Consider the following 72089-nt stretch of genomic DNA (forward strand, 5'->3'; position numbering starts at 1 on the left):
CTACAATTTTCCCTGGTCTTTGTACGATGCCTTTAATGGCGGCGAAAGTAACCCTGGAGTTGGTTAATATCTGGTAGATATCTGTTCTGTTTAGGTGGTTCGATAGTTTTAAGGTCACTTCTCTGTCCTATTTTTAGTCTGATGGGAGTTTGAACTTCCATTGCTCTCTCCGTTTGACTCTGTCGGCGTATGTCAATGCCATTTCCGTCTTTCCTTTAGAAAGGGGGGTGAGGGTAAAGTCCTGAAACGGACTTTTAGTTTTGTACCCTGGTATTGAAGAAAAATGGCACGAACGAAACAGACCGCCCGAAAATCGACGCGTTCTAATTAAGGTGTATCACAAAAGAAAGGGACACTTTGTGCTTCTTAGAAAGATTTCCCACACCTGACAGAGCAGGTTCTTATAATTTTAATCACTTATGTTAAACATGAAACATGTAAGCTCAGATATAATAGCATTTATAATGCACAAGTTTTCCGGCCCAACGTCCTAGGCAGCAACATTTTAAAATGTTAAAGTTAAACCTTCATATGACTATGTTTTCTTGGTATTGCGTATTGCACAGATGTTTTCTTGTTCTTTCTTTACCATTTCGGAATATCATTTGCAATATCATATACTCGCTTGCTGTATTACAAATTTGTGTATGAATCCCAACGTTTCAAAGGATAACAGGACGTTCACATACCCCTTAAAACTGCTAAAGTTTTTCGATGCGTTTTTTTTAATTGCCACGTATCAAGTGCTTCTGTTGAATGATCAGCTGAAATGTTTAAATTTCTGTCGACCTGCCTGAGTTCCGTTGAGCGTCTATCTTGCGTACAGTACAAAAACTTAATCATATCTGGCCGTGAGTGGTTTTCCTCTTTCACCTTACCTTGAAGCCTTTTTAGAAGCCCAACGTTTTTTCCCGTCAAGTTTGGCGATCCATCCGTGGTGACATTCACAAGTTTGTTCCAAGGTAGTTTCAGCCGGTCAATCACACCAGACACTTTGATGAAAAGGTCCTCTCCACGTGTTTTCCCCTTTAGCGATGGGAGTCTGCTTTTCCTTTCAGCTCACTGGCTAAGTGCTCATCAATTCGTTCCACTCGGCGAGTTACTAGCTGTTTGCGTGATGAAGTAATTTGCTCATATTTACTTTTTGTATCTGGACACAAGAGACCTGCTGTATCTACCATGCACTGCTTGATAAACTCTCCATTGGAAAATTGCTTGCTTGCTTTTGCTGTTTTAAAAGCTTGCCTGGGTGATGATTGACTGATGAACGGCACTTTGCTGAAAAAGAGTATTTTGTTGAATCCAAAAATTGGTTGTTAATCTCTGCGCAGCAGCTTCTTGTTGTTGAATTGACTGGCTGCTAAAGAAGTTAGGGTGGTTGGTGTTAAAATGGCGGCGAATGTTGTATTCTTTTAATTCAGCAACACTTTTCTGGCATATAAGGCATACCACGGTTGATCCGACCTCAGTAAAAAATATTTCGTTGTCCACTCTTTTTTTGATGCTCTGCGCTCGCTATCGATTTTTCATTTCTTTGAAGCACTCATTTCGATAAAAACTATTTAGTAACAGTTTAGCTAGCTAGTAACCACAAAACCTTATTGAGCATTCCACACTGAAACTGCTACCTACACGTAAGAATCACTTGTTAAAGTTTGACATTCACAAAGCCTCAAAAACATTACTAAAGGAGCTGTTCTATACAAATCTGTAAGTATTTGCAACCTTGCTAGCCTAGCCTGCAACTTGTTCTACGTAGTACAGATCAACAACAATCGTGTGATTGAAAAGTCGCTAACAAATTTTCAACAATTGTTTTGCAGTGGTTCCCAAATTTTATCTACTCGCGTACCATTTTTTGGTTCATGCAGCGTTCTCGTACCACCTACATTGTAGGACTTCAAGGATTTATTACGTAGAAATAAATGACGTTCTATTTCGTCACAAAGAAACCCTGTTTTACAATTCAATGCGTGATACCCTAAGGAATTAGTATTCACTACTCAGTAGGGAATATAGCATGAAATTTCACGCTCGACCTGATTTATGTGAATTAAATTAATGCCGACGACAATAAAACATTTGCGATCGTTTGGTGTGAACTTGGTAAGTTGCTCGCATACCACCTGGAAGTCACCTTCGTGTACCACTAGTGGTACGCGTACCATAGTTTGGGAACCACACTGTTTTATTGTGACGGAACAATGAACCAAATTAACAATGCTTAGTTGTGACAAAGTTTGTATAGGCCGGATTAAATAACCCAACGGGCCGGATTTGGCACGGGGGCCGTAGTTTGCCCACCTCTGCTCTAGACCAATATTCCCTCTAAGCTGCGCGCGCGTGCAAATGCGCACTGCTGACATCGTTGTATATTAGTGTGATGGAACCTCTTTTGGAACCGTTTTGCAATCTAGCCAGAATTGCATTAATTCGCGGATTTCTTTCTTAATTCTCGGCCAAAATGATTTGTAGAATTCCACAGAGATACCGTCTGATCTCGACGATTTACCGTTTTTCATTGTTTTGGCCGCATTTTATATTTCCTCTACCGTGAGGGGTTGTTTCAAAATTGATGATGTTTCTGGGTTTCTCTTTCAAAAAAGCGTTTTTTGTGCTCGCATTTCTTTTAGTGCTGGCATGGAGTTTAACGTAAAATGACGCGGCGGCTTGGATCATCTCTTTTGGATTGGAATTCGGTACGAAATATTCATTGTACAATTCATTTGTATACGTTCCATTTTGTTTGCTTTTAAATTTTGCAAAGAACTCCTTGCTGCGTATTTTTTCAGAATGTACCTTATTTTTGCAATTTTACCTGTAAGTCTCTTTCTTTTAAAAATTTACAGAATTTTTTTTGCGTAGATATATTCGGTAATTCCGATTTCATCTTTATTAAGAGCTGTTATTGCGTGTTCCGTGTTCGTATTCCCTTTTCATAGGTAGGGTTTCTTTTTCGTTATTTTTTTGTTTCATTTCTTTGGTGAGGCCAAGATTAAGATGTTTTAGTCTACTCTTAATTTTAATCCACCAATCGCTTGGGTTTTTGTTTAGATGAGGTGTTGATGTTTACCACAAACGCCATTTTTCTTCTAATGCCTTTACGAAGGGTTCTTATTTGTAGACTTGCGTATTATTTTTCCCTTTTGTTTAGAGGTGGGGCTATTATATCGAGGCGTATTTTAACTATCTGATGGTGCGAAAATTCGTTTGGTGGCATTGATATTGTTTGACAGGTAAAACGTATCAAGGTGTGATTCATTTTTACCATTCTGCCAAGAGAATTGCTTCCTATCACCCTTTATTAGACGAAAATGGTCTTTAAGGCCATGCGTTTCGCAGAGAAGTGTTAATTTACTTTTCCCAGCATATAATTTAGATGGTGGCTCTTCATCTACTATATTAAATTCCCCTGCGATTATGGTTGGGAGATTGCTTGTAATTTTTTGGTGGGCCGTTCGAAAAAAAAATTGTTATTTTCTTTTGTTGTGTTCAACATTTGGGGCGTACAGGCCTACATTTACTATTTTAATTTTTTGGCCCTGAGCTTCAATCATCGCCGTAATCAATCTGCTTTCTACGTCAAGTTCATATTCTCTGAAATTAATTGCTGGGTGGTTTATTAATATCGCGACACCCTTGGCAGCTCGGGATTTTTTTGGCGCAGAATTGAAAACGACAATATCTACATGCCATTCTTTCTGCCACTTAACTTCATTGTGGGGATCGCTCTTAGTTTCTTGGAGCAGACAGGGCATTATCTTTCTAAAGTGTTAAAGAGTTCCGTGCGCTTAGCCTTATCATTATCATTCAATCCTTGGCAATTAAACTGCAAATTGTTAGATAACATTCCATTGATTGTTGGTTGCTATCGGGGTGGGCTAAAAATTCCATACAAAAGTGTTGGTAGCCAGTAAATGAGCAATTAACAAAGGGAGTCCGTAATTTGTCTAATGCATGATACAGAAATGACATACTCCATGATCGCTTAAGCTTTTGTTGTCGGTATCTATTGGTTATCTTGAGATTTTCATTTGGGCATTCACATAAATATATCACATTATCACAGGTTGTATAATAGGTTTTCTGGTTCTTTGTAGGAACGAAGACAGCTACATTACATTCGCATAATATCGTACCTTCTTCTGAATCTGTCGTTTGTTCAAAAACGGTTCCCATGTTGTCTTCATTTCCTTCTTTGGGTGTGGTTAAGTTTGCGTCTCTGTGTTTTTGGTTGGGTTGACCTGGGTCCTGGCCGGAGTCATTTGGTGATCGTTGTTTTCGTGATTCGATGGTCTTTAGTTGGTTTCTTTGGTTCTGCGCCACTTCCGCATCTGTTTCAGATTATTTCGGTGGGTCTGTTGGAGTGCCATCAAAATGAAAAATTTATTTTGTTTGGTCCACTTTACCTCTTGTTTTCTTTCTATTTTGGAGTGAAGGTGAATGATGTTGGCCTCTCTTTGCTTGCAATCTTTAAATCAATCAGATTGTTGAATTAAAGCAGTTTTATTTTTCATGTAATCGTCTAAATTGCTTTTCAAATATCTAGTGCACGTGACATGGCACGAAGATTCAAATACAGCTTTGGCAGCATTTGTGATGGCTTTCTTATTGCCGGAACCAATTATCAAATTAGATCTATTAGTGTAACCTAACTTTTTCTCAGCCAGGAACTTCCCACTTGACAGCTAGTCAATTAGCTCTGTTTACTTTAATAACTTCTAATAGCATTTTCTTCAATAAAAACATCCGTCTTACTTCTACAACACCCAAACGTAACTGAACTTACACTCGCCCAGCCGAGCGCGACACCACACCAAAACAAATTCCACGTAATGGGAGAATCAACGTGGGACGCTGTATGACAAAAAGATAGTTCATTTGTGCACTACTTGTGTGAAGTATTACACAAGGAACATATCTATCATAAAAACCGCATATGCTGGCGGTAATTGTTTGAATATGAGCGAGGACGATTGATGGTTGGTGACTTGTTTTGCTTCTGCTTCGATGGATGAGTTCTCATTTCTCAAATTTGCGTGACTATGCTGTTAGTTGCTTGATTCTGTCTATACAAATAACTAAATTATAAAGTTCCCATTTTATTTATTATAACACAAAGGCTTTTGCCTTCGGGCAAATCTTGCTGAATGTTACATAGCGCTGTAGTAACCAGTGAAATCAATCACATAAAAAAAAAGATGGTAAACATTACAACGGTATTTATATGTGGCAAATCAGTTCAAGCGAGGAAATTATCTGACGTCATTAAGGAAAACTCAAGTGTGGTAAACAACTGAATTACAATATCCCAAATTAAATTCCAAACATCTCAAAAACAACTCGTGAGTCGTGACGTAATCGTCACAGCCTTCCTATGCAGAGTAAAGCTTGCTGGAAATGAAATTGAAGGCAAGGTTAACTCGCAAAAATTATGTCTTTGATTAAAATATTTATCACTGACATTAAAACAAGAATTTAGTACAGTACAATGACAGAGTTCGGTAAATATAACAAATATCGATACACCGTTTCACTTGAAATAAAAAACATGAGACATAAGCTTACAGAAGTGTCGCATTTCCTTGCGTGTCGAAGGTAAAAAAATGAGCGATCACGTCTGAGCGTGTCGTTCCGCGGCTGTAGCAAGCCTTGTTCGCGGTAGAGAGATGCAGTTTGTTGCGATGTCCAGTGGACTTTGTTTCTTGATGCGTAAAAAATATACACAATAGTTTGCTCATGCTCTTGGAGATGTATAACACGTTGGTTAGGCGATCAAAACTTCATCACATCAGCCAGGTATCAATGTCATTAGTTCTGTTGTTTCCGAATTAGTCTGATTGCTGATTTTGTAGATGGAATGTCTTGAAAACTTCCTCGTTGACTAGCGTTCGTAGTTGGCTGATCTTGCTGTTGAAACTTGTTCATCAAAACTTCATAAATAGCTGGTAACATTCTTTCTCGCTCAATGTGCAACTAACTCGGCAATTTCGAACTTACTCGGGCACCAATTTATGACAAAAAGATATTGTTTTTCGTCTGACTCGATGAGATGGTTGTCGTTTCTCGAACGGGTTGCTTCTGCTGTTTGTTTAATTTCTGTCTATATATATTGCTGAATAATAACGTCCCCATTTTGTTTATTACAACACAAAGGTTTTCACCTTCGGGCAAAGCTTACTGAATGTTACATAGCGCTGTAGTAACCAGTGAAATCGATCACATGAAAAGGAAAGATTGAAAACATTACATCAGTATTTATATGTGACACACCAGTTCAAGCGAGGAAATTATCTGACGTCATTAAGGAAAACTCAAGTCTGGTAAACACTGAATTCCAAGATCCCAAATTAAATTCCAAACATCTCAAAAACAACTCGTGACTCGTGACGTAATCGTCACAGTGAATACTAATTAAGCCCTCGGGTTACGAGACGAGACGTCAATAGCGATCGAATAAAAACACGTGTACAAAAAACACGTAAAATATGGCAGAACGTGAGCATGCATAAAAAGGAGTAATGCGAACAACAATGAAATAAAACAAATATACATAAACAGACAAACATAAAAATGAAACAACAAAAAAACATGTCCGACTAAATCAATCAATAAAAGGGGTTTAGAAAAACGGTGTACATTGTGATTGCTATAAAACGGATGCATAACAATAATACTAGTACTATACTAGTAATACTATACTAGTAGACATTAGTACTACTTTCAAGGCCGATTGAAATTTCTAAAAAAACATCTTTGAAACCTTCTTTTGTAGACGATTTATGGATCAGAATAGGACCAATATTAATTAATAGGAGACTCTAGAATCAGACCTGCTCAAAAATATATTTTATTTAAATATATTTAAATAATTCCTCGAGAATAATTTATTTTTCTATTTTTTCGATCAAAATTATTTATTTTTCATTCTTTTCTTTCAGAATTATTTATTCGGCTAGCTTCAAAATAATACATTTTACTTGAGTTACGGTATTAAGTTAATTTAAGTTAACCATGTCATCAAAACGACTCAATGGGAAAGCCCTTGCAGAGCTTTTCTTCATCCGTGAATCTGTTGAATCAAATGTATGGGTTTGCAAATGTGGCTGCAAGAGAAACAAGAAAGGCACCGGACACAGAAATATTGTTTCTCATCTCATGAGTGCGCATCCGAATCAGATCCAGGAGATCCAGGCAAAAGGTGGCAAAACAAAGATACCTCTATTCTGGACCAGTTCTGGCCAAAGAAAGGGCAAAATATCCATGCTTGGCTGCATTTAATTGTGTCAGGATTGATGCCATTCTCTTTTTGTGAAAATGGAGTAGCTCGGTCCTACATGAAACCCCACCCCATTTCACGAAATACGCTCATGAAATATCTTGCAAAACTTGCCGCCACTGTGGAGAAAAAAATTGCACAATTACTTCCTGAGAAGTTTTGTTTTGTGTTTGATGGGTGGAGCTCCAGCGACAAAACGCATTATTTGGGAAAATTTGCGACATTTCCATCTGCAACTAAAGGAGCCAAATTCCTCGCAAATCCAAGCTGCTCTGCATACATGAAAGTCTTACTGACCTTTTATCCAATGGGAGATGAAGACTCGCTGAACGCAAATGAACATTATGAGTTCACTTCCTATATTCTCAGTTTATGTAAGAAGGACTGGTCAAATGTTGTGTGTCTTGTTGGTGATAATTGCCCAACAAACAAAGCTTTCGCCACAAAGGCAAATGCACGATTTATTGGTTGTGCAAGTCATCGTTTCAATCTTGCTGTGAAAGATATGCTTGAGGAGTATGAGCCTCTGACAACACAAGTTTACTTCCTGATAAAGAAACTCAAAAACATTATTCCATCTGCAAAATTGAGGAAGTTGACGCTACTACGTCCAACGTGTGCAAATGTGACACGTTGGAGTAGCACGTATGAAATGCTGCTACGGTACACACAGCTGAAGGAATTCCTACCAAGTTTACATTGAGATGAAGTGGATGACTTATTGCTAACTACCCGGAAAGACAGAGAGATTGATCAACTGTTGGAAACGCTGACAGATTTGGATTCTGTCACCAAAGCATTGCAGGAAGAGCGTTTGTCGGTCTGTGATGCTAGAGCGTTGTTTGATGGGGTGATTGGATCATTTCCACAGACCGCAGGGAGACTGTCACAACATGCAGAGATAATCCACGATAAAGTATTTGAAAGTGCCATTGCAAAGATTCAAGATGGAAAGGCAGAAGATCTGAACTCCGAGGAGCAGTCGGCAGTATCACAGTGGAAAGAAAAGGAAAGTCTACTTCTGAAGATAATGAAGCTGTTCCTGAAAGATTTGAATCATTAGCAGAGAGAGCACTCAAACGGCGGCGTGTTGGATCTTCTGTTGGTGGACAATCAGACTACATTGATTTGTCATTGATTGTTCCAACTTCCAACATTTGTGAACGTTTGTTCTCAGTAGTTGGGTACGGACTTAATAGTCGTCGGCAAAGTGTGCTTCCTTCTAACTTTGAGTCGCAATTGTTTCTACATGCAAAGAAACAACTGTGGGGAGTCAGTGAGGTCAACAAGATAATGAATGTAGTTGGTAATGACGACGATTAATAAATCATGTTGTAGAAAATAATTTGTTTAGTGAAGAATAATTTATTGTCAAACGCTGAACGAATTATTTATTCTTTGAAAGCTTCGATGTAAATTATTTATTTCAATAAAAGCTTCAATGGAAATAATCTATTTCGAGAAAAGAAAAAGAAGAATAAAATATATCATTTTGAGCACCCCTGTCTAGAATCTTTTTACGTAACACACCGTGATGATGTTTGAATGACGTTATAATGCTAAAGTAATTTCCTACGTTATAGGTTTTGTCGAATTCCATGTTGTTCGGTCAAGATGTCGAAGTTTCCTAGATATTCATACAATGCTAAACAAGGTGCATGTGACTGTCATGTAAATCGCCTGCTCAAAGTTCGCGTTCTATTCTATACTCGCGTTCTGGAAACTGGGTCCCTTTAATTTCTTTGTTTCCTGTCACCACTAGCAAACCTAGGAAAACTCACAAGGTGACTAAGATCCAATTTTAACTGACAAGGCCGTAATAACGAAGAGAAAATTGTATGAAGTTTGTGTCAGAGTCGGGCAACAGCGTTTCCGGTTTAAAGGGATAAAATGCATAGGAAGAAATTCGTTTCCGCAGTTTTGTGTCGGATAACTGGGATTGCGGTTGTTCGGGATTCGGATTAACGTGGTATCACTACCATCCGATAGACTTTCAGTTACCTAGCGCTACCCCTAGTCACTCATAGTAAAGAAACGAATGTAACGACAATTATATGACACACAAACAAATCAATAAATAAGAAAGATGTTGTGACTATATTGAAACATATAGCCTATAGGTTACCTGTTTTTAAATCGGAAGACATTAAACAAGTAATTTCGATCCTTGATCTAAAGTTTTTTTAAATTTATCATCGTTACACATTAGTTTATTTATAATGCACGTCGTATAAGTAGGCCTAATGCCCTAATAGGTGTTTCCATGTTGCAGAACAAGGCCCAAAGTCCATTTTATGACACTGTGTCTTTTTATGGACGAAAAATTCATCAAGACTTGCTTACGAAAGAAAGTGGTTCGCGCAACAAAATCACATTTCCAAGTAAGACCACCTCAATCGGTTTAATTTTCTTTTATTCGGTCCTCTTTCGATCCCTATTTTATCACAGCCTTCAATAAAATTTTATCGAAAATTTGAAGTTGGTCCCATTCGGTCTCATCTGGTCTAGATCGGTCTAATTTAATTTCATTTTGTTCGCATTCTTTCCCATTTGGTCTAATTTAATTTCATTTGGTTCCCGTTCGCTTTAAACTAGCTTCATTTGGTCCCCATTCGGTCCTATACGGTCCCATTTGGTATTTAGTGCTACCCTTGGCAATCATCCAATTAATTTTCATCTTGGCTCTAGAGTTTGTGCTACGTATCAATAGAGAAGTTTAGGAAGGGCTGTAGTTTACTGATATATTCTTACTCAATCTATTGTTAACCATGGTCACTTAGATTAGCAGAAGACCAATGCAAAAAAATGCTGCTCAATGCTGGAGTTTAATTGCTAAATAGAAAAGTTAAACTTAAAATTGCTTCAAACATATGAATTATGTAATGAAGTTTAACGAATGATTTGCTTTTAAGCTTTTAAACATAACTCAAATGACATCCTGCTTGTTATTAATGGACCCATTAATTTGTCAATATACGCTGTTTTTATCTGTAAAACTTTTTCTTCAGTCAGCCATGTTACTGTCAGGTGAAGTTGCCAAGCTAGAGAATGCAATGAGATTGAAACTAGTTTGTAACACTGACAACCAGATAACTCAACTAATTGTAAAAATTCATGATTCGTCAAAAAGATAGAGGAGAACCTTGCTGCACATTAACAAACATCCCTTCCTACGTAATTTTCTTTGGAAAAGACAATACTGTTGAAGATCCCGAGTTTTATATGAAATGAAGGGCAAGTTTCATAAATGTAGCAATAGCTACTGTACCGTATATCAGTGTTATGGCGTATGTTCCTGCTTTATAGACTGATCTAGCTGCCAATAGCTTGGTAGGTGACAGCCTGTAGCTAAACCACTACAACCAGTACGGTATCGGTTTGAGGGGTAGCCCATGCGGTCCTAAGGATACCATAACTGCATGCTGGATGCAAATGATAGGGCGACCGGATTTTAAATGTTTAAAATAATTGTAAATTCCTCAATGAAATCCTACGTATTGCTAATTTCTTCACATGAAGTATAATTACACATCTGACTTGAGTCAAGACTTGAGTTTCCCAAGGAAAGCAGCAGCTTGTTGTCGAGCAACTTAACTAATCTAGGACCCTAGCTTTTACACTTTTAGTAAGCACACTCCCCCCCCTTACTAACATGGCCGGATCTAACACAGTTTCGTATCAGGAATTTCCTAAAATCAGCAAAGCAGTTTACAGGTCATTGCATTATCACACAAGCATGTTACATTGTTTATTACTTCGCCATAATGACCAATTAATTACTTAACCTAAAATTTGTTTATTAAAATCAATGTACAACAAACTAAGGTAGGCCAAATGGCATAAGTAACGTAGTAGATAAAATTGAACAAAGGAATAATATGTTAAACTATGGTAATCATTTTCAAACCAGAAAGTGCGTATGTTTTGCAAAAAGTCTGTTGACTCGACAATATAAGATGGTATTTCACATTGAACTTCTAGCGTAAGCGAAGCTCATAAGAAAGATGGACAATCATTCATTCATGGTGTATTGGTCAGCTCGGTAGCCAAGTGGTTAGAGTGCTGGCCTTGCAATTATGTCACCTGTATTTCATAACCGGTGATGCTACCGTTGTAGTTCCCTTGGGCTCGGCACTAACGACACATGATCCTGTTTAGTGGTCCTATACCAATGAATAGTACCACAATCAAGCAACACAGCAAACAACTAAAATATAAATAATAACATATCGCAACCGGTCTTATTTCATCTGTTTTACTTCGCTTCTGAAGATGTGGTAATTTAACACAGTTGCCAATCATTATGCTGTACAAAGTTATCGCTTTAATCTGGTAGTTTTGTACATATTACAATCTTCCATTACCACTATTCATTGCATTGTATTCGCTTTTTTCCATACAAATATTTAGCGAAATGGCAATGCAGCTCCTTGTTGCCAACACAAGCAGCTGAGACAATTTTTCTGGTGAAAAATTGAACCACATTCTCGCCGAGACGTAGTAAACCATGATATTGATGTTATTCTTTTTGTATAAAGATGTTTATGTCAAATGATGTTGTTGTACTGACTATTATCAGTATTCACAACGTAATAAAATCTCACTTAAAAGTATACTGCGAATTCAACGACATTGATAACGGAAGTTGAATGTCAGCCAAGAAAGTTCTCAAATACCTGTACATCACCGCTCACGATTTTCAACACCTTGTCAACAGACTTGGACAGTTCCTTGCATGTAAAATTCTGTGGAAAACTTTTTTACAGATTTTTGGTCAGACAAATAAGTCATTTCTCGTTTTTGGGCCCAATACAATCTTATCTTCGACAGAAAGGGGGGCCTATATGCTGGTATATAAAGTTCGACAGTGTTAAAGTTGTTGATAAGCAAATAACAATCTTTCATGAAACTGCCTCATGAAAAACAAATTTTGTATGAGGAAGAGATTTTAAAATGTATTTCTGCAGTTACATATTCTATTCAACAGATGAATGGCAATGATCAACCTACAGTTAAGCATTGTATGAGTTGGTGAATATGCTAGTTGGGTACTTTTTATTTGACAGACTTCAACAATGCTAAAGTTTAACATTACCAAGTACATGTATGATTCTCTCTTTTAGGATAGAAAATATCTGTAAATATGAAGCACCATAAAAATTTGTATATTAAAACAGCTGCACAGATGTCTACACAGGAGGAATCAACATACATTCAGTCAGAAGAGACTTCCAATGTCTCCGAAGTTAAGCTGCCAAAAACTGCCACTGCTTTTCATTTCCTGATGTCAGCAAATTTGTTTTCTGCTTTAATAAACAATATTAGTGATTGTGATGAAACTTACAATTATTGGGAGCCACTTCACCATCTTATATATGGAAAAGGATTTGAAACCTGGGAATATTCACCTGTGTATGCTATTCGTTCATGGGCGTACATACATGTTCATTATGTTTTCACCCTGGTGTTTCTAGGTTTTGCTCAATTTGAAAAGTTAATAATATTTTATTTCATTCGTATGGTTCTTGGAGCTTTCTGTACTGTATGTCAACTACAATTTTATGAAGGTGTTGTTTTGCGATTTGGAAATAACGTAGCTAAAATATTATTAGTTGTAATGGTTTGTGCACCAGGTATGTTTATTTCATCAACAGCATTTTTACCAAGTTCATTTTGCATGTACATGACATACTTATGTCTTGGAACATGGCTTAAAGGTAATTTAAGTCAAGCTATATTAGCAATTGCATGCGGTGCTATATTGGGTTGGCCATTTTGTGTGGTTATTGGAATCCCACTGGCTATTGATATTTTTATTCGGCGCCAAAAATATATGTTTTTTATTAAGTGGTGTGTGATTGCTTTACTTACAATGCTTGTTCCTTGTTTTGCTATTGACTCGTTTTATTATGGAAAGCCTGTTGTAGCTTGTTTGAACATATTATGGTATAATGTATTTTCAAAACATGGTCCAGATTTGTATGGCACCGAACCTGCTTCTTATTATCTGCTAAATGGTATTTTGAATTTTAATGTTGCTTTTATAACTGGTATATGTGCGATTATCATAATTCCAAGCCTAGAGTGTTCCATAGCGATTCGATACAGAGGATATAGATCACCAGTGCTTTTATTGCTTTTCACACTATCTCCCATGTATATTTGGTTTTTAATATTTTTCTTGCAACCCCATAAGGAGGAGCGATTTTTGTTCCCAATTTATCCATGTATATGTCTAAGTGCTGCAGTAACAGTTGGTACTATTCAAAAAGCCTTTTGTGCTTTCCAACTAAACAAGTATATAAATGTGATATGGATTAGTAGGGTTTTTCTTTTTGGTTACATCATGTTGTCATTATCTCGAATTGCCGCTGTTGTTCAAGGATACCAAGCTTCCATGCACATATATTTAAACCTGAAGAACATTGAAATAAGCGACTTGAAGATGTGTAACACAAAAATAGTATGTGCTGGAAAGGAGTGGCACAGATTTCCGTCATCATTTTTTTTGCCTGAAAATTTTACTTTACAATTTATTGAGTCAGATTTCCATGGGCAGTTGCCTCAGCTCTTTGATGGCCAAGGAACACAAGGCACACGAGCTGTTTTACCAAATTTTAATCAAGAAAATTTGGAGCAAAAGGATCGCTATGTTGATATGGACAGGTGTCATTTTTTGATAGATTTTGATAGCGGTGAAACCTCTCAAAATGAACCTCAATTTAGCAAAATGGAAAGCTGGGAAGTACTAAAGGAACTTGATTATATTTATTCTAATGGGTCTAAGTCAAGGTTATATCGTTCGTTTTACATACCTTTTTACTACAATGTTAAAAACACTTTCGGAAAGTATCAGCTGTTACGACGTAGTACGCACTGGTCATGTATGTAACAGTCCTAATTTGAGAATAAATGTTGTGTAATCCATGCTTTCTGCTTGAATTTGTGTTGTTTTTTATTTCTATACGTTTGAGAGTCAGTGACTGTTTTCGTTGCATGTGTCATAATCTTATTTCACGAACTAAGGAAATTCTTTACTACTTTGTCTTAAACTCAGTAGTGATTCCTTACTAGTTGCAAACTGATTTCACGTTGGCTTCGTGGCGACCTACTGATACTGTTCCTACTCCAGTCCAGACAAATGCAAAGTCTACGGTATGTAAACATTAAAGTGAGCAAGTTGCGTTAAATAAGAGAGTAGTTGTCAGTGGAGATACTGGTGAAAGGATTTGTACTAATATAGTTTGTAGTGGTTAAGCAGTTATTGGCAAAATTGTATTGCAAATTTGGCCTCCTATAACACTAAAAATTACAACAATATTATTGTTATACAGAAAAGGTTTTAAGAATTATTTAGCTGTAAAAGCGCATCACACCACATTTATCATCGACTTAAGGAATTATTCACAGAGTTATTACGATCTTTTTCTTCTCATTAATTGAACTTTTAAACTCTAATTGTATACTGAAGAACTAATGTTTAGAGTCTAACTTTAAACAACTAGAACCAATCTAGTACTAATTCTGAATGCGCCAAAGCATAGCATGCAACAATACATTTATACGCTGAAGGAATAAGGAAAATAAAGAAAAAGAATTCCAACTTGAGGCGGCGCAATGCGTTTATCAATGACAGGAAATGATTTGGACTTTTAAACTCGAAGCTTTTACGCTCAGGTGATAATTATAATTTGGCAATTTTCAACTAAAGGAAACAAATGTCAATCAATATGGTATATTTTTATGTTAACAATGTTGTTAATACAAGGTCAATCGTGCAGTTAAACATTTTTTATAAAGTTGTCAGTCATATTGGGGTTATTTCGCATTCTGCAAACTCATAATGCAATGTAAACAACATGTTGGCAAAATATAATGACAAATATGGAGTTATCATAGCGCAATAAGTTCAAAGGTTCAATGTAGATAGTAGGCTATGTTTACGGAACTGATTGTCAATCAATTATTCTTCGATAAGTTTGCAATTATACCGTGAACTTAGATTGAACTTATGGCAAGTATGAAGTCATGTAATAGCGCGGTAAACAACAGAAATTTAATTATAATGATACAACTTGGAAGACAATGGAAACAGTCAGCCAGTACAAGCAACGCCACCGGGTCTGTAAGCAGAGACTTTGAACCAGGTGTTCTCAAGGCGCTGCCAAAAAAGCTATCTTTAAAGCGGACCTTGCAGAGAAAACGTCGCGAACTGCAGAGTGCACACTGTACGGCCGCTCTACATTCTTTCTCTCTTGGATACTAATTTCACAATATAGTATCAGAAACATTCCAGCACATCATTTTGCACGACTTTGGACCTGGAAACAATCGTCTGATACTTCTTGGTAGCAGGGATCTGCTAGACCAGTGGTTCTCAACCTTCTGATCTTGGCGGACCCCTTTTGGTGCTGTCAAAGCAGTTGGCGGACCCCTGAAGTTTAAGCAAACTAAGGGTTCTGAGACTGCACTTAAATGTTGCTTTGCTTAGTTTTACTTAATAGTCTTGCACAACTGCGCTATTCATTCACAATAACATCAAACTATGCGGATATTTTTATTTATTTCAAAGCGTTATCTATACCTTGCTCACAACAAGCTGCTAGTTACAAGCTAAAACTGAGAAAGCGATTATGTGCAATCTCCAGCAACTTAAAATCACTGTATCCAGCTGTCTTCTCGTATAATCCGCAATCTAGTGCATCACAATAGGCCTTCCCTGCGGGTGATAAATCTCAATAAGCTTTCGTATTGTCCCATCACAATAGGCAATTAAGCAAATGTTCCAGCCTATTTCCAAAAGCAATGATAAACAGCAAAAAAATTTTAAAAACTCGTACTTTATGTTGCAAATTTCGAAGTTCTCAAGGACCCCCTGAAAACGTTTCGCGGACCCCCGGTTGAGAACCACTGTGCTAGACGGTTTGGCCAGAGCGAAATTGTGGCTAGCTGATGGAATGTTCAAGGTTGTACCGTCTTTGTTCTTTCAACTGTACACAGTACATTTTGAACTTGTTCCCGGTTTTACTCCTGCAGCAGTTTATTGCCTCGTAGAAGATAAAACGCAAGCAACGTTCGATCGCATCCTTGATGCAATTAAAACAATGATCCCCACTGCTGCACCGGAATGCGTTTTGCTCGATTTTGAGACTTCCTCAGTAAGTGCTTTCCGTACAGCATTTCCTAGTGACCTAGTGCAAATGTTAGGAGTTGTTATTTTCACCTTACGCAAAGCGTCCTGCGCAAAGTTAATGAAATTGGCTTGAAATGTGACTACGAGTCTGATAACGAATTAAGAACAGCTGTTCGGTGTTTACCAGCCTTAGCCATGGTCCCTTACTCTGACGTAGTCGAGTAATTTCTGATCTTAACCGATCACGAGAAGATGCCTGAGCTGCTTATTCGTATACAGATTAAATGTCCAAGTGATTATGCGTCGCATGATTAAATGTCCAAGTGATTAAGTGCCACCAAACCATTTGATGCAGCCCCCATCAGTTTGCCAGAATGTGCTTGACCTGATTGGTTTATTGACATCAGAAATGATTGTACATTCGGGTAGTCAGCATAGTCAAATTAGGTAAACGCAATTAATTGTTTGAAAAAATAATGAAAAAGTTGAAAAATGTCGCCTAGTGTAATTTAATGATGTCAACAAATGGAATTTTGTGCTATAGACACTGTATTAACAAGCAGTTGTATATTTGATGTCTACAGTTTGTGGGTTTCGGTTGTCATAACAACTATTCTACATAATATGCTCCCAAGAGGAGATAAAGCTTTTTTAGCAATGGCAAACGAACTGATAAAACCTACGTTTTTTGAGGGCACATTTCACTTTTAGAAAATGCAAGCACCAATTTTCGATTTTAAAACACTTCGTGGTGTAGGTTATTGTCAATCTAATTCTCTTTGCCTTTGTGGCACATCACATTGGCATTGATAAAACCGTACCCGCAATTCGCAATAAATACTGTAATAAACGGTAGCCTAGTTGTCATAGAAGCGCATCATAATTAGGCTCATGCTATTATACTGATAGTTTGGGTATAGTTGCCGCATTGCTTATTTCATTGATGGAACTGAAGTAGAGGATAATCAAGTGGTAAAGCGTTTGGTTGTTGTGTGACTTACCATACTTTACAGTACTGGTATCGTTTCTCGTTAAGTCATGAACCGCCTGGGAAATTCTCAAGCCTGAGTACTAAATTGCGTGGCTCAGTTTGAGAACACATAAGAACCAGACTACAGAGTATGGCCGATTTCAGCATGATCTTGCATAGCCATACAACCAAAAAAATAAAAGTGCGGGTGCCTAAAAATGCTTAGGCGCACATGGGTGTGCAACAGGCCCTTTTCGAATTACTGTCTGGTTGGCAAGATTTAGTCGTTCGCCCATACTTAACAATGGAAATTGTCGACCCACTTTGATTCTTTTTTAAATTACAAGTGTTCTGGGCATTGGATAATAAAAATTTCGCTCATGTGAGTAGCATATCAATGCCTTTATAATGCGATAAAAATATTTTGAAAATTTGTTGCCTGGTTCTTACTTTACAGCGATTTCAAATCTATGCACTGGACTTTTTGAAATTAAAATTTTGACATTAAATTTTTTCTTATTATAACATTGCATTGGGTAACTTCATGCATTGTCATGCAAATGGGAAATAAACCTAACACAATAACAAATTCATGAAGGCAAGGTGTAATTAAAAACCGACTGCCATGCCATTTTATACCAGTATGTTTTTAATAATTAATAAATCATTTAGTGGTGTTCAAATCTGTTTGATTGTCTGTTACAACAACGATTGTTGCGTTTGCATTTATTCCTTTTATCACAAAATTATTCAAACGCGTGTGCCATTGCGCATACACTTGCCGGCTTTTTTTCTTTTCTGCAATTTGATGCATTAATTGCCGTCATGGTTAAATATTTGAAATTATTAATAATAATTTTAGCGTTTTTGTAGAGTAGTAACCATAGCATTGAGTAAAACTGTGTATAACAACCGTATTCGAAATATTACGTGAAGTAAACCAAAGCCTCTTTGGGCAATGATTGTAATCAGAATAATATTGTTTCCAAAAATAGGAACTGAATAGTTTTGGATTTAGTTCTCAAGGATTTGATATTCTAAGATGCACATCCCTAGTTATAGCAGAGTTTAACTAAATTTGTTTCAGTGATTATTTTATTGATGTAAATGTCCAAATAAATGTAAATGTAAAAAAGATCAATGGACAGTTACTGTTGCAATACTCGTTTCAGCGAGTTTGGTGATCATGTTGGACAGTATTTTTGAATACTTTTTCGGTTATGGATGATGGACTACTCGTACAGTTTTTTGAAAATTGTTTTGCCAATAACTCGCTAACGAAATAAGATAGAGAAATATTGTTTATATTTTCGGAATCAGCATATTTTTAACTTTTTTTAGAAAGTAGGTTGAACATGACTTCAGTTCCCTTTTAAAGCAAGCATAAGCAATTATTTTGTGCTTCAATAACATAACCGTTGACCGTGGATGCTTACCAGTAGATAAAAATGCTTTGGAATATGTTTGTATGTCATTATTTAACATGATCATGTTGGTCATATTCAGAAAGTCCCATGGCTGTCACATTACATTTTTGAAGAGCTGGTTATTGCATTGATATTATCAATATTATGTGAAACAATAAAATCTCCATGAAACAAGATTTATTTTATAATGAAATAAAAATTTCATGTTATTCAAATTGTTCTAAAATATTTGTTGATTTTTGTTTCATTGATAACGCTAAAACTGGTTTTTCGATTTTATACAATATAGTTTTATAAAAAAATTCATACCACACAATGTCTTATGTCTAAGTATAATCAGGGTGGTATTAACCATGTGTATTGCAATTTCACAGTAAACTTAAGTTTTGGGAATTACTGGACCAATTGTATGTGGGTAATTAATTGGGGCTAACTTAAATTAGTACCCATATACTGGTACTTCTGATAAAAGTTATGGGGAAAAAAGCAGAAAAGCCTGGAAAAGGTGCTACTCCTCATTCAGCCACCTCACGAGGGGGCGACGAATCTTGTAAGTAAAGCTAGTAGATGATGTTGTGATAATGTTTGTGTTAAGAGGTAATTTCCTTATGTATAGCTGTTTGCAAAATAAACAGCCATTGTATCTATTGTTATAGGTCGATTTGAGAAGCATGGAAAATTATTCATTCATGTATAACTATAAATAATGTGTTTGTAATAATGCCGTTCTGATGCTAATAACTATTTTACATTCTCTTATTGGTCCTTAATGGACGTTTTACCCTCGAGGCCTTGTCAAATTTGCTTGTCGAATTTGTGGAAATTATTGTCAATAATTACTAATATATTTGCGACTACCTGCGTCCGACAATTTTTTTGTCCTCCACACTGAAGACGAAAAATAAAATGAATAAATGAATGAAATGAAACTTTTTTCCTAGTTCTCAATACATATATAAGGCAATTTTTAAAATTTTTGTACATATTGTGAAAGTTAGCGTACATGTAAAATAAAACAACAGCTAGTTATATTCGCCTTTGCCTGAATACAAATTTAAGTTTAAAAAAAAGACAAAAACATTTGTCCGTTACAAAAGTAGTAGGACTACATATAATTTCATAAAAAGTTTATTGCTGATATTATTTTGTTTCTTTCTTCTAAGTATCCTCTACAGTAAGCAGGACATTAATTGGCCGAAAAACTTTTGCTGCAAATTTATTAATTCTAAAATTGTGTCTAAACAAAGATTATCCAGTGAGTCACATGACTATGGGGCAATTAATGTTCTGAAAATGTATGTTTTTTTTTTAAATTTGCTTTCAAAATGGCACCCAAAGGAAATAAAAATAATCCCAAATACCAAAGTTACTCACTCCTTGAATCAGTTAAGCTATATGAAATTAGATTTTTCGATGCAAACCCTAATGAAAAATGAGCAAATAAGTGAAAATTATTGATGCAATAATGCAAAAATTTGAGATAAAATACTTAGAAAATGACTTTTTCAGGCTAGTTATAGATAAACTAACTAGGAAATATGACATGTCATGCCAAAAAATCTGATACTCTTCGGTTAAATTTGAACCTGATTATGGCCCTGAATGTTAAATTCAGGATAACATTGTAAGCCAACTGAAAATTTTGTCGTTTTAATAGCTATAGCCGAACCATGTATGGAATTGCTTAGAATGTTTAATAACAGTTGCTAAGTCATAAATTTTTCTAATTTTAACTTGTTCTTTTTTATTTATTTATGGTGTGGTACTGTGGTCACTATTTTTTAAAATGTATTAAACATAACTATTTCAGTATCATTAATACTAGAGCACAATAGTTAAAAAATTGCAGTGTATACGTGTATAATAGAAAGGAAATTAGCAGATTAAATCATTCCCTACAAAACAATTTTTCTTATACAATTTTTCTTATGCAAACAAAATCAATGTAGACATTTTTACTGCTAATGTAACTACTGCAGTTAATTTTTTGTTGCTAGCTGTATTATCATTTTGCAGTATTTCACTGTATGCCAGACAAAATTTTATCATTCTGATTAATTTTTATATTAGTAAATTATTGTTTATTTTCAGTTGTTAAATTAAAATAGTGCATTTTTTGAACACATATTCCTAAAACTGTTGCTGTTAATTAGTTACTGGATATGTTGTCCCAATGAACATATTCAAGATGACCTGTCTCTCGCGTATATGATACAATCAAATTTGAAACTTAGTTTAAAGTATAGTTTGATTCAACAATAAAATCTATAAGGAAAAGACTTAATTTTCTCAAATAATGGGTTATCATTAGTTAGAAATTTGATATCATTTGCATGGTCCCGAATTCGTGATATTTTTGGCATTTTTAAATGCATGTAAATTTCAGTCATATCAGTCAAGCTAATATTATCTAATTATTTGCTTATGTTATATTATTTGCCTTTGCTATATTATTTGCCTTTGCTATATTGAAAACTCTATCTCTTGTCCCATCCAGTCACACTGGAATTGACCTAAACACTCATTATAACACGAAACATAAGATTGCTTTTATTTCAGTATAAAATATTTATTGGTTTCCAGGGTAACAGTGGTAATTGTGCCTGATATGCATTGACAATGTATACTGGTAAATATAACGTTACTTTCCTGATAGTTGTAGCTGAGGACCAATAATGCCACAGCACATGCAAGACCTTTTAAGAATAAATCTGACCAATTAATGTTGGATTAATTTACCCCGATTAATTTCCTAAACAGTGGTCTAATTAAGAATTTATTTTCATTTCTTTGTTAGTGGATACATCAAAATTATTTGACAACTATGTGTTCCTTGGTCTAGTTGGTTTCATGTGCACTCAACATACTGTAGTTATATGAAGAAAACATATATTCTGCTCATAGGGAAAAAGCAAACCTACATTTTATTTGTGACACACAAGAATCGTCATATAACTATTATGCTGATGTGCTGTTTCCACTGTAGAAACAATATTAATGTAAGCTGATGTATACTTTGCAACTATTCTGGCAATCTTCTTAAAAGATTTAAAAATTTCGTGATGGTTTAACTGTTACAGTTGTAGGCTATGCACTGTAGCTTTCAAAGTTTTTCAAAGTTATAAATAAATATGCTATTGGTATGATAGCCAATAATTTTGTTTCTTGGGTTGATGTTAAAACCATAGTAAAACTTAACTAAGCTAAATATCACGGTTCAAGTTTTGTTTTGATTTAGCTACACCAGAGCCATACACATGCAGTGGAAACTTTTCGGATGACTTCATTGAGCTTTGGTTGCGGTCTGGGCTAGAAAAAGATTGTACTCCAGTTATTCGTCCAAGAACAAAATGGCCAGAGGCACACACTGCAGATGAAGCAAAACTCGGTAGTTTCTATTAGTTCCGTATTTTTGTAAAGTATTGAAACTATGCTATTTTGTAAATTGGATCTGTGAGCTTACTGTGAAGCTACAGTATCATAAGAGCACGTAAGTCTTGTTCAATGTTATAATTAGTTTAAATAAAATGAAATAACACAGAATACCAATATTGAAATACCTCTAGTAGAACTCTACGTTTTCCAACTAGAATTACAGTGTAAATATAGAGTAATTTATGCTTATCCATACTCATAATAACCTATGAATATTGAAAAAATAATGTTGGATGTTTTTTCATATACTTGAAGTAATTGCAGTTTTTATATAGTAATTCCACCCATGCAATCTAAATTTTTAGCACCCAACATAAAATTGGATGACCTATCCAATAATCCTTTAAGGAAGCTAATTCTTGTTGCCTTTACATCTTTTCACATCTGTTTCCTGAGCTTTATTTGTATCGTGGTATGATTTAAAAAAAACTGAATCAGCCAGTGATGACTATTTTGCTGCTAATGCTAACAACTACAAGAGCTGGGCTAAATTTTCAGCCCTATTTGAAAGCAAAACTGGGCACAAGCACGCTGTTTTGTCTTTTGCACGAACACACAAAAAAGTAAGTTTTTGAACTGCTTAAAGACTACCATTTCATGAAGTGAAGCAAACAAATACCTGATATCAGACTCATTTTACCTACAGTTTGCGGTCCGCAAATGTAATGGCAAAAAATAAACAATGCAATATGCCACATTAAGTCACAATCATGTGATGGTGTTTCGTTATATATGCTTAAATGTTTTAAGCTGATAACCAAGGTCATTGAGACAGATGACTGATGAGATGACAGTGGCTCACACAGATTAGCCAAGTTGCCATCACAGTGTTGTAACTTGGTTCACGTTGCTGTTTTTTGTTTCTTAGCTGATATATGCTTTGAAAGTGAAGAATATTAAGTTATAGAAGCATTGGCATATACAATTCTAGAAATTCCTTCATGCGCACTACTTGCAGGTTGCATCTGTGACCAAAACAAACCTCTTCAACCTTAGATTCTATGGAATTTCCTAATATTTACAACAAAACTGATAGTCAATTGTTAGGATACAGTTAGATACCGTATTTACTTGATTGTAAGCCGCACTTGATTGTAAGCCGCCCTTGATTGTAAGCCGCATGTGATAGTGTTAAAAATTTAATGTAAGCCGCCCTTGATTGTAAGCCGCATGTGATAATGTTAAAAATTTAATGTAAGCCGCTCTTGAATGTAAGCCGCATATACCAACTGTTTACACGCAAAGCTGAAACTGTTTAAAGGTTTATTTTAACTTTCACGCTCATTATTGTCATTGTCATTGTCATCATCATCAATGATGTCACCGAGATTACCGACAATTTAAAATGCACGTCACAACTTCACAATTGTCGGTATCAGACAACGCAGTACAGCAAAACATCTATTCTATGGCAAAGTCGACAAGGAAAAAGGCAAAAAGAAAAAATGTAAGCCGCCTTTGATTGTAAGCCGCCCTTGAATTTAAGCCGCAAACATGATGAAAAAAAAACTTTGTAAGCCGCGGCTTACAATCAAGTAAATACGGTACACGTTTTACCGTAAAAATTAACAAATTATAAATGCAATTAGTTTTCGAAAATGTGCCAGAGTGAAATTGTTTTTAACTGGTAAAAGTGGGATAGTGAGCGTCAAACTGAGCGCAATAGTTTTTCAGCGAAGAGCAAAAACACGACCGATCCTCTTTATTAATTGATGATCGTTGAGAGTGTGAGAAACACACTTTTTAAAAAAGTGGTTGCCCAGCTCTGATTGAAAGGCAGCTTGTCTTTGTGGCAGGAAAAATGTAGGTTGGAATTCTTGCATCATAATTGCGTTATGAGCAATTGTATCAACTGTTAACTATTTAGCCTTCTTGATTATTAAAGATGGCATAACTGTAAAAGATGTCGGCTAATGGTAAACTTTGGAATTTTATTTTGTTGTTAAGCTTACAGGTGTTTAAAAGTTCTTTAAGTTCTAATAGGTGTTTAAAAAAATCACATATTTGTGTAGCACCCCATATAAAAATTCAGTTAGAAGAAGACAAAGGAAAATCAACTACACTAGCCTTACTAATCATTAAAGTTTGAAATGCAATTGTTTGAGTTGTCATATGAATTATTTTTTGGCGTTATTTGTAGTTATGCAAATTATTTTAACATCAAAGTTGCCATCATATTCAATGAAGTTTTTTTGGATCTATTTAAATTGTTACATAACTCCACAATTTCTATATTAGCACCAATGATGCTTTCTTCAGTATATTGCAAAAAAATATGAGATTGATTTATAAATTTTGTATTTTAGATGAAGAAGCGATGAAGATGGATGATCCAACAACATATATTTTGGTTCCTAATTCAACCACATTTAGGCCAAGTATACAAGTAAGTTAATATTTTTGTAATTGGTATTTTTATATATATACTGTATATTTATTTTAAAACTCAGTGTTTTATGAAGTTTTTATTCGCATATTTCAAGTATAACCAGCTTGGTAGGCTACACCTGACCAAAAACGGAACTTATGTGTGCAAACGCATACATAAGTTTGAATTCATTTTTACATTTTACATTTGGATTTAAAAGCAAACAAGACAAAAATTTGTATAATTTTGGAATTTATGTCTCTTGCTTGTGTAAGCTCTACAATCAACACCTTGTAGATTTATGATAGGGTTACATAACACCAGTTAATGAAACTCTCAGCATATTTTTACTTTTTGTGGAATTACTTGTACTCATTTTCTAATTCTATTAATACTATCCACCTAATGCTAGTAAAGTCTTACTAGTGTAACACACTTCTGCCATCGTCGTTGAGTAATTTATAATAACAGAAACTGACCTAGTCCACTTTGTAGTGTGAATATTTTTTCACTACTTAAACAGGTTAGGATTTTTGCCCTTTCATTTGCTTTTATGTCATCAATAAAATTTTCCAAACAACTATAGCATCTGTCACCATCTCCTCCATCCATCAGACAAATAGTGTCATAATGTTGTAGCAATGAAAATAAAATTTTGTGCATTAAATTACAAGAAGTAGATTGCGATAAAAAAATCAGACACATTCCTGCATTTTGTCTGAATTGTTTTTGTTGAAAACATTTGAATTTTTCTAATGCTTTTTAGACTTTCATATAATTATGTACATAGTAGTTTTATTGCTATTTTGTGGAATTATGATCAGATTAATTCTACACTTTTGAGCTGGCAAAGTAAATAGAATGAGATAAAGCATTGAAATTCATTCAGCTCCTTTAAATACGGTTTTTAGCATCTTATGTGCCCAATAAGATAATGTTTTTGTTTAAAAATATTATTTTTGTCATACTTTGTAGAGAATGTTTCCTGTTTTATTTGAGAAGACATAAAAAAGAGTTTTAAAACTACCATAAAAATCCATTTTTCCGAAAACATTTGTCTTGTAGGTTGAATTTGAAGTAGAGGATACCAAGCAAATGCAAATCAACCATGCAAAAGAAATGTTTATACGAAGCTGGAAACTCCAAGAAAGCGTAGTTGGAGTCCTGAAATCTTGCATTTTAGATCATCTACAAACTCTCAAGTAATTTAAAAAACAAATTTTTTCAGTATCTTATGAAATATATGACCGTGACTATTTGGTTTGAGTGAATTTCCTTGTTTACTACTTTAAACTAATATGTATAGTAGTTGGTTACTGTTAAAGTGAGGGGCAAATCCAAAAAAGTCAAAGAATAACTGTTAGTCAGTACTTGTGAAAAGACTTCTATTAATATGCTGTGGTTAAGCAATTATTGCCATAAGTAGGTGGAAAAAAACACAAATGTATTGTGTGTATGAAAGATGTGGTGGCTCCTGTTTTGTTACAGTATACAAATAATGTACATGACTCGGGTATTTGATGAAGTATGAATAGGATTCTTTTTGTGGCTGACAAATAGGGATGCGCATATTTGAATATAGAACCTTGGAGAACCAAATCCAAAACGACCTGGATCTTATTTTTGGAACCGATGTTGTCTGATTACAATCATTGCCCACACAGGTTTTGATTTACCTCATATAGTACTATCTTTTCAAATACGATTTTTGTACACATTTTCACTGAACGCTATGGTTACTACTCTGCACAAATGTTTAAATTATTATATAATTAAAAGCGTGATGTTGATTACTGCGTTGAAAGAAAAAAGGCGGAAAGTGTATGTGCGATGGTACATTTGTATGAATAATTTCGTGATGAAAGGAATGAAAGCAATGGTTATTGTTAAAAAAGGCTATCAAGGAAGGTTTGAAGACCTTTGAATGATTTGTTTTTAAAAAAACGCTAGTATAGAATGTCGGGTTGAATCACACCTTGCTTTTATGAATTTTTTTATAATGTTAGGTTAATTCACATTTGCACAGTGATGTGTGATTCATTGCAACGCTACACTAAGAAAAAATTTAAAGTCTGTGTAGATCGACTTTTAGTTACAAAGCTTTTCCAATTAATATCATAAACTGGTTTAAAGTTTCTCCTTAGCAATCAAAACCACTTGCCAGTACTACAAAGAAGTCTTTGTATAAGATTGAGTGACAAAGGAAGGCAGTTACGATATTAGAAGCCGACCTTTCTAGAAGTCGCACGAGATAAAACAAAAATGTATACGATGTTGACCAGACGTTGAAAATAAACATTAAGTTCACGAATACTTTTTGTATAAATAATCTATTAATTATTGTTGTTAAAGATTACAAGCGTCATAATTACGTAGTTTGGAAAGATTCTGTGTAATATGAGGTCAAATGTTGATGTTGTTTATTGCTAGCAAAGCCAAGTAACTATAACTGCAGTCAAGCTATATGTGGTAGCAATAACGATAATCCGCATAGGAAAATATAAAGTAAAAATGAACATTCGAACGGTAACTTTGTATGATGGTTTCGTTTTGGTGCTTCTTTCGTTTGCTTAACTTAATTAAGCAGGCGAGGGTGAAAACTGCTTATGTTAAACAAATGTAACATCTTTCATTAAAATATCTCTGTATGAATTCATCCTTTAATGTGTTATTTAGATAAATGACCAGTGTAAATGTAAATTTGTAGCGTAAATTTCTTTAAAACTGCCCTAATTAACTATTCTTGGTCAAGAGAATGGACAACTAACTGCAAAAATTTCATGAAGGAACCTCTCATAGTCTCTCATACCAGATATTTGTGAAAAACAAATGTAATTGTTATTGGTTCAGAACTGTGACATTCCTGCCCTGAAAATAATCATTAACTACTAATTGTCTATAGAACCTATAGAAATATGAAACCTATAGAAATGTATTTTATCCAAAAAGCATTAGCTAGCCTACCGCTGGTACCAGGCTTAATTCAAACCTCAGTTATAAAACATGCTGTGTAAACATTGTGACATCATAATTTCCACCATCTTTGTCATAAAATAGGCCAAATTTGTGGCAATAACTGCTTAACCAAAACACCTTATTAAAAGTCCTTTCTCTAGTAAATTTACTGGCAACTATTCTTTGCTTTAACACCAATTTGTTTTTGGATTTGCCCCTCATTTTAAACTTGCTCAACTGTGCATTGTAACTATATGTATTTAATGTATCTGATATCGTTTTGTTTAGTGATAAAATGCATTTAACTACATGTATCTGATTGAACTGCAAGGGTGTTAGCTTGTAGAGTATTATGTACACCTGAATTTTAGAACAGCACTTTATGTTAAAACACTGTCTTTTGTTCTGTTCTTTTTTTGAATGAAATGAACGAAAATGAAATCCTAGCTTTGTACTAGTACAGCAAAATTGCAACCAGACTATCAAACATCAAAGGAAATGATCTTTGCATCATTGACTTTTGCTTCCTAATTTATTTTTACTTTGTAGGCATAATTAAACATCTGATTTTTTGTACTTAGTTTGCTTGTTTGTGTTTCAAACTATAAGTTCCTGAGCACTTATAATCAGAGGTGGGGACAACCGCGCTCAAAATTGAGCCTTTATACCTTCTTTTTGGAGCGACGCTCCTTATAACATGCGAGTGGAACCACGAGTAGCCAAACGCCCTTTTTTTTAAGGTTTTTTTGCTTGCCGCTCCATAAGACTATAATTTTATGTAGTGAATAAAAAATGGCTGGTTTGAGAGTAATCTCAAGCAAAATTTTTTACTTGGCAAAGTTACCGGCAAAAAATAAACTACATAATACGCCACGCTAAGCACAACATGTCACAACCATGTGATGATGGTTCGATATAAACGTTATGCTTGATATAAACGTCTTGTTCTAGAAATTTTTTTTTGCATAATAGTGCGCTTGATGTTGTCAAATCTTGGTTTTTCCCATCTGTCTTGTATTCCAATTTCCCTTCAAACACTCTTTTCATTGCACTGAAGAGAATTAATTAGAATGCTGTCCAACTACCCAGCTTTCTTCAAGTGAATAACCGATGGGTGTGCTAATACTATGATTTTTGTCTGTCTTTTAGTGTATTTGCATGTTTTAAGCTCAAGGTTTTTCCACATTTTCACACCATGATATAAATTTGTGCTATTTCCCTGTAAAATTTTCATCGGGACATTTCTGCTCCCAACAAAGCAACCAGTGTTGTAATGGCTCATTTCTCATAACTTGACTTGAACGTCTAAAGCATTGTTTCCCAAACTTTTTTCAGATAACGCCCCCCTGGACAACTTACTGACTATCAAACGCCCATTTAACAAAAAAGTAACAACAAATTTACTATCCATTCGAGAAGCAAGGAAAAAGCACATGCACGCTTGCAAAACCAGCACTAAAATTAGCCTGAAATTTTTACAATTACTCGACGTATGATGAGTCAATTTTGACAACTAAAACATTTCTGACACGGCAGGACATTCCTCTTTCGAACTGTGTAATCGCTTTTCTTTAACTGCATCGTTAAGCAAATAATTCGAACGTTTACAAGTCTAGCTCCTGCCATCAAAGTTAGATAGCAGGCATTATTACATCATCCACCATTCAAGTCAAACAAAGCTTTTGTTACATCATAAACATGTTGTTACATAACACTCGTAAATCTCCTCGTCTCACTATGTCCAGGCGGTTTCTTCTGTTGTCCAGAAGCATTGTGACGGCACTGAAGTACGCTCTAATAAGCATGAGCTGGGAAATGCAATGAAAAAATTTTTTACCCGGTCCCACACGTGAGGATATTTCACTTTAATTCCACGTTTCAGCCAAAATGATTGATACGAGATACGGAATTTTGGTTTGAGTTCAAAATCATTTTGCAAGAATCCCCTGCTCGGAAATATCAATGAATGGGTCGATTATCCAGTCAGGAATCTCCAATTGTATTACATCCTGAAACCGAACTTCCATGTCTTCATGCAATTCCTGAATGTACTTGCTGTATGTCTCAACGTCAACATTAGAAATACCTTTGTCGCTGATAGCAAATTGTTGCAAGCTGGAAAACTGGAAGAATTTCGTGTAGCTAAATTTCGCCCATTCAACACAAGCTTATTTTTTAATCAACACAGTGCTGATTTTAGCTTGATTAGATTTACCTCGTTGGCCTGAAGGAATAGGTTCAATTCGTTAAATTTGGAAAATATATCTGACAAATATGCGATATCATTTTATAGCAATAATTTCTTTGGCAAGGCCAGGGTGACAGCTTTCCAAGAATTCCACAACAGTATCTAGCAGTGTGTAAAATCGTGCAAGGCAGCTTCCCTTGGAGAGCCATCTTACTCCCGTGTGTAGAAGTAAGCGCTCGAGGGCCTCGTCGTTCTCTTTACACAATTGCTTAAACAAGCGTGTGTTAAGTCTATGAGCTTTAATCTTATTTACTGCCGTGATGACAATCTTCAATGAGATGTTAAGACGACCACTGATATTCTTGGCCACCAAATGCTGCCGATGAATCACACAATGAATTGTAAGCACGTTTGGATTCGCTGCTTTTAGGAATGCCATGAAGCCACGGTAATGGCCCATCATAGATGGGGCGCCGTCAGTTGCACACACTATGATATTGGTAACTGGAATTTGTTTTTTTTCGAGATATGTTTTAACTTTTTGAAAAACTGTCTCACCCCGAGTATCTGAATCCACTGTTAAAGCGATTGCCAACTCTTCATGTAAAACTCCATCATTCACAAAACGAACATACCCAAGTAATAGAGACTCATTTCCTGGCAAAGTTGACTCATCCAGTTGTAAACTGAATTCAGTATTCCTGATGATGCTGCATAAGCTATCTTCTATATAGGTGGCCATCTCATCCACTCATCTCTGAACAGTATTGTTACTCAGAGGAATAGATTTAATAACTGTAGAAGAGGCCTTGTGATGCAAAACGGTGTCTAAAACTTCCTTCACTGATGGCAAGATCAATTCTTCGATCGTGTGCGGCTTGCCTTTTCTTGCAAGCATCAAATACAAATTGTAAGATGCATATTATCCATCATTACTTGTATGGGAAAGGTTTGAAAACATCGTGCCAATAGTTTTCCGTTTTTTGAAATTGTCCCGGACCATTTTAAAAAATGTTGCACTCTTGGCTACTTTATCTGGCTGAATTTTCGTTAAATGCTCTGAAAGTCTGGACGGCTTCATCGCTTCATTAGAAAACACTTTAAAGCACAGCAAACACATTGGCTGTGATTCGGAATTTGGGGCTGAAATTAATCCATACTGGAGATAAGTTGAGCTGTATTGCCTGCATTTTCGTTTGACTGAACTCATTATTTAGCACTGTAATGACTGAATAAAATAACTATACCTAGGTACGGGCTCACTAACTAAAATCTAAGAATATTGCTATTCACAATCACACTAGCTTCCTCGTGGCTTAAATACCCTTTGGCATATGCAACATGAGAAAAAACGCAAGATTATTATGACGCAATACTGTTGGAATTCGTCCATTAACGTAACAATAAGAATAGTGAGACCAATAAATGTACTTTATTTTAGGATTATCCGAAAATTCTCAGACTATGAAACCGAACACACGAAAGGAAAATAAGTAAATCGAAGCATAAAACTATTATACAAACAGCGCAAATGTTTACTTTGGGACTGTTCTTGTTACTGCCCACTTTATTATTAGCGCCCCCCAATCGCCCATTAAGTAGTCAGCGCCCACTTTGGGAACCACTGGTCTAAAGTGACGTTTAAGTCGAGTCAGAGTTACGACAGTCCTCACGGCAAAAAAAAATAGACCTTAAGGTGACAAAGTCAAATATTTTTGTAAAAAGTTACACTAAAGTGTTAACCTTTTATAAGTTTATTAAATGAGAAACATATGTCCGTATGTATAAAACATACTTTTACCTACGGTTGTGGTATTCGTTTTACTTGAGCAAGCACAGGCTTCTGGTTTTAAGCAAAAAGTATTTTAGACATGGTAGTCCTGGTTTTGTTACTAAATAAATAGTCGTGAAGTTTAACTACTTTAAAAATTTTAAAAGCATAAGTTTAATTTAAGATTGATAATGTATGTTGGTAAATTGAGGCAAATTATGCTTATATACTTATAATAATTATGCTTATATAACTGGAAATGGCCTACCTATTATGATCACTGCGGCTTTTTTCTCAGCCTTTGGAATGTTGGACTGAGAGAAACCACCCTTAAATCTTTAGCCAGCTTTTTCCCAAGTGTTCCATGCTTAAAAACACTAGTATTGGATGGAAACCCAATTCCAAGTTCAGAACCATACTATTTTGTTTTAGCCGAAGATAGCCAGTAAGTCTTTTTAGATATTTGTAAGTTTTTGTAATAAGACAGTGTTATTTAGATTATGGTGTTTAAATATTGCTAAATTCTCTTTAGATAGTTTGTTATGAATGCAAACTTGAATTATTCAATGTGAATGCTGCGAATTATTTAATGTGACTTTCTGAAAACATCAAAACTTAATGCGAAATTACAAAATCCATCCATTTTATACCTTTTCATGAAGTTGCAAACAATAATGAACTTTAATATCATAATGTTTTTAAATCTTGTAATGTTACAACTTACAGACTAAAATTTGTTTTTAAAAGTATTTTTTCAGAATAATAATAAAAAGAATGGATAGTTGCTCAATGACCAAGAACAAATATCTTGTAAATTGCTTCTGTTCACAATGCATGTTTCAAAATCTTAAAAGAATTCTTATTAAAAACAAGTGTATATATAGTTTTTGCTTAACGGTAATGTTATATTACGCCTGAGAACTTTCTCACACTATTGTTATTATGACTTTTTTCAATAAAACTTCAATCAGGATTTCGATTGATTTGAGCATAACGACACAAACATGTCAGCTAAGAGTGGTTTTATTGATGTTTACAAGAAACATGTAATACAACCCAGTAATCTGCAAAACGGTCCTGGTTTCATTGAACAGCATGTGGACATCATATAGTTATAGGAATTCGCTGCGATCCAGAATTTTCGTTGTTTTCTTGTTGTTTTCTTCTCGAACCAGGCACATATGGAACATACTCCACTTAACCCAATCAGCCTGTAGTTCTATGTATCAATTAAAACTACATATAAATATGCAAGTGTTAGTCAAGCCAAACAAGCTGACTAAGCACTCAGCTGACAGGCATGGCAATACAGCTTTGTTTGGTCACAGTTTGTTTGAATGTAATTAAATGATGAGATGGTATGCTTTTTGGTGCAGCATATTTGGTAAATGTAGGTGAGATCTGCTTTTAAAAAATCTTCTAGTTTTTTGGTTAACCTTGTGGTTAGAATAAAAGCAGATGGTTATTGGTAAGGTGGTAGAAATTCCTGTGTTAAAATCTTTCTTTTATACAACCACCAAACCTCCCTTAAGTAATAATAAGTAAACAATCAATCGAAAAAGTACAATAGTTTATACTTTGTGCAGCAGTCACACATTTGCATGCTCTTTTTTCCCACTTTCTTGCTAGATACGGTTTAAGAGAACGGCATTCTAACACATTATTATCCACTTCTAACCTTTAACAATGGAATGTCAATATTTGCATTATATTTTCTTTCGTGCAAGGGTTACACCACATGTTTGGCTATAGCAAAAGGGGTACCTGAAATAGAAAAAATTGAAAACTACAGCGATATGCTTTTTTTGTCATTTTGTGTTAGTTTCAAAGACATTGAGAAAACTGAGAAATGAAAATCATATACCTTTTATTGAAGATTGCAACACCTCTGTCTGAGAAACAATCAAATAACAGACATAGGCGCAACACTGATTGGAAAATCTTTACAGAACAAGAAAACAACTATTCCACTAACTACTCTTAATCTTAGCTGTAATTTGATTGGTGATGCCGGTGCATCAGAACTAGCAAAGGTAAGGGTATTTATAAAACTTGAATCAACATAAATTTACAGTAGAGCAAGCCTGGTAAACCAGCTGCTGCTTAATTGTATCATACTTTTATAGGGTTTGAGAATGAACAGGGTTTTACTGTCATTATCATTGAGTACAAATAAAATATCTGATGAAGGGTGTAAAGCATTTTCATCAGTTCTTCAACGAATTTGTCTTGAACATGATGAAATTGTGCAAAGACGAAAACTCATATCACAGCAAGGTTTCATGGGAAGAGGAAGTTCTGTAAGTACTTAGCTCTTTGTTGATTGGATGTATTTGTGTCATAACATGACTGTAAATACTACTTTGTTGATTACTATACAGTGTTTGCTTTGCATTCTTTCTCTCTTTTCAAAACCCACTTCACTCCTTCAGGAGGGTTGTGGGAGCAGCAACTTTAAGAGCTCCCGGAACAGTTTGTGATCTTTCACAATGTTTGTCAGTTAAGTTAAGGGGCTGCCTAGTCTTGATCAGGCAATGTCCGTGATGTAATTGTACCACCTTGTTCTTGATCAACCCTATGGTCTTTTACCAGTTGGTGTGGCAAGCACAACCTGGTGTTTTAGTTTTTATCGAGACATTGTGGTGACATGATCAAACTATCGTAGTTAGGATCTCTCAATGCAAAAAGTAGGGGTCTCAGCATTTAGAGATTTATGTATTTCTGCATTCTGCTATGCATTTGGTCTAACATCGTTACAATATAAACTCTTATTAACAATCCCATTTCTGTAACATGCATCTGTGCATGTACTCTTTAGGTCATTATCTTAGATTCATGACCATTGGTAAGAATTGCAAGGAAAGGAAGTTAAAAATTAAGAACTCTTAGACGGCTCTCATTTCATGACAACCACACGTTGAAGCTCATGCATGACAGCATTTGATCACAAAATCTGCTGTTTAATTCAGTGTTCTGCCTTCCTTTACTCATGAATTGCACTCCCGGGTAATTGAACTTCTCTAGCTGTTGCAGTGTTTCTCTGCACTCTTGCTGTGATCAAGATTTCTTCAGACTCAAAGTACCTCTGTTTTCTTTATCCTTTTTTCACCCCTGATTCATTGCAAACTGTTACAAAACGATCGAGTGCATGTTGAAGATCGGGTCCGGAAGGAGCTAGGTCATCTGCACATTGCAAATGACCGATCTTCCTACTTCCAACCCATGACACACTTTTTGCCAAGGCTATGCTTGTCTATCCAGCTTATGTAAACTTTAAAAAAGAGAAGTGACAGCAACTACACCTGACAGAGACCAACATGTACAGTGAAAGGTTTTAACTTAACATTGTTCAAACAGGTACAAACTTTAGGGCAATTGTACATTGATTCAATGGCGGCAAGTAAGCTACCATTAATATCTTACCTTTGCAATACTCTCCAGAGCTTGTCTCAAGTAACTCGATTATTTGCTTTTTTGAGATCAATGAAGCCGGTTTAGATCTGTTGTATATTCCCAACGCTCTTTAAAATTCAATCCACTGTGCTACGACCGGGACAAAAACAACACTGTGTGTCTCAACTATTTCACAGGGTCACTTTTCAAGGCATTTGGCACACACCTTACCGAGTAGACTGATTAGAGTAATGCCTGGACAATTAGAACAGTCCTTCTTATGTGTTGGAATGGTAACAACCATTTGCCACCCTCTTTAACCTGGGTGTTTTACCTTACTCCATGCCACTTGACACACCCTTGTCCGCTAGAGGACTCCTCTTTGGTTCTAAGACTTCAACATTTCAGGTCGGATTCCATCACATCCAACCGCCTTGTAGGTTATCTTGTTTGCTTGAATAGCTTCTTTAACCCCTTCGTTCAACCATGTGATTTTTTTACACTATTTCTTGTTACACTGAGCCGTTTCATGTATTCACATGGTATCAGCTGCTGTAGAATAAGAACTAGGCAACATATTTTCAATTTTTTATGGCGTTACAAAAGAATTCATATGGAACTCACCGGAGGGAAATCTTTACAATCGAATACCCAGAACGTTTGTAATTTAAAAAAGAATGAAAGTGGGTCAAAAATTCCCATTGTTAAGCAAGCGATCGAAAATATCTTTCCACCCCCCAAAAACTGGCTGTAATTGGAAAGGGTTTATTTCTGTACATCTAAAAGTTTTCCATTGTTGTGATTTAAAGGCGAGGTGCATTAACACAGAGAGGTTTATGCTGCTCACCAAAACGACGCTTTGTTAGTTTTCCATCCCAATGCATGTTTCGTCAGTAGTTTCTGCAGAAACCTTTAGGCGATTTTCAATGTGAGCTTTATAACTTGTGGATTGAGACAAAGGCAAGTCATTTTGACTACCATCACAAGCTTATATAAAGGATGATAAAACCTTTGATGTAGCATTGTCACTTGTTTCAAGTCGTAATTTCAGGATTATTTATTAAGTTCCATGGTACAGATAAAGATATGAAATTTGTTTTCCTGACAATCTAGCATATGCTCAGACTTTCACTGCTCCGATTACTTTTGTGATGTTTGTGCTTCTTAAGTAGTATTGGACCCATGTTTGCTCAAGACTTTTGATAGCATTTGGTTTGTGTATGGCATTAATTCCAGCTTTTTTCCAAATGCTAAATACATGTTCGAAGGTTGAAGAAATGTAGCTGGCCGTAAGAGCATAACCACTTTCAAAATCCTTTATGTAATACATGTATTGAAATATTTCCTTCAGTGTAGGAAGTTTATTGTTATAAAGCTTGTCACATGCTTTACCAATAAGAAAGTATTCAGTACCAGATCGAAGTTTAAGTTTGATATGTGGCATTTACCACAGTACAATGTTTCATTCATTTTCATGGCACAAATCCTTCCAATATTTATGAAAGCTACGTAATAAGATTTGAATTGAAATTATTTCTTTATGCTCTACATGGCTTCTTAATCTCTGCTCTGCTATGACTTTAAGTTTTCAATACAATTTACAAATTTTGGACAGACCTTTTAGACCAGAAAAGTTTCTTCTCTAAATCATCATGTTAATTACAGTTTGTATGAAGCATCTATCATATTTCAAAAGACTAAAATTGGCTATTTTAAAGTAGCTGTCTCTTTTAACATCTACTCTTGCAAAAATCAATGATATCAAACATTTATGAACAGCTGTTGCTGAAATAACAAGCGTTACCTACCCTCTTTGTTTAAATCGCTTTATGATAGGGGAAACCCCTTTTGACAAAACTTCGTATACAAAGTTTAAGGACGATAAGCAACCTGAAAGAATTATTATTTTTAATTATTTTTATAGGACTTGTTTTGTTTGGTCTAGACTCGTTTGAGCATGGGAAAAACCCCCAACTGTATTTAAATTTTCAAACCTTTACAAATCCTGAACAACAACAACAGGGTGGTTTGTGTGGGAGAATGTCACTCATTATTCGAATGTGGCCTTCTGCCTCAAAGTTGAATGTTCCTTGTTTACCTGTGCGATGAACAATGTGCTATGTTTGCCATTCTTGTATGTATTCATGTTTTATGTTTTGGACACTTTTAGTCTGACTTTCGACCTGACCTGGTATGGGTATTCCCAGGCCTTTGAAAACTAAGTTTTCTCTAGCATAGCTCAAAAGTTCATCGAGGCACTCAAGCACCTCTCCCACAAGGCAATAGTTGATAGAGGATGTTTTCCTATTTTATAATATATTCCAGTGGTTAAAAAATATTTTAATGCAGTTCTATTTCTAAGCTTTAAAACCTTTGCATCACTTATTAATTATTATTACATCGCTTAAAATGGGATTTCGTTTATAGTAACCCCGTGTCTTTGGTTACGATGAAATTTTCACGTTTTACATGCTTTCAAGCATGCTCATACTAGCACCTTATATTGTGACAATTCTCATTTACGTACAGAACAGTGATCAGTTTATGTTTTGAGACCATTATCTGTGCTTACGTAAATCACAAGTATGATATAACGTGTTATAAGTGCGTATTTGTATGCCACTGAATAGAAATTTACCATGGAATATTGATTTAAGTAACAGTGTTTTGAAAAATTTTGATATAGGCCAGTTTTATTACAAATTCATTTTTGAAAAATACTGGTTTCTTACATTTTTGATGATATGACAATGATACAGTATATTACTCGTTATATCAAATTTAAAACAATTTTGCTGACTTTTTTCGCAATGTTAGCTAAACTCAGCTACATTGTTGACACATTTGTAAAAAACTGTTACTGTCAAGACGCTTTACCACATGTGTTCTTATACTGTAAATTACAACTTACGTTTTCCTTTCTTGCTACTAGGCCGCTGGTTCCAGACGAGCGGATTCAAAAGACCGCCCAAACAGCAACAGAAGTATATCACATATGGCTTCTAAAGGTAACAGAGGATCATCAAAAAAGAGATCTGATAACAAAAAAGCTGATGCTGCAGACAAGGCACCAAAAAAAGAAGATCGTGGTAAAAAAGGAGGTAATTGCGTATATATTAGTTTATAGTCCAATATATTAATTGCCTAAAGTTGCCAGTTTCGAACAACATAATTTAGTAATTATTTTTATTTCTGTAGTCAGTAATACGTTGAAGAGAGTTTATGCTTTGTCAGAATGTATTGAGTGGAACTGTTATCAGAATAGTTAAAAAGAATTAGGGAATGGTGGGACCGATGAGACAAAGCAATTTCATTTCATTTTTGGCCAAATTGGTAAACGCATTATGAAAACTTGTGAAACTCAATAAAAAGTTTAAATTTAGTCTGTCTTTTTTTCTCTCGCATCTAAGTGACATATCAAAACACTTCAAATTCTCATGCTTAATAAGGACATTTAAGACATACAAAGTGTAAATAGAGATCAACTTTTAGCAAGCATATTAAAAAGCAAATTCACAAATGTGGGAGGTCCACCACAAAGTTTAGCATCCAACTTAGTCTTGTAGTCTGCACTGAAAGTTTTCGCTTTGTCAATACTCATACCATTTTTTTCTGATACGGAAGCGATGTGTTCAACTTTGGGAGGATAGTTCAATTTTTAATAATTAACACTGATTTGGTTTTAAGTTTCCCAGTATCATGTAGTGAACAACCCATAGTAAGGACTACAGAGAGAGTGCCGTCTCAATTACCCTATGTGCCACCCTTTTGAACAAACAACTAATAATACCTTTTGCTGAAGTTTGAGTTAAGGTGGTACCAAAAAGCAAATATATTGGTTGTGCTTACTTTAGCCTATCTCAGGAAATATTACTTAAAATTCACCTAACAATTTTGATTTTTGGTGGGCTAAAATGTTTAAAACTGTTCAGCAAAATTGTATGGTACTATGTCATGTTGTTCACATTTTAGACTGAAAGCTGTAGATTCTTTTTACAGCATTTGCAATTATGTTTTTGTCACTTCAGTCCTACTATTTCACATAAGCATGATTTTAGTTGAATTGTAGATTGCAAGAGATAGATAGTTATAGACGTCGAGTCAGTCGTTAACTACTAAGTTTGTAATGGCTTCTAACACTACATACTTTTCTTGTAGTCAATTTGTTCTTTACAAAGTTATCTGCCATAAATGAAACGTCTACAGGTTTTTGAGCTTTTTGCTTAATCTTAGCATTTTGTAGTTGACTAGCCATTAACTGATCAACTTTTATATTTTGAATGACTATACTTCACGGTGAATACTAATCTTGCTGAGTAGAGATCGTGAGAATGGCTTCCAGAAGTAAGTAATTATTTAAGTTTTGTGCTGTTTATAACATTTTACAATTTTTTATTCCCTTCTAAGTTTTGAACTAACACTAATGTTTGTACTGTTCATTTACATCGATTGGTATGTCAAACCAGAAATATTAGTTAAGTACACAAAGATTGTGTCAAGTTACTTAGTCAGCGGCAGAGTAAAAAAGAAAGTTGTTTGAAAGTAAGCCTTGGAGGTTTAATCGGTAAATATTTTACTTGGCATGGATTTCACACAGTCTCGGCATTTTTGCTTAAAATCATAAAATTTCATTACATACTGCTATTGCTGTTTTATGGGATCGTGTTAACTAAGAAACCTGTTGTATCTGTAAAACTTCTTAAAATACAGTTTCAGTAACAAATGAAACACCCAGCAAGACACAAAAAGGGAAGAAATCCGGTGGAGCCAAAGATGGTGGAAGGCGAGTAACCACATTAAGTACTTCTCTTGATGCTGATGTTGGTGATATTCCAGAGATTGTTCATCCATTGTTAGACTCACATGCAGAACATGTAGATGGGAAAGTGTTTATTTCTGGTTGTATGACACTTGTGCACCTAAATTTATCACGTTAGTATTTTGCAAGTTTACCGAATCATATTTTTACTCTATCAAACACTCTTGTTTTAAATGTGCCAAGACGTATTACATAAGTGTGCTTTCCGTAATTATTACACTAACCCATTTTCACATGTAGGAAATAAGATTGGAAATCCTGGGTTGGAATGTTTGTGGAAAGCAATTCAGTATCAAATACGAAAAAATACTACAACTGCTCCTGGATTACTAAAATTAAACATTCATGTAAGTAAAAAGATGATTTATTCAACTTTTGTTTAAAACAATTTATTTGGCTTTTGTTTATTTTTAGAAAAACCTGTTTTCAAGTGCACATCCCACATACATAAAGATACAAGAAACCATGCTAACCAGAGATCCAGGGTATAAACCAGATATAAATTCACCAGATGAAGATGTACAATCCGTTATGAGCTAGTTTTTTAGTTAATGTTTTCACTTATCAATGTTTATTAAATCATTAAACCAAGAAACAAATGAGTACAAATCATTGCATATTTCCAGTACGATTTCAGCAACAGAAAACTTACGTAGTTCTAAGCAACCTAATTCACTTTTCGATAGTATGTCTAGCAGCACAGGCAAAATAAGACAGCAATCAACTAAGGCACCAATTATTGGGAAGTGGTCCAGTTTAAAAACGGGATTTTGTTTTGATTTATTGTGGCACAACACATTGTTTAATCTTTGAATCGAATTCTTCGAAAGCTTAAATACAAATTGAAAATCACTTTGCACTGGTCCTATTTTGGTAATTTTTGGTAACCATGCTTCAAGAATGTTTTTCCTTGTAGCTAGTATGTTGTTGAGAAGCGAGAAAAAGTCTTCATAGTTAATCCCACTGTTAACTTTCATTATTAGCTGTATAGAAATGAAGGCTATTATATTACTGAAACGGAGTCTAAATGCAAAAAATCATTCCTCTTTATACTTACACAAGTAATCATTTATACCTGGCATTGGCTACTCCATTCATTTTTTGTCATGGTGGACCGACAATCTGAAATTTCCTTCTCAACTTCAGTTAATTCCATCTGCAGAAATTTCCACACGGCGTTTATGTTACAAGCATTTAACCAGTTGTGGTTGATGGATATTGTATCCTCCTAAACAGCAAAAACCATTACAGTGTGTTTGAAATAGTGTATGAAGGTTAATAAATTTAAGCTATGTTTTGAAACGTACTACAGTACCATGCATACATGTATGATGGCAAAAAAATGACCATAAGCTTATTCCGATTAGAGCTTTGAACTTCCGTGATAAGCTACTTCAAGCATGTGTTGCTTTTCCTGGAACCTGGGCTGATGCTGTCAAGAGGAGAGTCCTCTATGTACACGATTTGCCAGCTGCAGATGCAGTCTACCATACTGCTTGTAATGTCAACTTTCGCACTGGCCGCAGCATTCCAAAAGTTTTGATGGTACAGTAACACAAAATACTGACATTGTAGAAGATATGAGTGAGGGCACATTTCTTCAATATTCAGCAGATAATGTTGACCACAATCTGCATAGCATTGATGGTTATGGAACATTTCATGGAATGGGCATTATTTCCATGATGACACCGGCAGCAAAGCACTCATTAGTTATACCAAGAGTCAAAGTGACAGCAGATGACATTATTAACGTTGGCAGAATTTCTATTAAGTACTTCCACCAAGACAAAGAGAATTTACATCAAATGCAGTATGGAAACTTGAATGATCCTGGTGTAGAAGAACCATACGCAATGGCAAATCTATTATGGGAATCGTCTTTGGTTCTTAAGGTACCACGTCCTTAATGGTCGGGCTTCATGCAACTTATCCACCAAGGAGGCCATGGACCCCAGTGATCTCTCATGCATCTATTCTACCCTGAACTTCATTTCGTCTCATGCAACCAGATACAAAGTGTGTCCTGTCATCACACTTGATCAACCATTGTGGCTAAAGTCATTTAGCATGGTTGAAAGTCAGCCAGAACTTCAACCATCTGTGATAAGACTCGGAGGATTTCACACCATGATGAGCTACCTAGGCAGCATTGGACATTTGATGAACGGAACTGGACTTCAACAACTCTTGGAAATAGTTTATGCACCTAATTCAGTGGTCCACATGCTGTCCGGAAAAGCAGTGACTCGCGCAGTCAGAGGACATCTTTTGGTGGATGCAGCCCTTAATGCACTGTTAACCTCGTCAGCATTAGATATCAACTTGTCTTATATTCCTGAATCCGATGGGTGCTTTTCAGATGACCACGAACAGGACAACCACTTGATTCTTCAGTTGAGACATCTAATGAAACGACTACTATTAGGCGCAGTATCTCCATCAGATTTAGATCAGAATGAAGTGCTTAGAACAGAAAGTACAGCAAACTAAAGACACCCTAAAAGAATTTAGAACAGCACGACTTTGGCTACAATACATTTCGATGGTCACAATCCTGTGCAAATTTATTAAAGCAGAGCGACTAGGTTTATGGCCATTGCATCTGCAGTCCATGTATGAAATGCTTCCGTACTTGGAGGCATCAGCCATCAGGTCACAATCCCTATGTGAAAAGTATCCACTTGTACCTAGCCAAGATGTCCAAACTTCAGAGTGAGATGCCTCTTGTCCACAAGCACTTCATGGAAGGACATCACGTTGTTCGTCGCACAGACAGATGCTGGGCTGGTCTCTGGACTGACCTGACAATCGAAAAATGTCTAATGAGGAGCCTGAAGTCAAGGGGTGGACTTACAAAGGGGCGTGGATTGACAGAGACACAACGACTCATCTGGGTTCTATCTGCACCAGCATGCACCCAAGTAAATGAAACCATGCAAGAGTTCACAGGGGTGAAATTTCTCACCAGTGAGCAACACAAAGAGAGTACCCCAGCAAGGATGAGCAGAGATATGAAAGATCTTCAAGATCTAATTCAGTATTTGATAGTGAGAAATCCATTTCGAAAGGATGGCCCACCAAGCCTGAGAAGCATAGTGACGGGCATTGCAGCTCATGACAGTGTCAACTGTGACTCAGCATGGGATGTAGGTATGAAAATCCTTGCACTAATGCCTGGAGTAAAGGTGACTGAGCATTCCTTCAGAAAGAAACACCAAGCCATCACCATGGGTGCAAAAGAATCGGTCAAAGTCAAGGACAGGGAAGTGAGTGTTGATCCCATCCTCCTATTTCAACGTTTAGTCTGTGCTGGCACAACAACGAATCAGCTACCAGAGGTATTCCAGTATGAACTTTGTCAATTTCCATCAGCCTTGTTTGAATCAAAGTCCATCATTAGACCAGCCAACAAGGCCTCCTTGGCTGACTTCTTGTGGTCTTCATCAATTGAGTCTGCTCCAAAACCATCTAAGCCCTTAGTCCAGCATGTACTAGATGGAGGTGCCCTGCTCCATAAACTTCCTTGGACAAAAGGAGCTGCATGGGATGAAATTATGCAGATGTACACTGATTATGTGATGTCCAAATATGGAACCTGTATTGGTGTGTTTGATGGTTACACAGATTCGCCTTCCACAAAAGATGGTGCTCACTTCCGAAGAACTATTGGTAGGATTGGGGCTGAAGTAATCTTCGATCCAACAATGAAGCTCCAAACCAAAAAGGAAGACTTTCTTGCTAACCATAAAAATAAACAGCGACTAATCCATATGATAGGGGACAGACTCGAAAGAGCAGGATGTGTTGTCCACCATGCCAGAGGAGATGCAGATGTCCTGATAGTAGAAACCGCGATGTCATCTGCACAGCAACAAGACACTGTAGTTTTAGCAAGTGATACTGACATTCTGATTTTGCTCATACATTACAAGAAGAGTAATACCACACACAACATCTGGTTGCAAACAGCATCTAAAAAGGGCACTAAAAAACCATCAAAGTGCTGGAACATTTCAGTCACCAGAAAACTTCTTGGAGACACTGTGTCAAATAATCTTCTCTTTGCCCTTGCACTGTTGGGATGTGATACCACTTCAAGGGTATTTGGAATAGGCAAACAGAAAGCTGTTACAAAACTAAGAACTGATGAAAACTTCAGAACAGCTGCTGCAACTTTCATGTTATTCTCTGCAAATGCAAATGATGTTGTAAAAGCAGGGAAGTTGGCTCTAATTGCCATGTACAATGGAAGGCAAGATGACAATCTTGACGATCTAAGATATCAAATTTTCTGTGGAAAGACAGCAAGAAGTACGACTGCAGTAGACCCATGTTCTCTTCCTCACATGTCATCAGCAGCGAGGTTTCACAGTCTCAGGGTATATCATCAAGTACAGGTGTGGCTGGGTCATGAGACAGATGTGCCACCGGAACAGTGGGGTTGACGTTTTAGTGAAGGCAGTCTGGTGCCTGTGATGACAGACAAACCTCCAGCTCCATCTCAGTTCCTGGACATGATTGTCTGCAACTGCAAGACCGGCTGTTCTACACTTCGATGCACATGCCGGAAATCTGGTTTAGAATGTACAGTTGCATGTGATGAATGTCATGGGTTATGTTCAAATTCGTCATTAGGCCTAATGGAAGACATTGACTCTGATGATGATGCCTTGGTTTGAACTATTAATTGTTTGATAAAATTAGGTCTTTTACAGAACTAAATTGTGCGAATTAGGTTAAACGATAAGGAAAAACGAAGATTTTTGAGACTCATGGCGGCCATTTTATTAAGACAAATTTTTATCTCATTTTTCAACTTTCCAGTGTATGTTTATAAATTCCTTGTACCAGAAATATAGAACGAGCTCTTTTACAGAACTAAATTACATGAATTAGGTGAAAAGATACGTTAAAATGAAGATTTTTGGGACACATGGCGGCCATTTTGTTTTTACCCCCAAAAAGGGGTGTTCCACTAAATTTTTCGTGGCAGATTTTTAGTAAGTTATTCTGTATGATGTAAGCTTTCAGAAAATGTATGGGTCAAAACATTTGCAATTAGTGGTGGGTCAAGCCCTATTTTGAGCCGGATTGACTGGACTATAACGTTCTATCAACAAGAACCCACCAAATTGATAACTTCATGATACCATCCACTGGGAACAAACACGATTTCACCAGCTTCTTGTATTATTGATATTGGACATTTTTTTTCGCTACTGCAGTGTTCCAATACTCTTATGTCGTATGGTAATTTCCCTGCTTCATTCCTCAGTTGATCCTGATAAAAATCTCCATTTTATACAAAACTGAGACTATGCCATTTGGTTAAAACTGTTACCTCGTATCCGGGTGGATAAAGTAACCACTTCTTTTTCCCACACACATTGGCAGACCAGCTGTAAGATCTGAAAACATCAGCATGGAAAGGAGTCCTATGTCATATGAATGTCCTTTACTAAGTGTATTATGCGAACATGCACCTCATATTGTACAGTAACAAACCACGATTGTTTGGGTCCAATGTAAACAAATCTGAAGTCATCATCAAAGGGAGGCTGGCCATGGCTATATAATTCAAGTAACCAATCATCACTAAAATATGTTGGCACAGAATATACTTTCAAATCTGGATGATCCCTGTGTAAAACCCACAACAACTAAAATTACCCGTTTGCCTTCTTTATGCAGTACAGCATATATTTAGTAAATCAATATGTGCATCTAATATCATGCACTTTGCTTTAAAACATACTGTATTACCAATTTAATATAATGTGTTGTTTGAGATGCGCAAGGTTGTTGGTTAGTAGATAAGGTAGATAACCGTGGAAGTTTAATTTATGAAGTACCTGGGTTTGGTGTGGATTAGCAGTAGGTATAATAGGTATTGTATATTGAAATTGCATAAAAAAGCTAAGATTCCACTTTGAAAAACGTTACTATGTATTACATAGGTCACATGTATACCATTACATAAAATTTATTATGTTTTCTAATCCATAAAAACAATCTGAATATAGTTCACTAATAATAACCGTGTCAAATGCCAGTCTTTTAAGTACAAACATCTCTGTTCTTTAGGATAACCACTGTTTATATAGTTCTCCAAATAGGCAAGATAATCCTTCAACAACCAATCCTCTTTAGGCTGGGAATTAAATTCTCTTTTTCTGTTCTCAACAAGATAAATAAATGATTGGTATTTATCGTACATATATACTTGTTATTTTCTATTTATGAATTCTGCGGTAGATAACATTACCACTGCAAGAATCGAATCACAACAGATAAGAAACTCAAAACATAACGTTAGAGCCAGAGTAGATGCAAAAAATCGAGTAGTAACTATACTTATACTCAATGCAAGTTAAAACTTTTGCTTTAAATTGCTTGTTCTTTCCAACATTTTCGCTTCTAAAGCAAGAAACTAATGCATACCTGCAGTCGGCAACAGAAACAACACTTGACCCTAATCCTAGAAACTCTTGAAAGTTTGGCAGAGATCTCCCGTTATGTAATACACTCCATTGTTTACAGCTAGTCCAGTCTTTGGTAATCCACTTTGATATAATGCAAGGTATGTTTTTCAGCAGATACTTTTGAAAAAAATCATCCAAAGATATAGCAGAGGAAATGCGATCAATTGACTGTATTGGAAGTTGCATCCGCTCTGATGCATGACTTGAAGTCTCTGTTTCGTGCCCAGATCTTTGTTCTTCACTGAATGTTTGAACGAGTAAATTTTCTACCACAGCTTGCAAAGATGATATACAACTAATGTTATCCATGTCATTCTTTATTCTTATAAAGCTAAGTTGCACAGTAAAGAGTACAGTTAGTAATAAGATCTAGAAGAAAACATTAGATGTACAATTGTACACAATAAACAGCCCCATGTATTTATTGCCTAGATGGAATGAGCCAAACCAGCCAAACATCAATTTGTTTTCAACCAAAACATAACATATTCGTAACCAATCCAGTATTTACAGGCAATCATACTAAGGAAAGTTGTGCAGTTGATTTCTTACATTATGCAAACAATTCGTTCCAACGCAGGATAAGAAAAATGGTGAATAATCAAGTATTCAGCAAATTCCTATTGCGTAGTGTACATTTGTTATCAATGCAGCATTGTGGTGTCATTCAACGGCCAGTTGAAACATCATTTAAAAACCACTGAGTTAGATTCTGAACCTTCTTGTATGCTTTTCTCAGAAAGTGCAAACGTCTTAGTTTTCTTTTTTGCGCAATGCAAGAGTTTGGGGTGGCTGGGGATGTCACTTTCAAGTGCACAAATCGCCAATTCATCTCCCTTAGCATTGGACAAGGTATTTTCAGTTGCAACAATGTGATCGACTGACGGAGCCCTCATAGACCTAGCTCTGTTAAGAAAAGCCAATACTCTAAATCTAAATTGTAAGGTAAGTTTTATATACTCAATGCAATTATTTGTCACTTTATTGTACGGAAAAGTGCTCACATAAAATATACTGACCGTGCTGGTGTGAAACCTTTGTGATCACCATCAACGGAAAGATCAGAGCCCACATTTTTTTTCTCTGATTGCCTACTCGAACAGTAATTGCTAGATGAATAGCTTCTGTCAACTGACTGATCTTCAGATATTAAAATAATTTTATTTCCACGTTGTTCAAATGGATCAACCACTACCAGTTTCGAGTGAGATAATCTTGCTTGTGCTTCATGTTGAACGTCATCACTTATATATATACACGCTTGTCCAACAATCAGAATGCTGTTTAAGACTTTGAGCAGAACTAGTCTGCACCAGTAAAACATATTTCATAAATCTAAGAGCCTACTTCTGGTTATACTTTGGTACTTTACACTATGATATAATCATCGACCTAATTTTTGAAGTTCAAAGCCAAAAAATATTCATACATGAAATATCCCATTAAAATCACCAGGTAGCCAGCTGCGCCTTCAAAATCAATTGAAATTCTTGTGACATGAAAAATCTGAAAAACAAGTTTCGCTATTGGTAAAATTAAGCATGAAATCACAAAATTACTGATGACCAACTATGTTTAGAGGTTTAACCATACCAAAACAGCAAGTGGTAATGGAATAAATCCAAGTCGCCTTGAAACAATATCTGAATGATCGGATATTGCCCCCTTGTTCCTACTGGTAACAACATCATATGCAAATGTAGCACGGTATTCTTTGTAAGAATCAATAGGTATGTGATTGAATTTTAAAACAAAGGCGTGTTTGAACCAATCAACTAAAAACAAATATATATATATTATATGTATAAGCAATGTATAGTATGTGTTGGTTTTGTAAACCGAAGCGTACATTCCATATAGTGTAAAATCAGCAATTCATTTAATACAGGGGTTCCCAACTGATGCGTCATTCTTACATTACAAGGGCGTCCCAAGCTAGCATTGACTTACCTGTAACAAAATATTTTTATGCTAATGTTGTTTTACGAATTCCTCGCAGTTCAGTTTTGCAAGCACTGGCATTGTTACGTGTTATTTAGGACTATGTGATGAAATAACTAGCACCATACACATAATAAAGAGATTGGCCATGGCTGGGTGTCAGCTAAACAAGCTTCGACTAGCTAGGGCTACGCTGTGCGTCAGGAGTTCAGATAAGTCACAAAAATTGTCTTGACTCCTAAGGCTGTAAATTTTAAAGTAGTGGAACGAGTAGTGTAAGATGTACATAGCTGCTTGTTCCAAGAATGCTTATTGTGATCAACTTTCTCCATAATTAATAGAAAGTTTAGATAAATATACAAATCACATAAACCTATAAATTCTGAGCATATGACACCAATCATGTTTGGCAAAAGGTCCATGAAATGTTCATAATTCCAGGAGTATTGCTGCATATTCCGCAAAAGGACAATGAGCATCAGCACTAAATAATGAAACCGTTCACGAACATCAGAGCACGATATCTATAAAACAACAGTTCTTCAATGCTTACACATTATATGCTAGTGAATGATGACAATGAACATCACTTTTTTAAAACAAGAAGTGGTATGGAAAATCAAACTTTATCTAATAGAAAAACACAGACTCCTAGATTACCTGAAATAAATTGTTTTTGTCATATTTCTTAAAAACAGTCCCTTTAATTTCCACAAAATTATTCGCCATCATCACTGTGAGTAACACTTTATTGTGTGAGTTGAAAGCAACATTTAACGTAGTAGCTTCAAACAGTACCAAAACTGCATGAGCAACTTTATACAGGTCAGTTAAAGAAAACTGTGCAGAATATTTGAAGTATTATATTATACATTTAGATTTCTGGTATTTACAAGCCACTCCCCAACTACCGTAAAACCTCTATTTGAGCGCCACCTCTATTTGAACGCCACCTCTAATAGAACGCCACTTTTAAAGAAGGGTTGAAAAATAGAGCGCCTCCCTCTAATTGAACGCCACCTAATTACCTGTATTATATATACCGGTAAATGTGTTTGGTATTTTTTCTTTTCATTAATAAACTTTATTTCAGAATTCTGACCAGCTAGTCGAAAAATAGAGCGCCAACCTCTAATTGAACGTCACCTCTAATAGAACGCCACTTTTAAACAAGAGTTGAAAAATAGAGCGCTATGGTGGTGAAATAGAGGTTTTACGGTAACTACATCATGTAAGCTTGTGAGTGCTGACTGCTGACCTATGTTGTTTGGTCCTGGGCCGCAGCATAGTACCATACAATAACAGACGTACCAATCTGGAGCACCAATCCAGAAGTGCCAGTAACCTTAAATAAATTGCTTGCCTAACCCTCAACACCAGTTGACAACTATTTAAATATTGGTTTAGTACTGCACTATCAAAGTAGATACTTGCAACTTCAATGGTCAAGTTAATCAGACATTAGCTGCACTTCGATTGCAAGGCAAAATGCTATTCACTGCACTTGCATTTGAGAAACAAGTTCATATCCAGTCTTGTAACTTACATATTTACACTCAATGAAGGATACAAACATATATAGCTGCTAAAATTAAATGAAGCAGGACTTTATATATGTCACGCTTCCTTCGTTTTGACTCAGTTGCTGTGAGAAACAGGGCATCCAGGATATCTTGGCCAAAAGAAGAAAAAAGTCTATCTGCAACCTACAAATATATATTTTTGAAACAATGCACATACTGTATATGCAGTATTATTTACAAGATATTTCTTGACTTGCAATCATTTCTATGAAAATTTCAAAAAGCTGTATTTCAATGTTAAAGAAAATCATGATGGCTATTCTTGTTAAAGTAACTCTATTACAAATCTCACCTCCAACATGTTATAAATTATGTATAACTTTATCAAAGTCTGAGCACGAACTGTGTGATATATATATGATGTATCAATGTACGACATTAGGCAAATGCAAACAGCAAACAATGCTCCTTTAAGCAGATCATATCTTTGGGTAGGATCAACAATAGGTTTTCTGCAATTAAAAATTGTTTATTTTACTGCATACTTTTTGTTATAGGGAAAGCAGAATGAATTTACAGCTAAGTACCTTTGCAGCCAATACCAAGGAGCAAGAACTATCTTCAGCACAGCAAATATAACCCTTAGGGGTAAAAAGGTAAAAACATACAAAAATACATCAAGGCATAGGAGCACTCCATAACCCATCATCTAAAAAACAATGGTCACCTAAATTAATACAATGGTTAATAAAAAATCTTAACTTACCTGTGCTCTTCCTAATTATCAAATAACAGAATGTTTCTAACAAAAATACTCGTTTTAAATTAGTGATTTCCTTTTGGTTGCTGTAATATTAGTATCGTCGCTAAATTTTGGGAAATATGTCGCATAGTCTTACAGTTTAATATTCCATCAAGCAATAGTAAAATAATAAAGCTAATGAAAAGTTTAAATATATTTATTTTCAATGGCATTGTTTAAATTTCATTGTCCAATTCAAAACAAGCTAATACAGGGAGTTCAACAAGACATCTAGTGTAGCCAGCTAAACATGTCTTTAAACAGCCATAGTTACAAAATGCACTTCTGACTTGACAACAACAATCTCATAATTGCTTAGTGGCAACTTATCATTCAGAATTATGTTTCTTGTTTTTGATACTACTTGAACGTTTTATCCGTATGAAATAGTTTAATAGGTTGGATTTTCTTTAATTTTGCATGATCATGAAAAAGAGCTGCATTTTAAAAACTTTTTCGGAAAAAAAGACGATTGCAATGCCATGCATAAAGATGAAGTGCAGTAGTGGTTAACAACAGAATTATTACTTCTGGCCTACCACAATTGAATTGAAATGTAAAGTTTGTGCATACTGCATTAATTTGGATAAATTAAAACAATAATCTAAAATTTGTTTGGAAATATTCAATAGGTGGTACTTAATACATCACCTTTTCAATCTCCCTGGGTTGCTTCAGAAAAGTATAAACTCTTTGTCTGCGCTCCGAATAACGTGTGTCATTTTGATCCATGAAGTATCCATGTGTCAGTTCCATAGTAAAATATTCAAAAAAGTTCATTTCTGGACATAAAAATAAAGTTGATATAATCGCTACATAGCATAGCATAGACATAGCATAGACATAGCAGTTGCTGCAGATAGAGCAAAACTAAACTTTTTAATTCTGAAGTCAGTGGGATTCAAGTTTGAATTGCCTGTTAATCAAATGCTAGTGTTTGAAAAATGAATGCAGCATGAAAGAATAATGCAGGCAGGGCAGAATCCAACCATAAGTGTGAAGCATAGCAACAATTTATGTGCTATCAGTTAGGGCTGACACAAACCCTGATTGGCTCGCTGAGACCAATTTGTAGCTAAATAGACTTGCACAAGTTCAAGTGCTCATGAAGATGTCTGATGATGCTTTCTTTTACGTGCACAAACGTGGAGGTTCAGCAATCAGAACCAATATAATGCGTGATGTGACGCAGCAATCAGTGAAGGTTCAGTGAGAGTTGAACATTAATCGCGACAAGGCAGTAGCAAGCAGGCTAGATTTTAACCCTATAAAATCAAATACAAAAAATTTTGTCCACAGCAAATAGTAGGCAATTAATGCAGATCCCTGAAAAAATACTTTTCCAAAAAATCCTCTGCACAAAATTAAAACTTTCCAATCTAGGTGGCTAATAGTTTTGGTAATAAGCATACTGTCAAAACAAATTGAATCATTCTATTATAATAAAGTCACACTGTGTTAGGAAATATATATACCGAGTAAGGCTTATTCAGATTAATAACTGATAACGTTTTGGTTTATTTAGCACTTGAGCATTTCAGAAATAAGGACTTAAATGGAACCAAGAAAGTGTTTTATTGGAAAATCGAAAGAAGACAATGCACGTCATAGAAATTGGTTAACGAAACAGCAAAAGTTACTGACAGTGAGAAACTTAAACAAACCTGAACTAGAGCTAGTAGAGTAGAAGTCGTGAGTCAAATTAAGTACTTTAAAACATCGTACCACGTGTTAACTTTTCACTATTCAAAATAATTTCAGTTCTTTAACTATTATCAGCTAGTTAAAAAAATATTTTAACATTTAAATTTGCAGAACAAAGACTTCAAATCCAGAAAAAAAATTCTATAGGCTACACATATTTTGTCTCAAACTTAAAAAGTAAACCAATATAAATTCTAAAGTGAAATCTGTGTTTGGTGTGCAATTCATGTTAATATTTGGATTTCAATTAAAGGAGTTTAGAGCAAGACATGATTTCCTCTATTGTTTTTCCAAAAATGAACAGGCTTTTTGAAATCCTTGACTAAAAAGTATACCAATACATATTTTGTTTACGCTAAAAAATAAAAGCTTTGTGCAATTTTTCTAAGACGTTTTACAAAAACAGCGCTTCTAGGGGCTAAAATATAAGCAGCGATATCTTGAAAGCTAGTTAATGGATTTCGATGGAATGAAAGCCAATCTTCTTTAAATACCTATGGCTCTCACATACCAAAATATATAAAATTGGGGTTGTGAGTGAGGGTGGGGTTACAATATTCAAAAATATCCACTGTATTATAATAGAGCAACCCAAGGCGGACGTGTCAAATTACTCCACCAAAACATTGGGCACCTTCACTTAAGGTTCTTTTCAATAGCTTTAAAACTGTGCAGATTGCAGGTAAACTCAAATGACGGTGGGCAGAAGATTTATCCATTTCCATCTTGGATCTCTCTTAACATAGCATGTTTGCAAACGCAAGATATCGGTAAATCCTGCCATGAAATACAGGCCGGGTGGTGCAGTTGCCACCGAAAACCACTGGCCACTATGGCTAACCACTAACTTCAAAGCTGGTAAAATTATTTAATTATTTGGTAAACAAGTGAAATAGGCAAGACAATATGAATAGATAATCGCACCATATAATCCTACAATAAGTAGGTAACAATAAGTAACTTACTTGAATGACCCTTCTTTTCTTTAACTTTCATTGTGCCAAAGACTACTAGGCCTATAGCTCCGCAACCTGAAAAACTAACAGGTAAACCTAGCGTATTGTATGGCAAGTACGGATAAATCGGCGTTTTTGGGCTGGTAAAATTTTGTTTAAAATTACCCAAAAAATTTACAATGAAACAAATTTTTTTTAATTAATCAGATCTTGTATTCCTTAAAAACAACTCTAGTAAATTTCAGGGAGGTACACCAATGAAAACGTTTGTTATTACCCTTAAAACCTGGGTTTTTCAAAGAAAGACCGGAATCATATGAAAAACAGCAAGAAAAATTTTCACAGTGTAAACTACACTCTTGTTTCTTCAGCAAATGTTGCTCTTCGCACACGAGTAATTTTGTTCTTCTTCTGTGTATGTACAAAAGTTTAAGATGTCTATGTTTTTTTTTCAATGTTTATTTTTCTCTGTGTCGTCACCATTACAAAACAACCCCAAATGCGGACAGCAAAACGTGGCCATTTTCGTTTATCAAATGCGTTCTTTGCATTCCATTATTTCCTTACTTCGGTGTATTTGAGCAATATGGAGTTACCAAGTAAGAAATCAAGGAAGTGTTACGATGAAGTAATGTTAAATGCAGCTCTTTCAGCTATTAAAAACGTCGAAATGTCCATTCGATGGGCCTCAGTGGCCTTCGGTATTCCATAAACACGTTAAGTCATACGTGTCAAACTCCTGGCCCGCGGGCCACAAGCGGCCCGCTTCAAAATAAAACTTGGCCCGAGTAGTTATTTCATACATTGAACTAACTATTTCCGGCCCACGAGATCATTGTACAATAGCTTACTTTTTCAAGCAAGAAACGGGATTATAGCAAATCGTTAAATACAGTAGCACAGCAGTTGCCCCACCATACGATAGAATAAATAGATTTATCCAATCGCTTGTAACCTGGGCTGCAACAGAAGAATGATAAAAATTGCCCAGTCAAGACTGTTCTTATTCAGCAGCCTCAGTTTAATTTTGGCAAGTCTAATAGTACGGCACCTATCAATATGGCCATACTTTCTAATGCAATTTCTAATTTAAACCGTAAGACGCGTACATTTTTTTTTACATATTCATTTTATCATTCTACATTATGCTCATATTTGAAAGCGACTTCTTTAAACATCGAACAATGGAACACACACTCAATAAAATATTTTTCAATTCATGTTTTTCCAACTGATTGCGCGGCCCAATATCCATGAAATACACTGGTTTTCCCAAAGCCTTGTTTTTGTTTTCAATGATAAGCCTACTTCATGGTTGGTAAGCTTTTATTCTATTTCTTGGCAGTAGGGTATATTATGAAGTGCGATTCATTTTTACTTTTTTTCGTCAATATTTATTGGACTTGTTTTCACAGAAGAATAATAAACCGAACTTTAAACTATGGGTATAGGGGTGGTGGATTGGTTTTTAGACTGGCCTAAGCCAAGTCTGACTGTTTGACTCCGCTAATGATTGTCTTTGACTCCGTTGCGTTTACTGTCTTATTTGCTTCTTAAATCAACACCAACTTCATAAAGTTTAGTTGTTATATTGTCCGAATCAGTTGTATCGAATTAGCAATATTTACACCATGATTCCAATTCCCAATATCTTAGCAATTACTTCAATTTACAGGAATAACTCCGAAAGAAGAGAATTTCTCAGAATAAGAGAAGAGTACTAGCAAGTCCTGAAGGGACAGGCCCTTGCAGAGACTCGCCGGCCAGAGCATCCAGGGGGTTGATTTGAACCAAGCTTAACGTTTTATATCATACACGTCAGCCAATCAGCTAACGCCATGTTAATTTATCGTTGCTACGTGTATGTGTGTAATATCTATTATTCTACGAATCTACGTCATCCAAACATTTCATCAAGTACACTTCAAACTTTACGCCGTGAAAACAATGCTATTTGAAATACTTCAATCTGCGTCAATATGTCGGTTAGAATTTCTTTGTTTGAATAAGAGCTTAGCATGAATACGAAGCTTTTGCAAACATTACATTATCTAAACTGGAGAAAAAATACAAAAACTCATACAATGCCAATTTATATAACTAATTGCAATTTCTACATGATCCCCACAAAACATCAAAAACTTGGTGTTGTTTCACTGCCTGTTCCAATTCATGTACTCGTGTCGCGAAACGTTCAATCAAATCACGTCAAGTTACGAAACGTTCAATCAGTTATTATCATTACGGGCCGCGGTGTTAAATACGTTTTGAGATTTTGCCCCTGGTGCGATTCAGTTTGACACCCCTGCGATAAGTGATCAGATCTCAGGTAAGGTATCAGTCGGTAGCTTACAGTAGCTTATGTAATGATATTAATCAAAGTAGGCTCTACATTACGTGTGTTCATTTCTATTTCATTTTTCGGCTAAGCTTGTATGTAACCGCTGAACATGAGCATACCATAGGCATAGATCAAGGGTGTCCATCCTTTTTGACCAAAGGGTTATGGGATTTTGCGGTGTGGTAATGGTTTTGGGATGGCCTAAGCCAAACCCAGTCTTTCAGTTTTATTGTCTGACTCCTATGATTGTCTTTGACTCCGTTGTTTACTGTCTCTATATTGCTTCTTAAATCAACACCAACTTCATAAGTTCAAATTTGCTATATTGTCCGAATAACTTGTCCGAATTAGGATATCGAATTAGCAATATTTACACCATGATCCCATTTTCTTAATAATCCAGTAATAACTTCAATTTTACAGAACAAGGGAAATAACTCTGAGAAGAGAGAGTTTCCACGAGTAAGTGAAGAGAGCGATTTAAACAAAACATTTCTTTTTATACTAAAGTATTGACCAATCAGCTTTTAGCCAATCAGCCCATAATCACGTGTCAGTTCCAATTTAAGCCTTTTTCTCACAAAGAATTCAAACCGCTTTACACCAGGACAAAAAACCACTTGACACACTTACTATATCACATATTGGTTTGAAACTACGATTGTGCTTAAAGATACTAAAACAATACCCGCTACCATAACCACGTGTCGCATATTACACCACGAAAACAAGGTACTTGAAACACTTCATTCTATGTCAGCACGCTAAAAGCTTTGCAAACATTATTATTTTATCTAGACTGGAGAAAAATCAAACTTTATGCAATGCCAAAAATATATAATTAATTTCTACATAATCCCCACAATATAATTCCCCCCACTCAGAAAAGCTTCGAGGTAGGAATGTTGGTTTTGGCATCTTGCAAGATTGTTGTTGGCAGCTTGCAATGTGAATGCAGAATTTGTTTTCTCTCCAGTCAGGATGGTGATGCGGTCAACGAACGTACACAGATGGAATATGCAAAAGAAAAAAAATAGCAGTAAACATTCTTCACTAATATTATGTTATATAGAAGGGTTTTTAAATATTTTGATATTTTATTGTTATATACTTTTACCACAACCAAAGTAACATAAAAGAATCGTAATTGTAATTTTACACAAAACCTAATACCACACTACATATAAGTAGACACCTACATATAAAAAATAACACACAAACACAAGGTATGAATCAGCTATGTGAACCAGAGAAAACGCAAATGGAAAGGTAATTCGTTCGAAATAAACGTTCGCGCTGTACCTACGTCATAACCGTATAGGACAACGCCGCGACAAGGCCTAATGCTGACGTAAATTGGGGTATAGCGGTTCATTGGGGTTTTCATCGGTATGCCGGACCTCTTGCGTTACAACTAAATCCTCTCTGTTTTCTGGAACATCGTCGGGAGGGACGTTTTCTTCCATGGTTGGCTGACGGATGCGACGGACACGAGAGATGAGAGATCGTGCCAAATCGACTACATGTCCTCTGTAAAACTTAATTGCCCAAATAGTTAAGACAAAGCCCCAAAACATTGCCATGAATAGTAAAATAACCAATATCCCGCCTAAAACAGGATTTGTAATAGAAGATAAAACACTCAAAAATACATTGGAGAAGGTGTTCTCGATTGTGTGTCTGACGCTAGAGAAATCGTAATCCCTAGTTTGATCAGTATTTGCATCTAGAAAATGGTAAAATTTATCATGTGCGAGCTTGAAATGGCTCATCGACACTAACATATTTTGGATGTCTTCAAATCCTTGGTCTTCTTCTGAAGGATAATCATCGATAAAGGTTTCAAAATCAATGTCTGGTTCTGTAAAGTTCACTGGTGCGAAAGACGGCCGTAGAGCTTGCACATCCGAGTCTATTTGACTCAGAGAGTAATTCTCAAATTGATAGAATTGGTTACCAATGTTAAATGAGAATATGCGACCAGGAACATAGGATTCTACATATCGAACTCCTCTATAAAGATTTCCGTCTCGGTAGATTTGACCGAGCGTTTTGGTACCATTATTATAGAAGAATTCAACTAAGGGCCTAGCAGAAAACTGACCCTTATATACCAGACTTCGTAATACGGTTCCCGATACTGGGTAACATTGAATTTCTGTTATAAGATCACCTATGGTGACGGCTGCTTTTTTCTGTCCGCTAATTGCGGTTAAAGTTTCCCCGGGGTATTGACGTGCGACCAGCGCATAAAGAGATGAGACGAGTGTTTCAACTTGACACTCTAGGTAATGTATATCGTCCACTAGATTAGACACATGGTCAGCCATATTGTCATTGCTTTCCGTCATGAATCTTGCAAGGGCACCGGCTTCCGAACTGGACGAGCGGCTATGTACGTCGTTGGATTGCTGTTTGGCTGTCGCGGTTTTGTAAAAGTCTAAAGCTGCAAGCTCCGAACAATTTTGCGGAACCAGAATCAGTCCTGTAGGCGTGCAAATAGCGTTTCGGCTGTAGCATTGAAATGTCTTTTCAGCGCACTTTGCACGATGATGCACACTAATCCCAAGAGCTTTGATTTGCACTCGGTATAAATGTTCTTTGTGGTAATGTAGTAACAGTTTATGGACTCCCTGAGGAACGGTTTGAGGACATTGAAATGATTGTTTAAATTTCCATATAAATGTTCTGGCTCCCACAATACAGGAACCCGAAGACACTTGGCACTTCGATAAAGTGGCAATACTCGACATCAGTTTCTGCGTTACCGGATCATACTTTAAAATCGATTTGTTCAGGATGCCATTGATTGTTCGTGTAGTGGTAGTAGAGGGCCAGCTGTAACTGCGTTTGACTTTGTTTCTGGTCGCCCATGTGAATTCGTTTTGCTGCTTCAACTCTCCAACATTTGGTGCTTGAAAAGTTCTTCTCCAAAGATCGCAAGCATCCGGGTTTGGTGCAGGTCCTGCGACTGTACTATCATCGTGACTTTTAGATCCAAAGAAATAATGGGTTGCTATTGAGGTAGTTATAAACGTACGGCATACAAAAACTTCGATGTCGATTAGGCGGTGACTAGGATCATAAATTTTAGCTGTGCATTGGTGAATTGCAGTATGTTTCTTATGCAAACATGGTTCCGGCGGAGGTATAAAATATTCTCCCTTTTTGTAATGTGGTTGACACAGGTTAAAGGTTTGTAAGCCAATTGTCGGTTGGGAGACCACAACTATGCAAATCAAGTACAAGGCAAGTGGCACGTACATGCTTAGTCTTGAAAACGCTTCGGCAAATGAATGTGACGTCCTCGGCTTGTGGTGCGTAAAGGTGGAATGTCGGTTAAGGCGTCCCGATATATGTCGTCGACTGCAATGTCTTCCGCAGTGTCTACCGGAGAGGTCGGAAGTCCACTCAACTCAACGTTGGAATCTGCAGCGATAGAGATATCATTAGTATCACGAACCACTTCATCAACTATATCCGTCTCTTTCATTGGCGGAATGCTTATATCTACAGAATCAAAAACAGGCAAGTGATTAGTATCACGAACCACTTCATCAACTATATCCGTCTCTTTCATTGGCGGAATGCTTATATCTACAGAATCAAAAACAGGCAAATGAGCTACTTTAAGACGGTCTATTGACACATTAGGATGCTTTCCTACAATAGCTAAGGTGAAATACTTGTCATATTTGGCCAAAACTTTATAAGGTCCTGCATACGGAGGAGATAAGCTAGGCCTAGAAGCATCAACGCGAATGAATACATGCGTACAATCCGCAAGACTTTTGTCTATGTACACTGGCGGAGTAGCGTGATGTACTGGCGGTGTGCACCGCAAGGTAGCCATAAAGTCCGTTAAATGTTGCACATATTGAGAAGGTGAAGGCGTGTCATCGTCCAGGGCTTCGAAAAACTGCCCGGGAACTCGTAAGGTAGAGCCATATACAAGCTCAGCTGGGGAACAGTTTACATGCTCCTTGAGCGATGTCCGTAAACCTAGAAGAACTAGTCCCAAGTTGGCCGTCCAATTCTGCGGAAATTCACACGCTCTCAAGGCACCTTTCAACGTTCGGTGGGTGCGTTCCAAAAATCCAAGACAGGAAGGCCGGAATGACAGGGAATGAACAAGCTTGACTCCAAGGGTCCTGCATACGCCTGTGAAAATTTTGCTCATAAACACCTGACCACGATCGGTGTGAAGTTGTTCAGGTACTCCGTAGCGTCCAACAATGTGCAGCAGGAAATTTCTGGCAATGGTCGCTGCAGTGGCGTCTGGTATAGGAATCGCTTCAACCCATTTCGTGAACCTGTCAGCAAATGTTAAAATGTAACGACAATTGTCACTTTCCACCAATGGTCCAACAATATCTGCCAAAATAAACCGAAATCGTTCTGTGGGTTCACTGTGCGGCTGTAAAGGTGTTTTGTTATGTCTGCTAACTTTACTTTGTTGACATGGCAAACATGTACGACAAAAATTTTTGACATCCGTTTTCATACCACTCCATACAAAGCGTTCGCCAATCTGTTTGAGTGTGCTCTTGTATCCACTGTGTGAGAGCGAGTGAATGTTGTGAAAAATGACGTCACGATACGTGGTCGGCACGATCGGTCGAAATCTCTTCTGTGAAATGTCACCCAGAATCGAGAGGTCCGAATCCGGAAGTTTACGGCGTTCCAATTTCAGGCCAGTTTGGTCGGTCAGCAGTGCTGTTACAGATGCGTCAGCCATTTGATCTTGAGCGAATTGTTCATAGTCGATAGTATAGTCCTGTAACTGAAAAGTATTGATTTCTATACGGGACAAACTGTCCGCTATAACATTACTAAGTCCACTTTGGTAAATGAGCTTTTCGGTAAACTGAGATAAGTAACTGAACTGACGGGTTTGTCTCGGGGACATTGATGTGCCAGCTTTTTGGAAAGCCTGTGTTATGGGGCGATGATCGGTCACCAGGGTAAGTGACCTGCCAATCAGAATATCTGCAAAGTGCCGGGTGGCCAAAAACAAAGCAGTTAGTTCTCTATCAAAGGTGCTATAGTTTCTTTGTGCTGAGTTGAGCGCTTTTGAAAAGAATGCCAAAGGCTGCCATTTATTGTCAATGCATTGAGCTAACACAGCACCAACTGCTTTTCCCGAAGCATCGCATGACAAAACATAATTTGCATTGATTTTTGGAAAACAGAGCTCCGTCGCTGAAGCTAAACGTTCTTTACAGTCCTGAAAAGCTTGCTGAGCTTCCTCAGACCATGCCAATTTCTGACTGGGCCGTCTGACTTTACACAACATCGAATTAAGGGGAATGAGTAAGGCAGCACAATTCTTAATGAAGCGTCTATAAAATCCAAACATACCCAAAAATCGGCGAAGCTCCTTTACCGTGTCGGGCAATGGGTATTTCCGAATAACAGCTACGCGGTCTCGTAAGGGAAGAATCCCGTTTTTGCTCACCATATGACCCAGAAACTTAATTTCCTCCTGGAAGAAAATGGATTTCTCTCTGTTAATCACCAGGCCGAATTTGGAAAGTCGTTCAAATACAGTGCGTAAATGCTCCTTATGCTCTTCATGCGATTTGGAGAAGATCAAAATATCATCAATGAAGGTTGCCACGTTGGAAACACCTTGAAAAACATGATTCATTAAGCGCTGACAAGTCTGTGACGCGTTCCTGATCCCGAATGGTAGCGAATTATAGGAATAATTCCCAAAAATCGTAGTAAAGGTAGTTTTAATGACATCTGCAGGGTTTACGGGGATTTGATGAAATGCCGCCTTTAAATCGCAAACCGAAAATATGGTACTACCATCGAGTTCATTGAGAAAATCTTGCAGATGAGGTAAGGGGTATGTGTCTCTCGGAATTTGAAGGTTCGCCTGACGAAAATCTGTACAAAGACGATATGAACCGGTTTTCTTTTTGACGAGAACAATGGGTGATGCCCATTGGGATTCCTGTGAAACGGGTGTGATGATTCCGGCTTCCAGCAGCTTGTCCAGCTCCTTTCGTAGTACGCGAGCCAGTTCCGGTGACATACGTCGGCAGCGGCTGAAAACAGGCGGTCCTGTTGTATTGATATAATGTTTAATATTATGTTTAGGGTTTAATTTTAGCCGTAAAGGTGCAGTAATCTCTGGAAACTCCCCCAGGAGCGCCAAAGGTGGCTTAGAATCGCTGTTGTTCGTGTCCAGCACGGGTTGTGTCGCCGAAGGGTCCTTATCTTCAGAAGTGCTTCGGTCGCAGCGTGACGTATTCGCCGCTGAAGCTTGAAGTGGTCCACGTATGCCCACGTCATCGTCACTGATAATGTGATCCAGAGCAGTGCTAGATATGCCAATTTTCTTCCTGATTCCTCCGCAATACTGGGCGGAAACCTGTTCATGAGAATATGGATGGAGTAAACGTCTGTGCTTAACATCTACCAAAAGACCGTAATGGCGTAAGAAGTCAGCTCCCAAAATTGGCTGGCGTAACTTATCACAAATATAAAACGACCATGGACAGCAGAAAGAAAAACCTAAATCCAACTTGAGCTTGGTTGTCGCAGAACAACGGATGCTGGAGTGTACAGTGGGGCCTTGCATCGTGATTGGATGTCGGGCTCCCGTGCCTTTAAAACTACTGGGTAAGACACTGACATCGCTACCGGAATCTACTAAAAATGAAAGGGCAGAATTACAATCATATACATAAAAGGTAGCTCTTTGACTTCTGTTCTCCTCCACCGAATTTAATAAGGGCCGGGAGGAGAACCTTGGCCGTTTTTTGCAAATCTGGCATGGTAGACACATGGTTCCTTGCATTTGTAAGCATTTCGGCCGAACATAGCATGATAATAGCATACAGGTGGTTGGTTATGCTGTTGCGCAACTGGTCTGTTGAAGTGACTACTTCCAGCCCTACGTCCGTCCTGGGCAGGACGAAAAGCTGGACGAAATGTTGCTTGGTGCGCAAACGGAACTCTCTGACGAAAATTTGTATGACCTGCATGGTCCTGCGTATGTCGATATCTTTGTGGTGCACGATAAGACGGATTTGAACGGTACACGTTATCTGCTGCTGAACCTCTTGTATCGTTTTGTCTTTGATTTAGAGCAGTAGTAAGTTGAGTGATACGTTGTTCAAAATTGTCATTAATAAGCATTTGCGTAGCATCCGCCCGTGGAGGTTGATGAGCACTTGTTTTAGCGTCTAATTTGCCTTCTGTCGTTTCCGCAAACATGTGTGGGTTAGATACTTGCAAAATGTTATCTGCTCTATCCGCCAATTCACTCAAAGTCAATTCTGGTGAAGCCGCTAAAATTTTGCGAACATCCGCTGGAAGTCTATCGAGTAAAAGCTTTTTGAGAAGCGTTTCCACCATCGGATCAATTTGACCATGTTGATTAAGTGTGTTTCGCATATCGCGCAGCAAATCACTAGGACGCCTAGTCGTGCTGTTTATGTCCGTATCAGACAATAACTTGTTCAAGCGCAAAGCTTCACTGGCCATAAACTGCTTGATTAACTCATGTTTCAGATGTTGATACGGTGCTTCGGCGTTTGGTTGCAAAATTACATGGTTGACACGATCTATATGCCCAGAATCCAAAGCCGAAATAATATGTAAGAATTTCGAACGTTCGGATATAATGTTATGTTCGACAAAGATGTTTTCCACAACAGACACCCAGGCAAAAATATTCTTAGGCCAAAGCTTAGGTATATTCAGCGACGATCCTGAGGCGCGTACACCTCTACGACTGGTAACCCATCGGAAGCAAAGTTACTACGTGGCGGGACTACGAACGTCGACATGACGGGGTTTTGTCTGCTCGATGTCGATGGAGAAACTGTCAGTTCACTCAAAACTGAAGTAACGACATTTGAATCCGGCAACCGACTTATACTACTATCGGGTACAGTTACGTGGGATGTTACAATAGCGAAGGTTTCCTCGGTAGGGTTAGACATTATACTGGTTCTAGATGTAGGACTTGTTTCTATAAGCGACTTTACAAAATTTGGGGTAGGCGTCTTTCGCGTTGTCCTATTAAAGATAGGCGATAACGTAGGTTTGGTTTTAGTCGAGCGCAAATTATACTTAGAGCTGAAAATTGGTAGAAACGATGCCATAAACTAACAATAAATGAATAGAAAATTACCAAGGTAAACAAGAAATAATAACAAAGACATTACCGCAATATTAAGCAGTTCGATATATGTCCCAAGTACAGCCAACGTCGCAGAGTAGTAATAATCCGAGTTCGTTGTGGCCTTGAACTTCTCGTCTTGCTGCTTGCTCGTCAGAGGTGCGTATTCTCTTCTTGTTGTAGAAGAAAGTCGGGTCACCATTTATGGGATTTTGCGGTGTGGTAATGGTTTTGGGATGGCCTAAGCCAAACCCAGTCTTTCAGTCTTATTGTCTGACTCCTATGATTGTCTTTGACTCCGTTGTTTACTGTCTCTATATTGCTTCTTAAATCAACACCAACTTCATAAGTTCAAATTTGCTATATTGTCCGAATAACTTGTCCGAATTAGGATATCGAATTAGCAATATTTACACCATGATCCCATTTTCTTAATAATCCAGTAATAACTTCAATTTTACAGAACAAGGGAAATAACTCTGAGAAGAGAGAGTTTCCACGAGTAAGTGAAGAGAGCGATTTAAACAAAACATTTCTTTTTATACTAAAGTATTGACCAATCAGCTTTTAGCCAATCAGCCCATAATCACGTGTCAGTTCCAATTTAAGCCTTTTTCTCACAAAGAATTCAAACCGCTTTACACCAGGACAAAAAACCACTTGACACACTTACTATATCACATATTGGTTTGAAACTACGATTGTGCTTAAAGATACTAAAACAATACCCGCTACCATAACCACGTGTCGCATATTACACCACGAAAACAAGGTACTTGAAACACTTCATTCTATGTCAGCACGCTAAAAGCTTTGCAAACATTATTATTTTATCTAGACTGGAGAAAAATCAAACTTTATGCAATGCCAAAAATATATAATTAATTTCTACATAATCCCCACAGGGTCACGTGCGATTTGCGAATAATTGCACGGGCCACTTGAGTGTTTACTGCTTATTTATAATTAAATCCCTCACACCAAAATTTTAATCTTAGAAATAAATCGTGATGCAATACATTTAACTTCAACAGTTGTGCAGTGTGCACCCCTGCACTAGAAACTATAGTTGTCCTAGAAGGACGGGGTGCGTCAATTGACGCATTGTTACTTCACAGCACAAAAACCAGTTCTCGCGATAGAGAGCATTGTTTTCTTTCTGCTGATAATTACAGGTTTATCGAATTAGGTCACAGCTGCCAACACAGAGGTGTGACAAACGTGTCGACAAACTATGCAAGTCGACTTTTCCGCAAAACAGAGTAGTTTCGTCACAAGCGCAGCCTAATTTCGGAATTTTTGAAGTTTATCGAAGCGTAAGTGTAGTAAGAGTTTCTTAGTTAGATAAATTAGATGAATTAGATAAATTCGTCGGCTTGGTGGTTGCTCGTGGCGTGATAGGAGGGCGCAACTTCCCTGTGAAGAGTTTGTGGGGGAGGTCGTGGGGATGTCCGATGTTTTCCCAAACCATGGCAAGAGACAGGTTTCTGGAGCTCATACGATTCCTTCGCTTCGATCTGAAGACGAAAAGGCGTAGGAATCTATTGCATGATAAATTTGCACTCGCTTCACAACTTTGGAACAGTTTTATATCAAACTGCCAAAAAGCATTCATTCCACAGTGGAAGATAACTGTGGATGAGCAACTATTGCCGTGTAAGGCACGCTGCAAGTTCATCCAATATATGGCCAATAAACCAGACAAGTTTGGTCTAAAGTTCTGGCTGGCAGTTGACGTTGAAAACAAATGTTTATTCAACGGTTTTCCTTACGTTGGAAAAGATGACGCAAGGAGCCCCCACGTGAGTGTGCCCACCGACGTTGTTCTGAAACTCATGGCTCCGCCTTTTCAAGGAGGTTACAACGTCACTTGCGATAATTTTTTCACCTCACTTGACCTGGCGTTGCGACTTGCGGAAAAGAAGTGCAGCCTCGTAGGGACAATGCGCCAGAACAGGAGAGAAGTCCCGGAAGAGTGCAAGAAGAAAAAGGAGTTGCGTGAAACAGAAGTGTTTAGGCACGAGTGCTTGTATTTTCAATGCGATTGCTTTTGTTAATTAAAATGCACAAAGCGGACATGCGATAGAAGTAGTTTTTTCGGAGCAACAGCACAGTTTTCTCAACAAAAAACGTTAGATTTGCGCCGTTTTGACCTTTTGCGTCAATTGACGCACTCCGTCCTTCTAGTGTTAAAGGTCAAATCACATAAAAATAGCGCAAAATCACTCAAAATATTGCATATTTTCTCACTTAAACAACTGAAACACACAGTATGTTCCCCTGTGACTGAATTAAAATCTATACATGGACAGTTTAGCATGGATAGTTCAACAGAAACATGTCTAAGACGAACAATTTAGTTATTCCTGAAATAAGATAATTGAAAGTTTATTTTTCTAAAAATTTTTTTACATTTTTAGGTAAAAATTGCTAGAACAATGTTATTTCAAGGGACTCATCGCAATGTAATTTGTGGAAATGAGTAATCAAACTACTTGTTGGCATACTAAAGATACTGGTTCAGTTTTTAGTAGAGTGTTTTTTCTTTTCTTCTCAAACAGCCGAGTTGTCCTTCTTTGTCACTGTTGTCAAGCACAAATGCTTTAAAAAGAATGTTTGATAAAGTAAGACATGCTTCTTGAATTACAACCATTGGACTGCTATCGATACGACGCTATAGGCATGGCTGAGATGAGCTCGGCAGCAATGCAAGTTGCACTTACCAAACAGTTTATAGGCTGATAGTACGAAATGTACTGTTGAGAATAGAGGTACAGTTAGTCCACCTCTATTTAAGTTTGTGAGAAACTCCGAATTAATCCGATGGTCGTCGTCATTTTCAGTTTCGATTCGCAAGATATTAGCTCGATATTTGTGTTCCAAATATCCAGCTAGAAAAATACATTTATGTTTGACACTGTCATTAGATTGCACTAGGCCTTCAGTGTCAGCAATGTTGATGTCAAATTGATCATCATCAATGGAAATGTTAGAGGTGCAAGGCACATAATGAGACTCGCACGGAATAGACTCATATTTTAAAAGTGCATGGAGTGAGCAGTAACTGTAACTGAGCATAAATACACTGGAAATGAGGGGAATCAGAACAACTCATACTATTCAATTCCTCTACAGCACTTTTTAGATAGTCTGTATCTTTGAACTCATACTCTGTTGTGCATGACAGAATTTTATCTAACTGTGACCATTTACTGAGAAGGCTATTCTTTTGCAGACAAGACAGACATTTTTCTCAGCACATTTAAGATACAAAAATCCAAATGACGATTGCACGCGTTGAAAATGAATGTATGATTATGATCTATGATTGGGACCCAAGTTTCGTAACCCAAGAGTGCAAGGAAATAGTCCTATTTAAGGTGTCTATGCATGGAATAGATATTGTGACGGTTACGTCAGGAGTTATGGGACTCTGCTACGTCATTAGCCTACTTTTGGAAAACATCTGCATCGGAAACGCTCATGTAACAACTGTTGTTATGTTTGACATCTACCCTTTTTTCTCTCACTTGTTACGACTGCGCGATGTAACATTCAGTAAGCTTTACAAAAAGGCAGAAGGCTTTGTGTCTAACAATCAATAAAAATGGAAACTTTATCATTTACTAATAGGAATAGACAGAGTTAAGTAACTAACAGCAAAAATCATTCCAGCTTTGCCTAAACGTGGGCAAAACACTAACCTTAATGCGGAAGAAGAATTAGTTGTATTTTTAAATACTGTGGCCGCCAGAGTTGTTGGTCTATCAAAGAGAGAGGTTCAGTTTTATTGTTATGACGTTTTTCCTAAACTTTACAAAACACATTCATGCTACAAGTAAAAACAAACAGATAATGTATAATGCAAATTTCAGAAATGCTAATCAAATAACATTTTATTCTTTTAAGTTTTACAAACTTTTTGTATCTCAGTGGTCGAATTGTAGATTGTTTCACAGATTCACTCGATTTCTCAGTCAACATCCTGTACTTAAATTAAAATTAACAGAGAAGCTGGAAATGGCTACAACAGTATCGTGTTCCGAAGCAACGGAAAGACGTTGGTTGTTCCAAATCCAAGCAATGCTGGGCTGGAAGAATACCACGTCTGATCTCCAGACATGATATTTAATTGTGACGAATCTGGATTCCCACTCCTAACAAAATCCTGTAAAGTGATGGTGGACAAACAATACCGAAACAGCTGTTACTTAACACGTAATAACAAAATGCAGATCTCGGTCTTAATTGGAATAAAAGCCACCGGTACAATGCTCCCACCTTTTGTATGGCTTAATGGACAATCCGTTAATCTCAGAATAGCCATTGATTTTCCTAAAGATTGTGCTGGTTTTGCCACTGACAGTGGTTGGATGAAAAAAAGAGGCTTTTTATAACTGGCTCCAGAGTCTTTTTATTTCATCTTTACCACCTGCAGCGGAAAGAGACTTGATCGTTTTGCTTTTAGACGCACATACACAAATTGCTGAGCTAAGATGATTCCAGAAACACTAAGGGTGGGATGCACCACTACCGATCAACTTGTTCAAGGATCAAACTGAGATCATCTGATCCAGGTTTTCAGCGGATCCTTAATTGCACCAAGTCCGATCTCGTGATCGACGCATGATCATGATCAACCCTAAAAGCCTAATGCTATGCCCAAGACAGCATAAGTTAACACAGAGATAGATAGGCCAAGAACTTACTGACAGATTTATAAGCAATGGGCATTATTAGCCTGGGTGTCTATTTGTTTATGAGATCCTAGCCCAGATGTATCCCATCAGGGATACAGTATATTACATCAAAATTATTATAGCAAAATTGGATGTTGAGGAAAGTTGCATTTTTTTATTAAACCCTTTAGAGCATTTGGAATGTTTAAAAAAATCTCATGATCAACCGTTTTCACTGTGTTTGAGAAATAAAGGCGACCTGCAAATGCAATGTAACATTTGCATTGACAGAAAACCTTTTGTTGTGATAGGAAAGGCAAATGCATTCCAAGGAATTGTCTATTTGCTGGCAACATAGCCTACTGTATGTTAAATTTAGCTTTTCCGGTGCAAGCCAAGCTTGCTTATCAATCAGGCATTGGAGCACCATATTTTTTGTGTGGGATAAACTCCTTGTAATAGTAAATACACGTCACTGTTTCAGTGATAATGTATTTGACTATGCATCCATGACAATGTGTTCAACAATGTAATAATGTATGTATTCAATGTTTGTGTGTATATATTCAAATTGATATTTAATCTATTAAACGAATTTCAATAAAATGACAACATTTGCTGATTAGATTTGTACTGAAATTCCAACCTATAGTGGTTGTGTACCAGGTAGGCCTACATATCCACCAGACCATTAGTCTACTGTACTAATAATTAATCATTGAAAATGACTAATAACTAGGGCGATTATTTTTTGATCTAGAAAACGAAAGTTTTTGACTGATGACTATGAAAAATTCAAGTAGTTAAATTACGCATTATTGTAGTAAATTAGGGCAAAACTGTGAGCACAGACCTAGCCTATTCTGAAAACGGATATGAGCTAATTACAAATCACTGCCAAAAAAACTGTTCAATACATTTGTCTAAACTAAAGATACATGAAGTTATTGAACTATCTAAAGCAAGAGCTGATTCACAATAAGTAGACAATGGGCCATTTACAACAGTATAAAGTAAAATGACAAGTTCACCAACAGTGCAACCTCTAAGACACCACGAAAACGCAGTTTGTAAAAAAATTTGACAAATTTTTGACAAGTACTAGTAATAACCAACCTTTAATTGCCGCTAATAACACTACGTAACAAAATTTAAAAAAATTTTTGTTTGGCTACATTTATTAAGTGTGTCTGTATGATTTTCAAGCGCTGATTCCAAAAATGCTATCAGTTTTTTTCTATCATCGATCGTTTTCAAGATACAATGATTTCCATTTTTTGTGATTTTCCATTAACTGTCAGTATTTTATGCGGTTATGATCTGTGTCTGTCAGCACTATTATGTTGTAAATGGGCGTCCTATTTACTTGAGCAAGTGAATGGGAGTGTGAAATGCAGACGAATGTGCTTTTATTTCTTATCTCAGTTTTGATTTTATCACAGCCTGTTAAATTCAGTATAGTCTCATTAGAAAGTCGCGTTTAGTGTTTACAGAGAGAAGTATGCCATATGATTACATTTTGTACAGTTAAGTCTTGTGTAAATCTTAGATTCAGTTCATCTTTTAAATAGTAGAAATCAAAATGTCTAGTAGACAGTGCAAAAATTTAAGTAAGAGTACTGCCTAAAGCAGTGGTTCTTAAACTGGGGGGCGTGTAACATTCACAAGGGGGGCGCGAGAGATGACAAACTGTCTAATATATGAGCTATGTCTAAACATGCTTTCTTGACTTTCGCTATAGGTTCATTTTTACAAAAATTTTAAAGTGTGTCACGATGGCAATTGTATTTTTGAAATTTGGATTCTGAAATACGTCAATTGTTACGTCATAATCTTTGGTGTTTCTCCGCATTGAAGCGTATTGTTTTCGTTTACTCATTCACGCACTCCTAGCTCGACTAGTTCTCTTGTGTTCTCTTTTTGCGGTAACCTGTTTTTTCTCACAGCGGGGGGCGGCGTAACAAGAAAAACTTTTACAAATGTATCACTTGTAGAAAAACGAAATTTACACTAAATGCATTTTCTTTAGTTTTACAATTTTGATGTATACAGGAAGCCTGATGTTTTTCTACTAACCTGTAAATATCCGATCAGTTTACGACGTATAATTTTCGAGTCATTAACGATTGAAAATTTGTGTGCAGTGTCGGCCACACATAATAAAAATAGTAATGTCAATATTATCAAGTAAAACTTAATTTTAGTATTGATTTAATAACCAGGTATTTTAGTAATTAAACTAATTGTATTGACACAAAATGAGTGGAAAAAAGAGAAAGTATGACCAAAATTATCTGAAGTATGGCTTTATAGATACCACAGTGAACCGAAAAGTCGTACCGCAATGCGTGATACGCTTAGAAAAGCTAAGCAACGACGTTTTGAGACCAAGTCGTTTGCAGCGTCATCTTCATGAATATAAAGACAAAACCTAGGAACAAACTTGACTGTGAAGCCGACCTTAGATGTGCATTATCTTCTACAAAGCATCGAATTAAACGTTAGGTTTACCAAAAACAACTACATCCTTCATATTAATGAAAGTTAATTGAAAATAAATTGTTGTTTTGTTTAATGCTTTTTTATTTTGCAATGAGGTGGGGCGCGAAATTTTTAGGTACCGTCAAGGGGGGCGTGTGCCAAAAAGTTTAAGAACCCCTGGCCTAAAGGAATAGGCACTTGGAGTTTTCTGTCTACTTTGATGTTTTTGAAGATCTTATCTATTGCAAAGATGTAGAAGGCCTGTTTGGTGCTGTTGGAATAGATCATGATCCTACTCAGTGGCGGAGTTTCGTTGACAGTTCTACCAAAAGTCTTAAAGCAGTGTTACTTCACAATGGCAACATATACCCCTCAATTCCACTTGCTTATTCCTTACAGATGAAAGAAGATCATGAAAACGTCAAGCAACTACTCATTAAAATCAATTACACTCAGTTTGAGTGGTATGTTTGTGGTGACTTTAAAATGTTGGGAATTTTGCTTGGTCTGCAAGGTGGTTACAAAAAATACTCTTGCTTTCTGTGCTTGTGGAATAGTAGAGCTAATGGTGAGCACTATGAGAAAATTCATTGGCCGACACGGGAAAAACTAAACCCAGGAAAGTACAACGTTATTAGGGAACCTCTTGTAAGCCGGGAAATAGTTTTACTGCCTCCACTTCATATCAAATTAGGTCTGGTAAAACAGTTTGTCAAAGCATTGGATTTTCAAGGACAAGTTTTTCAAGAAATCCGTTCAATGTTTCCCAGACTATCACTTGCCAAAATAAAAGGAGGAATATTTGTTGGTCCTCAGATAAACACAATGTTAAAGTGTAAAAGCTTGGATTTTTTATTTTCGCATCTGGATTTTTTTCAAGAAAATCTAGGTGACTTTAGTGAGGAGCATGGTGAGAGATTTCATCAGGATATTGAGCCAATGGAAAAACGATATAAAGGCCGCTGGGATAGTGTAATGATGGGAAACTACATTTGGTCTTTAGTAAGGCAAGACAGGAGTAGTCATAAAAGAAAAGCTCACTCAAAAGTACATTTTTGAACGACTCTTACTGTTTGACAAAAATATGTTACATTTATCTTCAAGCCTTCCTTGATAACGTTTTTAAACTGGTTTTTGCGTTTAATAAACCAAACAGAACCTTGATGTGGAGTTAAAGTCTACTGCAAGAGTAGAACACGATTTGCTATACTTACAGCTACATCAAAGTTTGAATATCTCAAAAAGTAACGATGGTACGAAAAAACTAACTGGATTTTTGAACTCAGCACCCAAAAATAC

The 72089-nt window shown here is 36.5% G+C and overlaps 4 protein-coding genes across 7 annotated transcripts; 2 read left to right on the forward strand and 2 right to left on the reverse strand.

Moving 5' to 3' along the window:
* Positions 1-12376: 12376 nt before the first annotated feature.
* On the forward strand, positions 12377-14208 carry LOC143460680 (alpha-1,2-mannosyltransferase ALG9-like). Its single transcript, XM_076958289.1, has one exon. The coding sequence runs from the start codon at positions 12423-12425 to the stop codon at positions 14169-14171; it is 1749 nt and encodes a 582-aa protein (XP_076814404.1). The 5' UTR covers positions 12377-12422; the 3' UTR covers positions 14172-14208.
* A 4956-nt stretch (positions 14209-19164) lies between these two features.
* LOC143461265 (leucine-rich repeat-containing protein 71-like) lies at positions 19165-40340 on the forward strand. Of its 2 annotated transcripts, XM_076959116.1 has the most exons (12): positions 19165-19359; positions 22048-22197; positions 24551-24630; positions 25678-25814; positions 31825-31971; positions 33403-33559; positions 33653-33826; positions 37852-38020; positions 39240-39263; positions 39630-39851; positions 39979-40085; positions 40153-40340. In XM_076959116.1, exons 1-12 carry the CDS (start codon positions 19284-19286, stop codon positions 40276-40278), a joined length of 1569 nt encoding a protein of 522 aa, XP_076815231.1. In that variant the 5' UTR covers positions 19165-19283; the 3' UTR covers positions 40279-40340. The 2 variants fall into 2 exon arrangements, with proteins under 2 accessions (XP_076815231.1, XP_076815232.1); XM_076959117.1 differs by lacking the exon at positions 39240-39263.
* LOC143461266 (2-oxoglutarate and iron-dependent oxygenase JMJD4-like) lies at positions 40087-46532 on the reverse strand. 3 transcript variants are annotated; one of them, XM_076959119.1, is made up of 7 exons: positions 46183-46532; positions 45780-45914; positions 45247-45381; positions 45083-45176; positions 44870-45022; positions 40814-40894; positions 40087-40721 (listed from the first exon to the last, which is right to left on the reverse strand). In XM_076959119.1, the coding sequence occupies exons 1-7, from the start codon at positions 46530-46532 to the stop codon at positions 40296-40298; spliced, it is 1374 nt and encodes a 457-aa protein (XP_076815234.1). In that variant the 3' UTR covers positions 40087-40295. The 3 variants fall into 3 exon arrangements, with proteins under 3 accessions (XP_076815234.1, XP_076815233.1, XP_076815235.1); XM_076959118.1 differs by having other exon boundaries at positions 40814-40966; XM_076959120.1 differs by having other exon boundaries at positions 40582-40721; positions 40796-40966.
* Positions 46533-46554: 22 nt separating this feature from the next.
* On the reverse strand, positions 46555-53549 carry LOC143461264 (transmembrane anterior posterior transformation protein 1 homolog). The gene is made up of 11 exons (XM_076959115.1): positions 53159-53549; positions 51141-51271; positions 50275-50396; positions 50040-50199; positions 49735-49870; positions 48825-48979; positions 48538-48688; positions 47817-47998; positions 47653-47729; positions 47243-47530; positions 46555-47129 (listed from the first exon to the last, which is right to left on the reverse strand). Exons 1-11 carry the CDS (start codon positions 53187-53189, stop codon positions 46910-46912), a joined length of 1653 nt encoding a protein of 550 aa, XP_076815230.1. The 5' UTR covers positions 53190-53549; the 3' UTR covers positions 46555-46909.
* Between the last annotated feature and the right edge of the window lie 18540 nt (positions 53550-72089).

The sequence above is a fragment of the Clavelina lepadiformis genome, chromosome 5 (assembly GCF_947623445.1).
Source record: "Clavelina lepadiformis chromosome 5, kaClaLepa1.1, whole genome shotgun sequence".
In the NCBI taxonomy this organism is placed as follows: Eukaryota; Metazoa; Chordata; class Ascidiacea; order Aplousobranchia; family Clavelinidae; genus Clavelina; species Clavelina lepadiformis.

Bases quoted from the DNA above. Each gene is read 5' to 3' on its own strand.
- LOC143461265 (XM_076959116.1), top strand. From the start codon at position 19,284: ATGGGGAAAAAAGCAGAAAAGCCTGGAAAAGGTGCTACTCCTCATTCA. The intron at 22,198-24,550 runs GTAGTTTCTATT...TTTGTATTTTAG, and splicing joins TGCAGATGAAGCAAAACTCG to ATGAAGAAGCGATGAAGATG. The intron at 25,815-31,824 runs GTAATTTAAAAA...CTTTTTTCTCAG, and splicing joins GATCATCTACAAACTCTCAA to CCTTTGGAATGTTGGACTGA.
- LOC143461264 (XM_076959115.1), bottom strand. From the start codon at position 53,189: ATGAAAGTTAAAGAAAAGAAGGGTCATTCAA. The intron at 50,200-50,274 runs GTACTTAGCTGT...TTTTAATTGCAG, and splicing joins CCTTGGTATTGGCTGCAAAG to AAAACCTATTGTTGATCCTA. The intron at 47,130-47,242 runs GTCAGTATATTT...TTTTCTTAACAG, and splicing joins AAAGGTTTCACACCAGCACG to AGCTAGGTCTATGAGGGCTC.
- LOC143460680 (XM_076958289.1), top strand. From the start codon at position 12,423: ATGAAGCACCATAAAAATTTGTATATTAAAACAGCTGCACAGATGTCT.
- LOC143461266 (XM_076959118.1), bottom strand. From the start codon at position 46,532: ATGGATAACATTAGTTGTATATCATCTTTGCAAGCTGTGGTAGAAAAT. The intron at 45,382-45,779 runs GTTATTATTAGT...GGTTTTACACAG, and splicing joins AAAGACTGGCATTTGACACG to GGATCATCCAGATTTGAAAG. The intron at 45,177-45,246 runs GTTTGTTACTGT...CATATGACATAG, and splicing joins ATTGGACCCAAACAATCGTG to GACTCCTTTCCATGCTGATG.